Source organism: Arachis hypogaea, chromosome 4 (assembly GCF_003086295.3).
Source record: "Arachis hypogaea cultivar Tifrunner chromosome 4, arahy.Tifrunner.gnm2.J5K5, whole genome shotgun sequence".
NCBI lineage: Eukaryota > Viridiplantae > Streptophyta > Magnoliopsida > Fabales > Fabaceae > Arachis > Arachis hypogaea.
In genome coordinates, this window is record NC_092039.1 from 92,083,269 (window position 1) to 92,155,357 (window position 72,089).

At 37.0% G+C, this 72,089-nt stretch overlaps 1 protein-coding gene and 2 non-coding genes across 3 annotated transcripts in view; 2 read left to right on the plus strand and 1 right to left on the minus strand.

Annotated features, from left to right (window-relative positions):
* Positions 1–23,091: 23,091 nt before the first annotated feature.
* Positions 23,092–23,199, plus strand: LOC112799355 (small nucleolar RNA R71). Its single transcript, XR_003200930.1, has one exon. It is a non-coding gene; the product is annotated as a small nucleolar RNA R71 (small nucleolar RNA).
* A 17,970-nt stretch (positions 23,200–41,169) lies between these two features.
* LOC112798559 (small nucleolar RNA R71) lies at positions 41,170–41,277 on the plus strand. Its single transcript, XR_003200167.1, has one exon. It is a non-coding gene; the product is annotated as a small nucleolar RNA R71 (small nucleolar RNA).
* A 28,390-nt stretch (positions 41,278–69,667) lies between these two features.
* LOC112796977 (uncharacterized) overlaps positions 69,668–72,089 on the minus strand; it is a 6,874-nt gene continuing 4,452 nt past the window's right edge. The window contains exon 3 of the mRNA XM_025839685.3: positions 69,668–71,025. Coding sequence (XP_025695470.1) covers positions 69,958–71,025 — 1,068 coding nt within the window. The 3' untranslated portion in view covers positions 69,668–69,957. The remainder of the gene's footprint in view (positions 71,026–72,089) is intronic.

Sequence of the window (72,089 nt, forward strand, 5' to 3'; positions counted from 1 at the left end):
TTGGAGATTTGCCCAATTTGCCTTTCTAAGTTCTTCATGGAAGCTTCTTGGTTCTTTGTTGTCAATTCTTGGTTCTTCATCATTTTCTCCATGAGCAGCTCTAGATTAGTGATCCTCTGGGATTCTTGTGAAATTGGTTGGTTTTGGGTTATTGATGGATGATGATAAGTGGTTTGATTTGTTGGGTGGTTATTGGGTGGATAATGGTTAGAGTTGGGGTAATTATTTTGTGGTTTTCTGTATGTATTTTGGTTAGTGTTTGGCTGGGGGTTGTGGTTTGTGCTTTTCCAATTATTCTGACTTGTGTTTCTTTGCCATGGTTGTTGGTTTTGACTATGGTTGTCTCCCCACCTGAGGTTGGGATGGTTCTTCCAAGATGGATTGTAAGTATCACCATAGACTTCATTTGTTCCAGGATTTTAGTTGTGCATGTATTGGACTTGCTCTTGCTGTTGCTCCTCTTGAGTTTCTTCACTTTGCACCCAAGTAGTTGGTGGTTGGCTTGTGGCACTCACTGATGCAACTTGCAAGCCATCAATTCTTTTGGCCATTTGTTCAAACTGTTGTTGAATCTGCTGCTGCATTATCTTGTTTTGAGCTAGAATTGAATCCAATCCTTCTAACTCCATTACTCCTCTTCGTTGTGATGGTTGGCGTTGTCTTTGATGAGCAAAGAAATATTGGTTATTAGCCACCATGTCAATGAGGTTTTGAGCTTCCTCTGTAGTTTTCATGAGTTGCAAAGAGCCTCCAGCTGAATGATCAAGTGCTTCTTGAGCTTTAAGAGTGAGTCCCTCATAGAAGTTCTGTAACTTGTCCCACTCAGTAAACATCTCTGGTGGACATTTCCTCAATAGTGTCTTATATCTTTCCCATGCTTCATATAAGTTTTCAGCCTCCATTTGAGTGAATGTCTGCACCTCTGTCTTCAATCTTAGGATTCTTTGAGGGGGATAAAATTTGGCAAGGAATTTGCTCACTAAGTCATCCCAAGTGTTGATGCTTTCTTTTGGAAAGGTCTCTAGCCATTGAGTGGCTTTATCTCTGAGAGAAAATGGAAAGAGCAACAACTTGTAGCTATCAGGAGGTACACCATTGGTTTTCACCGTGTCACAGATTCTCAAGAAAGTGGATAAATGTTGATTTGGGTCCTCCAATGGTCCTCCTCCAAAAGAGCAGTTGTTTTGAACCAAAGTGATGAGTTGTGGCTTTAGTTCAAAATTGTTTGCATTGACATTAGGAGGGAGGATGCTACTTCCACAGTGTCTAGAATTTGCAAATGTGTATGAGGCTAGGACTCTTCTTTGTTGTTGGTTATTGTTGGCTCCTTCTCCTGGTTGATTGAGATCTCCTTCCATTTCTTGGAATTCCTCCTCAGATTCTTCCTCTCCAATAACGTTCTTCCCTCTTTCGGCTCTTCTTATTCTCCGAAGAGTTCTTTGGTCAATTTCAGAGAGGACAGGGGAAGATCTTCCTGTACCTGACATACAAACACACAACAATAAACACACAGATCCAGAAAACCAATGAAACTTCAATCTATAGCTAGAATGAAGTTTTAGTTAGTTTAAGCAAAAATTCAAACAGTTAGTGTGTTAGTCAAAAAAAAAAGAACAGAAAAGAAAAAGTGCTTAATCTAGACCTCCACTTCACTTAATCATTGTCAATCTATTTCAATCCCCGGCAACGGTGCCAAAAACTTGATGTGTGGAAAACGATCCAACACAAAACTCACCGGCAAGTGTACCGGGTCGCATCAAGTAATAATAACTCACATGAGTGAGGTCGATCCCACAGGGATTGAAGGATTGAGCAATTTTAGTTTAGTGGTTGATTTAGTCAAGCGAATCAAGTTTTAGTTGAGTGGGTTGTATTTAACAGAAGCTAAATTGCTTGGAATGTAAAGGGAGAGGGGGAATTTGCAGTAAATTAAAGAACAGGAAAATAAACTTGCTGAATCTTAAGGAACAAGAAAGTAAATGACTGAAACTTAAAGTGCAAGAAATGTAAATTGCAGTAGCTTAAATGGCAAGAAATATAAATTGCTTGAATATAAAAGGGGAATTAAGGGTTGGGAATTCAGAATTCCAGCAAGAAAAAGTAGATTACAACAATTAATAAAGTAGAAGATGAATTGGAATAAACTAAAGTTCAAACAGAAATTGAAATTAAAATGCAGCAGGGTTCACAAAAGAACCAACAAGGAAATTGGGATCTCAGGACTCAAGAGTCTAGAAAGCAAAGTCTAGATCTCAATTGCCTTCCCAGATCCAAGTCCTCAAAGCAATTGACAAGAAATTGAAGAAGAAGCAGTAAAGAAACTGAAATTCAACTTAATTATGCAGAAAAGGAATTAAAGAGATTTTGAATGGAGATTGAAACAGAATTTCCTCAATTCTTCACACCCAAAACTCAAAACAAGGAAATTAAAAAGACCCAAGCAAGAACGAGGAAGAAGAGAGATCAATTCTCCTCCCTAATTCTCTGAAATCTCAGTGAAGACACCAAGAGAAGTTCCAAAGTGCAAAAATAAAATTCAAAGCTCAAAGAAAGTGCAAAATTCAAAAGCAAAGCATGCCATGGTGCGCCAGAATGGTGCCTTAGTGCACAGAATGCTGCCCTGCCCTCGCGGAGGGCAGGGCAGAAAAATATGGTGCTGCCAGGATCGTGCTGTGGTGCGCGCTGGTGCTGCCAGGATAGTGATTTGGTGCGCCAGAAATGACCCTTGGTGCGCCAGATTCATGCATCAACAAAATGCTGCCCTGCCCTCCCAAAATGAAGTCCCGTGTTCGAATCCGGGCAGAAACACACACTCATTCATTTTCCTTGGTTTCTTGGCACGGTAATGGAACTTAGTTCCTTGCTTCCTCATGGTCCCGTGTTCAACTCTTGTGGCAAGCATCATAGGCATTTTTCCTTTGATTTTCTTCCTTGGTGAGCCCGATACTGCCCTTGTGGAGGGCAGGGCAACATTTTCTTCTTCTTGATTCCAAGGCACAAGTTTGTGCTCTGCCCTTGTAGTGGGCAGGGCAGAGTTGCCTTCTTTGCCTTGTTCCCTTATGTTGCCCTCCTAGAGGGCAGTGTGCCCTTGTGGAGGGCAATGCTTGCCTCCCCCATTACATACGGCACACTTTTCCTTCCTTTGACCACGCTTCCTTCTCCTTGGGTCACGCTTTCTTAGGCCACGCTTTTCTCTTTTATTCTTTTCTTCACCTGAAATAAACCAAAACAACCACTCCAAGTATCACTAAATTCATAAGGCTTATAAATCAATTAAACTTCAATTAAAATTAGCTTAAACCTCATGAATTAACATTAATTTCATGGTGGTTGCTTGATTTAAAGAAGTTATGCATTTTCACTCCAAATCACTTACTTAGGAAGCAAGAAAGTGTATAAAGACTAATAAAACAAGTGAAATTAGCTTGAAAAATGGGTATATGATGACTTGTCATCAACTGCTGCTTGTTTCTGGCATTAAACGCCAGCTTTTATTCCTTTCCTAGCATTAAACACCAGGTTGCAACCTGTTTCTGGCGTTTAATGCCAGATTAATTTTTCTTTCTGGCATTTAACGCCAGTCTAGTGCTTGTTTCTGGCATTTAACGCCCAGAATGGTGCCAGATTGGGCGTTAAACGCCCATTCTGCTACCCTTACTGGCGTTTAAACGCCAGTAAGTTTCTCCTCCAGGGTGTGCTGTTTTTAATGCTATTTTTTATTTTTCTTTGATTTTTTTGCAGTTGTTTTTGTGACTCCACATGATCATCAACCTAAAAAAATGAAATAACATAGATAAATAAAAATTGGGTTGCCTCCCAATAAGCGCTTCTTTAATGTCAATAGCTTAACAGTGGGCTCTCATGGAGCCTCACAGATATTCAGAGCATTGTTGGGATCTCCCAACACCAAACTTAGAGTTTGAATGTGGGGGTTCAACACGTAACTTAGAGTTTGGTTGTGGCCTCCCAACACTAAACTTAGAGTTTGACTGCGGGGGCTTTGGTTGACTCTGCAGTGAGAGAAGCTTTTCTTGCTTCCTCTCCATGGTTACAAAGGAAGATCCTTGAGTTTTAAACACAAGGTAGTCCTCATTCAGTTGAAGGACCAACTCTCCTCTGTCCACATCAATCACAGCTTTTGCTGTGGCTAGGAAGGGCCTTCCAAGGATGATGGATTCATCTTCATCCTTCCCAGTGTCTAGCATTATGAAATCAGCAAGGATGTAAAGGCTTTTGACCTTTACTAGCACGTCCTCTACCTGTCCATAAGCCTTTTTCATGGATTTGTCTGCCATCTCTAATGAGAATGTGGCAGTCTGTACCTCAAAAATTCCCAGTTTCTTTATTATAGAGAGTGGCATTAAATTTATGCCTGACCCCGGTCACACAGAGCCTTCTCAAAGGACATGGTGCCTATGGTACAGGGAATTAGGAATATACCAGAATCCTGTTTCTTTTGAGGTAAAGTGTGCTGAACCTTAGTATTCAATTCATTAATGAGCAATGGAGGCTCATCCTCCCAAGTCTCACTACCAAATAGCTTGGCATTCAGCTTCATGATTGCTCCTAAATACTGGGCAACTTTCCCCTCAACAATGTCTTTATCTTCTTCAGATGATGAATAGTCATCAGAGCTCATGAATGGTAAAATGAGGCTCAATGGAATCTTTATGCTCTCTAGGTGAGCCTTAGATTCCTTAAATTCCTCAATTAGAAACTCCTTTTTGTCTAGAGGACGTCCCATGAGGTCTTCCTCACTGGGATTCACGTCATCCTCCTCCTCTGTGTATTCGGCCACACCAAGTAAGGTTATGGCCTTGCACTCTCTTTTTGGGTTCTTTTCTGTATTGCTTGGGAGAGTACTAGGAGGAGTTTCAGTGACTCTATTACTCAGCTGGCCCACTTGTGCCTCCAAATTTCTAATGGAGGACCTTGTTTCATTCATGAAACTTAGAGTGGCCTTAGATAGATCAGAAACTATGTTTGCTAAGCTATCTGCTCAGAATTCTCTGTCTGTTGCTGAGAGGATGATGAAAAAGGCTTGCTATTGCTAAACATATTTCTTCCACCATTATTTGTTGCAAACTACCAATGAGATGAATTTATTGTTGTAAGTTGAATTGCTGCTGAACATATTACTGAGCAAATTTTTTTGTTGCTGGATAACATCACTATTTTCTTCTTTTTAATTTGCTGAAGTATTGCCCTATTCTTTTATCCTATGAAGATATAGATGCCGACTTTGAGATCACTCCTTTGATTTGATTTACGGATTGGGTTATCTTTCGCTCGTTCTTATTTATTTAAATTGAGAAAGTATTTTGTACTAGAGACTAGTTTATTATCTCTTTTGCATCATTAGTTATGTTTAAGAATTATTATTATTATTATTATTATTATTATTATTATTATTATTATTATTATTATTATTATTATTATTATTATTATTATTATTATTATTATCATTATCATTATTATTATTATTATTATTATTATTATTATTATTATTATTATTATTATTATTATTATTGTAAAAACATGCACTTTAACTTTCAATTGTAATTTGATTTATATAATTTTATATTTTTTAATTATGACCAGATCAATCGAGTGAATCAATGACCCACCGGTTGAACTAGTGACTTGTTGATCCGATCATCTAACTAGATTGATTACCGGTTCACTTCTGATAACTATGTCAAGACTGGGCTGATAAACCACTATTTTATGATTCATATTGTGTTTGATTGTGTGGGTTTATCAAGTCTTTGCCCACTTGTTCATATGATTTGTATGTATTTACAATTCCTTCCTAAAAATATTCTATGATTGATAACTTGCTTCCTAAAGATCTTTTAGTTATATATTTTTTTTCTTCCTTTGTACCATTCGATGCCGTGATCTGTGTGTTAGGTGTTTCAGGCTTCATAGGGCAGGAATGGCGTAATGAATGAAGAGGAAGAATGCAAAAATGGAAGGAACACAAAGAATTGAGGGGATGACCAGCGAGAAGTCACGCGGTCGCATGGATGACGCGACCGCGCGAAACGAAAGAAATCACATGACGCGCTCGCGTACCTGACGCAACCGCGTGGATTGGAAGCTGCACGAACGACGCGAATGCATGGACGACGCGCACGCGTGGTACGAGAAACGCTGAGTGACACGAACGCGTGGACGACGTGGCCGCGTAACGTGCGCGATCTGCAGAATTTTAGAAGTCGCTGGCAGAGTTTCTGGGCCGGATTTCAACCCAGTTTTCGGCCCAGAAACACATATTAGAGCCAAGGAACATGCAGAGACAGAACAACAATTCATTCCGCATAATTTTTAGTTTTTAGATCTGAATTTACTCCTCCCCTAGGTTTTCTCACTTGAACATTCATAATTAGGATTTTGAAGATTTTGGCTTTAGCTTTGGAGAAGAGTCTACCTCCGGTACTAGTCACTATAGTTTGTTATTTTACTTTTCATTTATTCTTCCATATTCTTAATTCCTCCAGAGATGACATTGGATTATTTTCACAAATTATTAATACATAACTATTTTTATTTTTAATTAATCCCTTTTATCATTATTTATTATGTCTTCTTTTATTTTCCCCATTGATTCTGTAAAGTTTATAATTATGATGAGTGAGTAGTTCCATAACTTGATTGGGAGATGATTGAAAGGAAACCTTGAGTTGGATTACTCAAGAGAAAAAAATTGTAATTGGGTTTATTGTTGGATCACCCTCTAGTCATTGACACTAGTCCTTCCCAAGGGAGAGGATTAGGACTTGTGACTAGAAATAGCTTTCCAACTTGCTTGACTTTCCTTTACCTAGTAAGGGATAACTAAGCAGAGCAACCTTCAATTAAGAATTAATCTTGAGAGTACTTCAACAAGAATAGGGCTTCCAACTAATCTACTCCCAGTCAAGGCTTTTATTTAAATTACCTAAATTCTCTGATTTAATTTCCTGTTTATCAACTCAACCATTTTTGAAAACACCTGATTAATAAAATCGCACATCTTTCTGCAACTCGTTGGGAGACGACCTGGGATTCATACTCCCAGTATTTTAATTTCAATATTGTGACAACCCTTCTAAATTGATAAGTGGATTTTCGGCTGGTTAAGGACTGTACTTGCAACGTATCTCTTATAATAATTTCTTAACTCGCCAATTTTTGGCGCCGTTGCCGGGGAGTTGCAATAGTGTGCTAATTTATTGATTGGAATTTATTTAATTGCAATTTTTCTTTTTATTTTGTTACTATGAGCTTCACGTTTCTTTTGTTAAATGATGCGTTTACTTCCTGATCCAAACTTGCCAGTATTTGACCCTGAGATTGAAAGAACTATTTCACGTATAAGGCAAGCTTGGCGTCGGCTAGTCTTCTCTGAGGACAAACCTGAAATGTCATCTAAGGAAGAAACAAGCTCCCTCTCTACTGATCCAGTTGATTTATGTGCAGGTGACATGGCAGCACCTAGGAGAGTCACTAGCCAGGAGGAAGGAGCCCCTGATTTTTACACTACAACCATTCCAGGCACACCACCCAGCAGTGGCTGTGGATTTTGAAATAAAGTCTTCACTACTCAACTTGATGCCCAGGTTTCATGGCCTACCTGCTCAAGAGCCTATCAACCACCTTAGGGATTTTCAGACTGCTTGTTCTACTGTTAAGCGTGATGGCACTGAAGAAACTTCCATTCTGTTAAAAGCCTTCCCATTCTCTCTTAAGGGAAAGGCAAGAGAGTGGTACTACACTCAACCCGGAACAACTGTTTCCAACTGGGATACGCTTAGAAGAGAATTTTTGGAGAAATTCTTTCCGGCTGAGGTTGCCGATAAACTGAGGAAAGACATGTCCATGATCGTTCAGGACGAGTCGGAGACTCTCTATGAGTATTTAGAGCGCTTCAATAATCTTCTGGAAGCATGTCTCCACCATATGATTGACAAGATAGTGTTGCTCGGCTACTTTACACAGGGCATGAAATCTCAAGATAGGACCACATTGGAAGGTGCTAGCAATGGGTCTATGAAAATGTACAAGACTATGGAAGAGGCATGGAAATTGATTAGCGACTTAGCTGAATTTACTATGAATCACAGGCAGAGACAAGGCCGTTCGAAAGCTATTGCAGAAGTATCCTCTAGCAAAGAGACTGCTGCTATAACTCAGAGCTTATGTGAAATGACTAACTTGCTGAAGCAGATGCAGCTAAGTCAACAACATGCTCAGCAAGTTCAGCCTTCTCCATCACAGCACAGCCAACAGTTGGTTCCACAAAGAGTATGCAGAATCTGTGTAGATTACAGTCATTATACTGATGAGTGTCCACAACTCCAACCGGAAGACCACACTGTGGCAGCCACTCACAACTTCTATGACTTCCCCAACCAAGGGTACAATCAAGGTGGCAGCTACAACCATGGATGGCAGGATAACTCTAACCAAGTTTGGAGGGACAATCATAACAGAGGAGGCAGAGATAACAATAGAAACCAGAGGTGGAATAATAATAACAACTTCAGGCAGCAGAATCTGAATCAGGCCTACAGAGCACCTCATCTAAGACAGCCTCAAGCATCTCATCAGACTTCTCAGATCACTTATCCCTCTTCATCTCCTAATGATGAGTTACTACAATCTATTGATCGAAGACAATAGGCCATGGAAAACAACCTTACTGCTACTCTGAATGGTCTGAACTCTACTATGAAAGCCCTTATCTCACAGATTGGATCACTGACCAACTCCAACAACCAGTCTTCAAGCTCTGGTGGACTCCCCTCTCAACCATTACCCAATCCAAAGGGTGGCATTAATGCCATCACCCTAAGGTCCGGAACCACATTGCAAGAGAGGAATCAGGAAGAGCCAAACTCACCAGAACACGCCTCAGCTGAAGAGGTAGTGGAAATAGAAGATGTTGAAGAGGAAAAGGATATACAGGACATGGCTGAAGAAGAAGAAGCTCAATCACAGGAAGAAGCACCAAAGGGCGCAGACACTGTAGAAAATGCCACTCCTATTCCATTTTCACAACTTGCAAGGAAGCCCAGGAAGCAGTTGGAACCTGATCCCAAAATGGTAGAAATATTCAAAAAGGTTGAGGTAATTGTTCCCCTTTTGATGTTATTCAACAGGTACCTAAATACACAAAGTTTCTAAAAGATTTATGCATACATAAAGACAAAATTAATGAATTAGAAACTATTCCTTTAAGTAGTTCTATTTCTGCTTTAATGGGAAATATACCTAAAAAATGTAGTGACCCAGGCCCATGCATGGTTGACTGTACCATTAGAGGTGTGATATTTTCTGACTGCATGTGTGATTTAGGAGCATGTGTTAGTATAATGCATTTGTCTGTATATGATGTTTTCAGGCTCCCTCCGTTAAAAAGGTCGGCAGCTCGTTTTGTGTTAGTAGATAAAAGTATTATTACAGTGGCTGGAGTTGCTGAAGATGTATTAGTGGGTATTAAGGGTTTCACTTTCCCCATTGATTTTTACATCCTGGAGATGCCCCAAAATGACTCAGAGAAGCCATCATCAATCCTACTCGGAAGACCTTTCTTGAAGACCTCGAAGTTCAAATTGGATGCTTTTTCAGGAACATACTCTTTTGAAATAGACGGCCGAGTAGTAAGCTTCAATCTAAATGGAGTTATGAAGCACCCTCCAGAAGATCATTCTATCCTCCAGTGTGACACCATAGATGAAACCGTAGCTGAAGTTCACCAGGAAGAGTTTGAAGAAAAGTGCATAGGACAAGGATTGAGTGTGGGGACACTTTTTGAGGACGATGGAAGTACTCTACCACTGCCACCAGCTCCAAACAATCCAAAGCCTGACCATGAGCAGAAGTTAGAATTGAAACCCCTCCCTCCACACCTCAAATATGCTTACCTCGAGGACAAGCAGAAGTTTCCAGTTATCATTGCACGGGACCTCACTTCTCAACAGGAAGAGCAACTACTTAGTATGCTGAGGAGGCACAAGAAGGAAATTGGGTGGAGTTTGGCAGACATAGTAGGCATCAACCCTCAAGTTTGTGAGCACAGAATATTTTTAGAAGAAGGAGCAAGACCCGTCCGTCAACCCCAAAGAAGACTGAACCCCACTATCTTAGAGGTTGTCAAGAAAGAAGTGACCAGACTGCTAGAGGCAGATATCATCTACCCCATCTCAGACAGTGAATGGGTGAGCCCAGTGCAAGTGATGCCCAAGAAGTCTGGAGTCACTACAATGAAGAATGAACATGGAGAACTTATAGCAACCAGAGTACAGAATGCCTGGAGGGTCTGCATTGATTACAGGCGTCTCAACCAAGCCACTCGTAAGGATCACTACCCTCTTCCATTCATTGATCAAATGCTGGATCGCCTGTCAGGTAAATCACATTATTGCTTTTTAGATGGTTACACAGGCTATTTCCAGATTCATATAGCCCTTGAAAATTAGGAAAAGACTACTTTTACATGTCCTTTTGGGACTTATGCCTATAAGAGAATGCCCTTTGGCTTGTGCAATGCAGCAGCCACTTTCCAAAGGTGCATGTTGAGTCTTTTCTCTGACCTTCTTGAGGACTGTATGGAGATTTTTATGGATGATTTTAGCGTTTATGGTGATTCCTTCAGTCTTTGCTTGGATAGTTTATCTAGAGTACTAGATAGATGTGTCAGTACAAACCTTGTATTGAATTTTGAAAAATGTCACTTTATGGTAAGACAACAGATTGTACTAGGACATGTTGTGTCTAATACTGGTATTTCTGTAGATCCAGCAAAGGTGGATGTTATTTCTAGTTTGCCTTACCCCTCCTCTGTGAGGGAAGTCCGTTCGTTCCTTGGCCATGCAGGTTTTTACCGAAGATTCATTAAGGACTTTAGTAAGGTAGCACTTCCCCTATCCAGGTTAATGCAGAAAGATATCGAGTTCGAGTTCAGCGAGGATTGCAAACAAGCGTTTGATAAGCTGAAAACCGCCCTGACTCAAGCTCCAATTGTGAGAGGACCTGACTGGAGCCAGCCATTTGAAATCATGTGCGATGCTTCCAACCATGTAGTAGGAGCAGCGCTGGCTCAACGTGAAGGTGAAGATTCTTTTGTCATTGCTTATGCATCTAAGACTTTAGACATTGCTCAGTCTAACTACACTACTACTGAGAAAGAGCTTCTTGCTATTGTTTTTGCTCTGGAAAAATTCCGAGCCTATTTACTTGGTGCTAAAGTAGTAGTGTATTCAGACCATGCAGCTCTAAAGTATCTATTAGCTAAAAAGGAATCCAAACCAAGGCTTACACGTTGGATACTGTTACTATAAGAATTTGATTTAGAAATAAAGGATAGGAGTGGTAACCAGAATCTAGTGGCAAACCACTTGAGTCGCCTTGAGCACATTAAAGATGACTCCACTTCTATAGCTGATAATTTTCCATTTGATAACCTACAAGTAGTATCTGAGGTAGTCCCTTGGTATGCACCTGTCGCTAATTATCTAGTTAGCCGCACTTTTCCTCCAAACTTTACTAAGCATCAAAGAGACAAGCTGAAAAGCGAGTCTAAATATTATATATGGGATGACCCAAATTTATGGAGATGTGGCACTAACCAGGTAATTAGAAGGTGTGTGCCTCAATCAGAATTCCAGTCCATTTTAGAGGCCTGTCACTCATCTGAAAGTGGAGGACATTTTGGCCCTCAAAGAACAGCTAGAAAAATCTTAGATTGTGGATTCTGGTGGCCTACTCTTTTTAAAGACGCTGCTGAATTTTGTAAATCTTGTCCCCCATGCCAAAGGTTTGGTAATATATCCCAGAGGGATGAAATGCCTCAACAAATTATGCTTTTCTGTGAAATTTTTTATGTTTGGGGCTTTGACTTCATGGGTCCATTTCCAAATTCTAATGGCTATCTTTATATACTGTTAGCTGTAGACTATGTTTCTAAATGGGTGGAAGCAATTCCTACCAGTAGTGATGATGCTAACACTGTTTTTTTCTTTGTTAGAGACCACATTATTTGTCGCTTTGGATCACCACGAGCAATCGTGAGCAATCAAGGCACCCATTTTTGTAACAGGAGACTAACAGGAATACTGAAGAAGCATGGCATTCATAAAGTAGCAACAGCCTACCATCCTCAGACTAATGGCCAAGCCGAGGTGTCTAACAGAGAGATAAAGCGTATATTGCAGAAGATAGTTAAACCTCATAGAAGAGACTGGAGCACCAGGCTACAAGATGCACTATGGACATACAGAACAGCATACAAGACACCCATTGGGATGAGTCCTTTTCGCTTAGTCTATGGAAAAGCCTGTCATCTTCCAGTTGAGGTAGAGCACAAAGCCTTTTGGGCAATAAAGGAGTGCAACATGGGATTTGAGAAAGCTGGAGCTGAAAGGAAGTTGCAACTGCAAGAATTGGAAAGCCTTCGCCTAGAAGCTTATGAGAACTCAAGGCTGTACAAGGAAAAGATGAAAGTTGTATATGATCAACACAACAAGAGGAAAGAGTTCCAACCTGGAGATTTAGTCCTCCTTTACAACTCTAGAATGAGGTTCATGCCAGGCAAGCTGCGATCAAGGTGGGAAGGTCCATATAGAGTCGAGAAGGCTGAGCCGTACGGAATTTTTCACCTAAGTCACCCTTCAAGCTCTGAACTCATCAAGGTTAATGGACATCGTTTGAAGCTCTACCATGGTGAAAATTTGATGAAAAACAAGGAGTTGGATATTTTCCTCTTAGAGGATCCACTCACAGCAGAAAACTGAGCTAATGAAGCGTCCAACTTAAGGACGTGCTAGGTGGGAGACAACCCACCATGGTATGATCGTTCCTCTTCCTCTCCTTATCTTCCCTCATCTATAACTCTTCTCCGTACTACTGCCTATATCTTGCACCTCATCTACATACTGCATTTGCACAAAAAAAGAGAGAAATCGCACGCGACGCGCTAGCGTCACCGACGCATCCGCGTCGCATGTGCATTCCAAAGAAAAGAAAATTGGACAGAGAGTTACGCCGGAATGTGGCTGGAGGCATGCCTTTGGCACAATTTGATCCATGCGACTGCGTGGATGACGCAATCATGTCATTTGTAAATTGTCCTCCCCACGCGTCCGCCTCGACCATGCGAACGCGTGGCTCTGCAATTCGACGTAACAAAGGTGAATGGCCGAAAGTTGAGCTGGACTTGGGCTGCATTCGTGCTAGTCGCACAAGCCCTACCACGCAAATGCATGCCCAATGGGTCTGCGCCGTTTTCTCCAGCAGGCCATCCACGCGATCGCGTCACCCCAAATTTTGGCAAAAGATCATTTAAACAAAGAGTTGTGCGAGCGCGAAGCTGCCCTCGCGCCACTAGCGCGAATCATGTCACGCGTCCGCATAACCGATGCGTCCGCGTCACCTCACTTAAGGGCTTTCCACGCGACTGCGTGCCCCACGCGTCCACGTCGTTTGTGCCGCCCAACTCATTCAAATCTGCCAGACTGTTTTCTCTTTTCTTCCCCCCCCCCCAATCTTATTTCTTTCTCCCCTCTTCCTTCTTCCTCCCTTCTTTCTCTCTTCTACCCCCTCTCTCCCACCACCATTATCACGGTTTTTCTTCTCTCTTCTTCCCTCCTTACTTTTTCTTTCTTCTTTTTATTATCATGTTTTCTTTTTCTTTCTCTTCTACTTTCCCTAACCATGTTTTTTTTCTTTTCCTATTCCTCCTATTGGTGTTGGAATTTTATTTGGGTCGTTGTTTTTATATGTTGCTTGTGGATTGTTTAGGACTTGTTTAACAATTATGTATTATTTTCTAAGGGTCACTTGCATGTTCAATTTAATATTTTCCATACCTTATGTAACATGCATGCTATGTGTTTGTGAAAACGCCCATATGGCATTATGCACTATTTTTCGACTATTCTAAATGCTTGCTTTTCACAAATACCTCTTCTATATTTTATTGCTTACATATAATTGTTATTACAAACAAATTCTTAGTTTGAAAGACTTGGTAATCTAATTTGGGCATTGCATGCTTGATCTATGCTACTCGTGCCCTTTTCCGGCATGCTAATAAACACCTTGCATTCAATTTTCATCACATGCACTTGCTATATTTCCATTGTTGATTTGCCACATGTAGTCATGACCATGTGTTCACTTCATTATCCCTTCATGTGCATTGATTACCACCTTTCCCTTTTTTTCTTGCTATAACCCTTGAGATATTCATGTCTTTACTTGTTTCCTTTCAGGATGGCCACCAAGAAAGGCAAAGAGAAAGCTACCCCCAAATCCAGAGCAAGAAAAGGAACAAAAAGAGCATTAGTGGCAGAGCCTTCTTCAACTGCAGTCAAGCCCTCAACAAAAAGAATTAAAAGGATTATAAAGGTTGATGAAAAAGAGAGAGCCTTCCCAGCAAAGGACACTGCACGATTTCCCAATCGTTACTGTGAGCAGATGTTCCCCATTCTGGCAGCTCGGAATTACAATAATGAACAATTTCGTATTCTTCCACCGCATATTGCCGAATTTGATAAGCTGCAAATTGCACAAAGACATTGGGAATTCCTACAGAGACAGCCACGATAGGTTAATCTTTCTTGGGTAGTTGAGTTCTACTCCAACTTCCACCTGCCGACCCTGCAGTCTGTTTACATCCATCATAAGCAAGTCCCCATTACAGAGGAGGCCATTCAGTGTGCCTTAGATCTTCCCCCTGCTCCAGAAGGATTGGACGCATTTCAAGAAGCCGCCCTCAAGCGCCAGGCGTACAAATTTGACTGGGACGCTGTTCTCAGAGTTATCACACAACCAGGCAGCAAATGGATCTTCGGATACCATCGTTTCCGTCATAAGGGAATTTCGGCTTCCGCACTCACCTTAGAGGCTCACGTATAGGCACAGGTTATGTCCCATTACGTCTTCCCGAGCACTCATGAGTCCTCCTTCACCGCAGACATGGCCGTTCTACTATGGTGCATCCTCACAGATCAGCCTCTCAATCTACTGAGACACATCCGAAATGCTATGGGTCACGTGCAAATTGCGGGCAACCTTCTTTTTCCCGCCTTGGTCTCAGATCTTGTCTCAGCAGCCTGAGTATCCTACAGAGCTGGGGAAACCAAAGCCATACTTCCACGGGATGATCAGTACGTCCCTAACGGGAGATATCTCAGGCCACCACTTGCCACTACCAGCCAGTCCACAGAAGATGCTGCAGTTCCTCCCCATCTACGAGTCAGCTGCTGTATCAAATACTGAAGAGGTTGGACCAACAAGACCAGAAAGCAAAGCTCCGAGAGCACCGCAACCACCACCGATTCAAATACCTCAAGGAGCTACTCACAGACAACCACAGACCTGAAGAGGACCCAAGCACTCCGGACTCCACTTCCTTTACCAGCACAGGGAGCCATGACGGTCCCGACTGTGGAGATACTGCCACCAACCAACCATTGTTCCTGACAGATGGCACCGAGGATGGTGCAAAGCCTTAAGTGTGGGGAGGTTGGTCAGTACCTGACTTCCAGAGGTAATTCTTTTCCCCTAGCACCAATTTCTTTCTTCTTTAGTATAGGATAGACTGCATATTAGTAGGTTAATTGCATGCATGTTCTACCTGATTAAAAAGACAATAAATTTCTTTTAAGACCATATAATTTTTGAAAATTTCACTAATTTAAATCAAAACATTTATGTTAAATTTGTTTGAAGTTGAAATTGGAATAGGATTTTTGAGCTAAAAGAACACATAGCCCATGAGACCTTGAGCCTAAATACACGGTTACACTATTTAACCATAAACATTTTTTTCTGTGTGTTTACTTCTCTATGATTGTAATCTGAATTTTGTTTTATCCTATATGTCCAAAATTAATGTGTTATGTGCGTGCATATAATTGAGGCAATTGTTTGTTTAACTCACATATCCCAAATAAGCCAACCCTTTTTAATTACCTTTGTTAACCACTTTGAGCTGTTTTTAATCCCATTCGTTCCATATTGTACTACATTACTAGCCTTAAGCGGAAAACAGTTAAAAATCCCAATTGAATGTTTGGTTAGTTTAATATAGAATTTGTGAATTAATTGAGTATGGGAAAATTTTGGGAATAAAGGGTAATAGAAAAATATGTCATAATAGAATAAAGGAAATTTGGGTACCAATTCATGTGAAACCATAAAAGGAAATTACAAATCTATGTGCATTGATAAGCTATACAAAAAAAATTCTTTACTTTAGTGAATAAGGGGACAAAATCACCCCAATAATAAATCAAAGTTAATAATCAATGCACATGTGATAAAAATTACAATAAAGGTTGATACATGAATATGGAATGAAAAAGAGATTTTGGGTAGCTAAGATGAATATTAAATTTATATAGAATATATGTAGGTTAGGTGAGAGCTTAGGTTAATTAAAGATTCAATGTATAAACTCACTTAGCCATATGTGTATCCTCACCCTTACCTTAGCCCCATTACAACCATGAAAAGACCTCATGATGTTTGCATTGGCATTTTAAAATTGTTGATTGATTAGGTGAAAAACAAAATTTTTGAAAGCATGATTAGAGAAGGATAGAGTGATTACCCCATATACTAGAGTTGATTAGAGTGCACACGCACCAACAGTAAGGGTTCGATGCTCAAACCTGTACTCCCTGCTTTCACAAGCTATCTTCTTAAAATTTATCTGCTTTTACAATAGAAATTGAATTAGTGAAGTCTGCCCCATGTTTTGTCTTAGAGAACTTATCTATTTTCAATCATGTAGACAAAATCATATAGTTGAATTCATATGTATATAGGTTGCATTGCATGAGTCTTACATGTTGGTGCGCGAAATTGTGAACAATACTTTTCACAACTCTCATAATCCCCGGTCATGAACCCCAAAAACTTGGTGTTCAATACCATGGCATTACACAACTTCGCACAACTAACCAGCAAGTGCACTGGGTCGTCCAAGTAATAAACCTTACGCGAGTAAGGGTCGATCCCACGGAGATTGTTAGTATGAAGCAAGCTATGGTCATCTTGTAAATCTTAGTCAGGCAAACTCAAATAGATATGGTGATGAACGAAAATAACAATAAGATAAAGATAGAGGTACTTATGTAATTCATTGGTAGGAACTTCAGATAAGCGCATGAAGATGCCTTCCCTTCCGTCTCTCTGCTTTCCTACTGTCTTCATCCAATCCTTCTTACTCCTTTCCATGGCAAGCTCATGTAGGGTTTCACCGTTGTCAATGGCTACCTCCCATCCTCTCAGTGAAAACGTTTGCCTATGCTCTGTCACAGCATGGGGTAATCAGCTGTCGGTTCTCGGTCAGGCCGGAATAGAATCCATTGATTCTTTTGCATCTGTCACTAACGCCCCGCCTGCTAGGAGTTTGAAACACGTCACAGTCATTCAATCATTGAATCCTACTCAGAATACCACAGACAAGGTTAGACCTTCCGGATTCTCTTGAACGTCGCCATCAGTTCTAGCCTATACCACGAAGACTCTGATCTCACGGAATGGTTGGCTCGTTTGTCAGACGAGCACTCGGTTGTCAGGCGATCAACCATGCATCGTGCAATCAGGAATCCAAGAGATATTCACCCAATCGAAGGTAGAACGGGGGTGGTTGTCAGTCACACGTTCATAGGTGAGAATGATGATGAGTGTCACGGATCATCACATTCATCAAGTTGAAGAACAAGTGATATCTTAGAACAAGAACAAGCGGAATTGAATGGAAGAACAATAGTAATTGCATTAATACTCGAGGTACAGCAGAGCTCCACACCTTAATCTATGGTGTGTAGAAGCTCCACCGTTGAAAATACATAAGAACAGGGTCCAGGCATGGCCGAATGGCCAGCCTCCCAATGATCTAAGATAGCATAAAAATGAAGATAGCTACCCCTCGATGTCTCAATACAATAGTAAAAGGTCCTACTTATAGAAAACTAGTAGCCTAAGGTGTACAGAAATGAGTAAATGACATAAAAATCCACTTCCGGGCCCACTTGGTGTGTGCTTGGGCTGAGCAATGAAGCATTTTCGTGCAGAGACTTCTCTTGGAGTTAAACGCCAGCTTTTATGCCAGTTTGGGCGTTTAACTCCCATTTTGGTGCCAGTTCCAGCGTTTAACGCTGGGATTTCTGAGGGTGACTTTGAACGCCGGTTTGGGCCATCAAATCTTGAGCAAAGTATGGACTATCATATATTGCTGAAAAGCCCAAGATGTCTACTTTCCAATGCCGTTGAGAGCGCGCCAATTGGGCTTCTGTAGCTCTAGAAAATCCACTTCGAGTGCAGGGAGGTCAGAATCCAACAGCATCTGCAGTCCTTTTTAGTCTCTGAATCAGATTTTTGCTCAGGTCCCTCAATTTCAGCCAGAAAATACCTGAAATCACAGAAAAACACACAAACTCATAGTAAAGTCCAGAAAAGTGAATTTTAACTAAAAACTAATAAAAATATACTAAAAACTAACTAGATCATACTAAAAACATACTAAAAACAATGCCAAAAAGTGTACAAATTATCCGCTCATCACAACACCAAACTTAAATTGTTGCTTGTCCTCAAGCAACTGAAAATCAAATAAGATAAAAAGAAGAGAATATGCAATGAATTCCAAAAACATCTGTGAAGATCAGTATTAATTAGATGAGCGGGGCTTTTAGCTTTTTGCCTCTGAATAGTTTTGGCATATCACTCTATCCTTTGAAATTCAGAATGATTGGCTTCTTTAGGAACTTAGAATCCAGATAGTGTTAATGATTCTCCTAGTAAAGTATGATGATTCTTGAACATAGCTACTTTTTGAGTCTTGGCCGTGGCCCAAAGCACTCTGTCTTCCAGTATTACCACCGGATACATACATGCCACAGACACATAATTGGGTGAACCTTTTCAGATTGTGACTCAGCTTTGCTAGAGTCCCCAACTAGAGGTGTCCAGGGTTCTTAAGCACACTCTTATTGCCTTGGATCACAACTTTATTTCTTTCTTTCTCTTTTTTTTTCGTTGCTTTTTCTTGCTTCAAGAATCATTTTAATGATTTTTCAGATCCTCAGTAACATGTCTCCTTTTTCATCATTCTTTCAAGAGCCAACATTCATGAACCACAAATTCAAGATACATATGCACTGTTTAAGCATACATTCAGAAAACAAAAATATTGCCACCACATCAAAATAATCAAACTGTTATAAAATTCAAAATTCATGCAATTCTTTCCTTTTCAATTTAAGCACGTTTTTATTCAAGAAAGGTGATGGATTCATAGAACATTCATAACTTTAAGGCATAGACACTAAGACACTAATGATCACAAGACACAAACATAGATAAACATAAGCACTAGAATTCGAAAAACAGAAGAATAAAGAACAAGGAAATCAAGGAACGGGTCCACCTTAGTGATGGCGGCTCTTCCTTCCTCTTGAAGATCCTATGGAGTGCTTGAGCTCCTCAATGTCTCTTCCTTGTCTTTGTTGCTCCTCCCTCATGATTCTTTGGTCTTCTCTAATTTCATGGAGGATGATGGAGTGTTCTTGGTGCTCCACCCTTAGTTGTCCCATGTTGGAACTCAATTCTCCTAGGGAGGTGTTTAATTGCTCCCAATAGTTTTGTGGAGGAACATGCATCCCTTGAGGAATCTCAGGGATCTCGTGATGAGTGGGGTCTCTTGTGTGCTCCATCCTCTTCTTAGTGATGGGCTTGTCCTCATCAATAGGGGTGTCTCCCTTTATGTCAACTCCAACTGAATAACAGAGGTGACAAATGAGATGAGGGAAGGCTAACCTTGCCAAGGTAGAGGACTTGTCCGCCACCTTATAAAGTTCTTGGGCTATAACCTCATGAACTTCTATTTCTTCTCCAATCATGATGCTATGGATCATGATAGCCCGGTCTATGGTAACTTCGGACCGGTTGCTAGTAGGAATGATTGAGCGTTGTATAAACTCTAACCATCCTCTAGCCACGGGCTTGAGGTCATGCCTTCTCAATTGAACCGGCTTCCCTCTTGAATCTCTCTTCCATTGGGCGCCCTCTTCACATATAACTGTGAGGACTTGGTCCAACCTTTGCTCAAAGTTGACCCTTCTAGTGTAAGGATGTTCATCTCCTTGCATCATGGGCAAGTTGAACGCCACCCTCACACTTTCCGGACTAAAATCCAAGTATTTCCCCCGAACCATAGTAAGATAATTCTTTGGATCCGGGTTCACACTTTGATCATGGTTCTTGGTGATCCATGCATTGGCATAGAACTCTTGAACCATCAAGATTCCGACTTGTTGAATGGGGTTGGTAAGAACTTCCCAACCTCTTCTTCGGATCTCATGTCGGATCTCCGGATATTCACCCTTTTTGAGTGAAAAAGGGACCTCGGGGATCACCTTTTTCAAGGCCACAACTTCATAGATGTGGTCTTGATGCACCCTTGAGATGAATCTTTCCATCTCCCATGACTCGGAGGTGGAAGCTTTTGCCTTCCCTTTCCTCTTTCTAGAGGTTTCTCCGGCCTTGGATGCCATAAATGGTTATGGAAAAACAAAAAGCAATGCTTTTACCACACCAAACTTAAAAGGTTTGCTCGTCCTCGAGCAAAAGAAGAAAGAAGAGAGTAGAAGAAGAAGAAATGAGGGGAAAGGGAATGGCTTTTGTTTTCGGCCAAGAAGGGGAGAAGTGGTGTGTATGTTGTGTGAAAATGAAGGAGTGAAGGAGGGTTTATATAGGAGAAGGGGAAGGGTAGGGTTCGGCCATTTGAGGGTGGGTTTGGGTGGGAAAGTGGTTTGAATTTGAATGGTGAGGTAGGTGGGGTTTTATGAAGGATGGATGTGAGTGGTGAAGAGAAAGATGGGATTTGATACGTGAAGGGTTTTTGGGGAAGAGGTGTTGAGGTGATTGGTGAATGGGTGAAGAAGAGAGAGGGTGGTAGGGTAGGTGGGGATCCTGTGGGGTCCACAGATCCTGAGGTGTCAAGGAAAAGTCATCCCTGCACCAAATGGCAAACAAAATCACGTTTTTAGCCATTTCTGGCGTTAAACGCCGGGCTGGTGCCCATTTCTGGCGTTTAACGCCAGTCTGGTGCCCCTTTCTGGCGTTAAACGCCCAGAATGGTGCCAGACTGGGCGTTAAACGCCCAACAGCTAACCTCACTGGCATTTAAACGCCAGTGGGTGCGTCCTCCAGGGTGTGCTATTTTTCTTCCTGTTTTTCATTCTGTTTTTGCTTTTTTCATTGATTTTGTGACTTCTCATGATCATCAACCTACAAAAAAGAGATAATAACAAAATAAAATAGATAAAATATAACATTGGGTTGCCTCCCAACAAGCGCTTCTTTAATGTCATTAGCTTGACAGAGGGCTTTCATGGAGCCTCAGAAATGCTCAGAGCTATGTTGGAACCTCCCAACACCAAACTTAGAGTTTGAATGTGGGGGTTCAACACCAAACTTAGAGTTTGGTTGTGGCCTCCCAACACCAAACTTAGAGTTTGACTGTGGGGGCTCTGTTTTGCTCTGTTTTGAGGGAAGCTCTTCATGCTTCCTCTCCATGGTGATAGAGGGATATCCTTGAGCTTTAAACACCAAGGATTCTTCATTCACTTGAATGATCAACTCTCCTCTATCAACATCAATCACAGCCCTTGCAGTGGCTAGGAAGGGTCTGCCAAGGATGATGGACTCATCCATGCACTTCCCAGTCTCTAGGACTATGAAATCAGTAGGGATGTAATGGTCTTCAACTTTAACCAGAACATCCTCTACAAGTCCATGGGCTTGTTTTCTTGAATTATCTGCCATCTCTAGTGAGATTTTTGCAGCTTGCACCTCAGAGATCCCTAACTTCTCCATTACAGAGAGGGGCATGAGGTTTACACTTGACCCTAAGTCACACAAGGCCTTCTTGAAGGTCATGGTGCCTATGATACAAGGTATTGAAAACTTCCCAGGATCCTGTCTCTTTTGAGGCAGTTTCTGCCTAGACAAGTCATCCAGTTCTTTGGTGAGCAAAGGGGATTCATCCTCCCAAATCTCATTTCCAAATAACTTGTCATTTAGCTTCATGATTGTTCCAAGGTATTTAGCAACTTGCTCTTCAGTGACATACTCATCCTCTTCAGAGGAAGAATACTCATCAGAGCTCATGAATGGCAGAAGTAAGTCCAATGGAATCTCTATGGTCTCAGTTTGAGCCTCAGATTCCCATGGTTCCTCATTAGGGAACTCATTGGAGGCCAGTGGACGCCCAGTGAGGCCTTCCTCAGTGGCGTTCACTGCCTCTTCTTCCTCCTAAAATTCGGCCATGTTGATGACCTTGCACTCTCCTTTTGGATTTTCTTCTGTATTGCTTGGAAGAGTACTAGGAGGGAGCTCAGTAATTTTCTTGCTCAGCTGACCCACTTGTCCTTCCAAAATTCTAATGGAGGACCTTGTTTCAGTCATGAAACTTTGAGTGGTTTTGATCAGATCAGAGACCATGGTTGCTAAGTCAGAGGTATTCTGCTTAGAACTCTCTGTCTGTTGCTGAGAAGATGATGGAAAAGGCTTGCTATTGCTAAACCTGTTTCTTCCACCATTATTGTTATTGAAACCTTGTTGAGGTCTCTGTTGATCCTTCCATGAAAGATTTGGATGATTCCTCCATGAAGGATTGTAGGTGTTTCCATAGGGTTCTCCCATGTAATTCACCTCTTCTATTGAAGGGTTCTCAGGATCATAAGCTTCTTCCTCAGATGAAGCCTCCTTAGTACTGCTTGGTGCATTTTGCATTCCAGACAGACTTTGAGAAATCATATTGACTTGTTGAGTCAATATTTTGTTCTGAGCCAATATGGCATTCAGAGTGTCAATCTCAAGAACCCCTTTCTTCTGACTAATCCCATTGTTCACAGGATTTCTTTCAGAAGTGTACATGAATTGGTTATTTGCAACCATTTCAATCAGTTCTTGAGCTTCAGTAGGCGTCTTCTTCAGATGAAGAGATCCTCCTGCAGAGCTATCCAAAGACATCTTGGATAGTTCAGAGAGACCATCATAGAAAATACCTATGATGCTCCATTCAGAAAGCATATCAGAAGGACACTTTCTGATTAATTGTTTGTATCTTTCCCAAGCTTCATAGAGGGATTCTCCTTCCTTCTGTCTGAAGGTTTGGACTTCCACTCTAAGCTTACTCAATTTTTGAGGTGGAAAGAACTTTGCCAAGAAGGCATTGACTAGCTTTTCCCAAGAGTCCAGGCTTTCTTTAGGTTGTGAGTCCAACCATGTCCTAGCTCTGTCTCTTACAGCAAAAGGGAATAGCATAAGTCTGTAGACCTCAGGGTCAACCCCATTAGTCTTGACAGTGTCACAGATTTGCAAGAACTCAGCTAAGAATTGATGAGGATCTTCCAATGGAAGTCCATGGAACTTGCAATTCTGTTGCATCAGAGAAACTAATTGAGGCTTAAGCTCAAAGTTGTTTGCTCCAATGGCAGGGATAGAGATGCTTCTCCCATAGAAGTCAGGAGTAGGTGCAGTAAAGTCACCCAGCACCTTCCTTGTATTGTTGGCATTGTTGTTTTCGGCTGCCATGTGTTCTTCTTCTTTGAAGAATTCGGTCAGGTCCTCTAAAGAGAGTTGTGCTTTGGCTTTTCTGAGCTTTCTCTTCAAGTTCCTTTCAGGTTCAGGATCAGCCTCAATAAGAATGCCTTTGTCTTTGCTCCTGCTCATAAGAAAGAGAAGAGAACAAGAAAATGTGGAATCCTCTATGTCACAGTATAGAGATTCCTTGAAATGTCAGAGGAAAAGAAGAGTAGAAGACAGAAGTAAAAAATTCGAACTTTATCAAAGGAGATGGAGTTCGAATTTTGCATTAAGGAATAGTGTTAGTGCATAAGTAGAAGGATGTGAGAAGAAGGGAAGCAATTTTCGAAAATTAAGTAAGAGATTTTGAAAACATTTTGAAAAACCTTAATTGAGTTTTGAAAATGAAAATGGGAAAGAAGTGAAGTGTTTTTTTTGAAAAAGATTTTGAAATTAGAAATAAAAAAGATTTGATTGAAAATTATTTTGAAAAAGATGTGGTTAAGAAAATATGATTGGTTTTAAAAAGATGTGATTGAGAAGATATGATTTGAAAAACATTTTAAAAAGATTTGATTTTGAAAATTAAAAACTTGGCTAACAAGAAAAGATATGATTCAAACATTAAACCTTTCTCAACAGAAAAGGCAACATACTTGAAATGTTGAATCAAATCATTAATTGGTAGCAAGTATCTTTGAAAAAAGAAAGAAATTAAATTTGAAAGAGATTTGATTGAAAAGATATGATTTGAAAAAGATTTGATTTTGAAAAACTTTGAAAACTGAAAAAAAAATTGCATTGAAAAACAGAATCTTCCCCCTTGTGCCATCCTGGCATTAAACGCCCAGAATGGTGCACATTCTGGCGTTTAACGCCCAAAACTATACCTTTTTGGGCGTTAAACGCCCAACCAGGTACCCTGGCTGGCGTTTAAACGCCAGTCTGTCCTTCTTCACTGGGCGTTTTGAATGCCCAGCTTTTTCTGTATAATTCCTCTGCTGTATGTTCTAAATCTTCAATTCTCTGTATTATTGACTTGAGGAGACACAAATTAAAAATATTTTTGGGTTTTTAATAATAAGAACAAATCAAAATGCAACAAGAATTAAATAACAATGCATGCAAGACACCAAACTTAGCAGTTTGTACACTATTGACACTTACAAAATGAAAATGCATATGAGACACACAAAACACTCAAGTCAATTGAATTCAAAGATCAGAGCACGAAAATTATCAAGAATTACTTGAAGATCCTTAAGACACATGAATGAATGCATGCAATTGACACCAAACTTAAGATGAGATACTAGACTCAAACAAGAAATTTTTGGATTTTATGATTTTTTTTTATTTTTTTGTGCTTTTCGAAAATTAAGTGGAAAAAGAAAATAAAGGTATCAAAATTCTTAATGAGAATTCCAGGAATCATGCAATGTTAGTCTAAAGCTTTAGTCTAAAGGAATTAGACATGGTCAGCCAAGCTTCAGCAGAACATTGCATTCAAGAGCTAAATTGATGAAGATCAATCAGCTTTGGTGATGATAAGAACATCACCTTGAAACACTAGAATTCATTCCTAAGAACTCTGAAGAAAAAATACCTAATATAAGCAACAAGATGAACCGTCAGTTGTCCAAGCTGAACAATCCCCGGCAACGGCGCCAAAAACTTGGTGCGCGAAATTGTGAACAATACTTTTCACAACTCTCATAATCCCCGGTCATGAACCCCAAAAACTTGGTGTTCAATACCATGGCATTACACAACTTCGCACAACTAACCAGCAAGTGCACTGGGTCGTCCAAGTAATAAACCTTACGCGAGTAAGGGTCGATCCCACGGAGATTGTTAGTATGAAGCAAGCTATGGTCATCTTGTAAATCTTAGTCAGGCAAACTCAAATAGATATGGTGATGAACGAAAATAACAATAAGATAAAGATAGAGGTACTTATGTAATTCATTGGTAGGAACTTCAGATAAGCGCATGAAGATGCCTTCCCTTCCGTCTCTCTGCTTTCCTACTGTCTTCATCCAATCCTTCTTACTCCTTTCCATGGCAAGCTCATGTAGGGTTTCACCGTTGTCAATGGCTACCTCCCATCCTCTCAGTGAAAACGTTTGCCTATGCTCTGTCACAGCATGGGGTAATCAGCTGTCGGTTCTCGATCAGGCCGGAATAGAATCCATCGATTCTTTTGCGTCTGTCACTAACGCCCCGCCTGCTAGGAGTTTGAAGCACGTCACAGTCATTCAATCATTGAATCCTACTCAGAATACCACAGACAAGGTTAGACCTTTCGGATTCTCTTGAACGCCGCCATCAGTTCTAGCCTATACCACGAAGACTCTGATCTCACGGAATGGTTGGCTCGTTTGTCAGACGAGCACTCGGTTGTCAGGCGATCAACCATGCATCGTGCAATCAGGAATCCAAGAGATATTCACCCAATCGAAGGTAGAACGGGGGTGGTTGTCAGTCACACGTTCATAGGTGAGAATGATGATGAGTGTCACGGATCATCACATTCATCAAGTTGAAGAACAAGTGATATCTTAGAACAAGAACAAGCGGAATTGAATGGAAGAACAATAGTAATTGCATTAATACTCGAGGTACAGCAGAGCTCCACACCTTAATCTATGGTGTGTAGAAGCTCCACCGTTGAAAATACATAAGAACAGGGTCCAGGAATAGCCGAATGGCCAGCCTCCCAATGATCTAAGATAGCATAAAAATGAAGATAGCTACCCCTCGATGTCTCAATACAATAGTAAAAGGTCCTACTTATAGAAAACTAGTAGCCTAAGGTGTACAGAAATGAGTAAATGACATAAAAATCCACTTCCGGGCCCACTTGGTGTGTGCTTGGGCTGAGCAATGAAGCATTTTCGTGCAGAGACTTCTCTTGGAGTTAAACGCCGGCTTTTATGCCAGTTTGGGCGTTTAACTCCCATTTTGGTGCCAGTTCCAGCGTTTAACGCTGGGATTTCTGAGGGTGACTTTGAACGCCGGTTTGGGCCATCAAAGCTTGGGCAAAGTATGGACTATCATATATTGCTGGAAAGCCCAGGATGTCTACTTTCCAATGCCGTTGAGAGCGCGCCAATTGGGCTTCTGTAGCTCCAGAAAATCCACTTCGAGTGCAGGGAGGTCAGAATCCAACAGCATCTGCAGTCCTTTTTAGTCTCTGAATCAGATTTTTGCTCAGGTCCCTCAATTTCAGCCAGAAAATACCTGAAATCACAGAAAAACACACAAACTCATAGTAAAGTCCAGAAAAGTGAATTTTAACTAAAAACTAATAAAAATATACTAAAAACTAACTAGATCATACTAAAAACATACTAAAAACAATGCCAAAAAGTGTACAAATTATCCGCTCATCACATGTTCCTACTCATTCACATTCATCTCCTTCAACTTAGCACGAGGACATGCTAATGTTTAAGTGTGGGGAGGTTGATAAACCACTATTTTATGATTCATATTGTGTTTGATTGTGTGGTTTTATCAAGTCTTTGCCCACTTATTCATATGATTTGCATGTATTTACAATTCCTTCCTAAAAATATTCTATTATTGATAACTTTCTTTCTAAAGATCTTTTAGTTATATATTCTTTTCTTCCTTTGTACCATTCGATGTCGTGATCTGTGTGTTAAGTGTTTGAGGCTTCATAGGGTAGGAATGGCGTAAGGAATGAAGAGGAAGCATGCAAAAATGGAAGGAACACAAAGAATTGAGGGGATGACCAGCGAGAAGTCACGCGGTCGCATGGATGATGCGACCGCGCGAAACGGAAGAAATCACATGACGCGCTCGCGTGCCTGACGAAACCGCGCAGATTGGAAGCTGCACGAACGACGCGAATGCGTGGACGACGCACACGCGTGGTACGAGAATCGCTGAGTGACGCGAACACGTGGACGACGCGGCCGCGTGACGTGCGCGATCTGCAGAATTTCAGAAGTCGCTAGCAGAGTTTCAGGGCCGAATTTCAACCCAGTTTTTGGCCCAGAAAAACAGATTAGAGCCAAGGAACATGCAGAGACAGAACAACAATTCATTTCGCATAATTTTAAGTTTTTAGATCTGAATTTACTCCTCCCCTAGGTTTTCTCACTTGAACATTCATAATTAGGATTTTGAAGATTTTGGCTTTAGCTTTGGAGAAAAGTCTACCTTTGGTACTAGTCACTATAGTTTGTTATTTTACTTTTTATTTATTCTTCCACATTCTTAATTCCTCCAGAGTTGACATTGGATTATTTTCACAAATTATTAATACAGAACTATTTTTATTTTTAATTAATCCCTTTTTTCATTATTTATTATGTCTTCTTTTATTTTTCACATTGATTCTGTGAAGTTTATAATTATGATGAGTGAGTAGTTCCATAACTTGATTGGAAGATGATTGAAAGGAAACCTTGAGTTAGATTACTCAAGAGAAAAAAATTGTAATTGGGTTTATTGTTGGATCACCCTCTAGTCATTGACACTAGTCCTTCCCAAGGGAGATGATTAGGACTTGTGACTAGAAATAGCTTTCCAACTTTCTTGACTTTCTTTTACCTAGTAAGGGATAACTAAGCAGAGCAACCTTCAATTAAGAATTAATCTTGAGAGTACTTCAACAAGAATAGGGCTTCCAACTAATCTACTCACAGTCAAGGCTTTTATTTAAATTACCTAAATTCTCTGATTTAATTTCCTGTTTATCAACTCAACTATTTTTAAAAACACCTGATTAATAAAATAGCACATCTTTCTGCAACTCGTTGGGAGACGACCTAAGATTCATACTCCCAGTATTTTAATCTCAATATTGTGACAACCCTTCTAAATTGATAAGCGAATTTTCGACTGGTTAAGGACTGTACTTGCAACGTATCTCTTATAATAATTTCTTAACTCGCCAATTTTTGCCACGTCATGGGCTGATTACAATTTGGTTCTGATAACTACGCCAAACACGCAAGATGTACCACACCAAACTTTTAAAAATTAAATAATTAATTAAAAGTAAAGAATCTTCTTTTTCTTAATTAAAAGTTTCTGTTCATATTCGCGAATGCTCAATATTAAATAAAAATAGTATATAATTATGGAATAAAGGTTAGTAGCGCTCGGACTTTTAGTACGATCAAGAGGTACTAAAAGTTAGGATGTTACATTATGGTATCAGAGCAGTTCATTCCTGCTAGAGCCTTGGGAATGGACTAACTATGTTTCACTGCATACTATGAGTGTCTGTCATGCAATAGAACTTGTTTTAATGACAAGAGTTAAGAGTTTCACATCATGATTATTTATTGATTAATGCTGTTAGTGACCATTGCATTTTTCATGGTATTAGGTCTGGCCAACTTAATACTAATGATTTAGGTATATGGGAACACTAGTGAATTATCATAGACGAGATAAAAATAATAGATTATGCGAATCACGGTGTTTGGGAACTTTAGAAGTTACGTTTCAAGGATTCGTTTCGACGTATTCTCTTTATTCATGCTACACGAACTCATGCCATCTCTTTTTTCATTATCTTTCTTGGAATTCTTGCCTTGGATTTTTTCAAAATGTGATTTGCTTATTCCCCGTCCAAATCTAATTGTCCCTATGTACCTCTGCTTAGTTGTACTTCTCTTCATGGACCTTATTTTCTTTTATTTAAGTTTAAACTTATTTCAATGTAACAATTTTCAAAAACAAAAATTTTTATAAGTGGAGTAGGATGTAACACCCCAAATTTTTAAAAATTAAATAATTAATTATTTATGAGTCATTGTATTTATTGAGATTTTATTTTTAAGAAAATTATTTGTTTACCAAAAATAATTAAATAAAATTTTATGATTATTAAAATTTAATTTAATTATGACGTATTCTATTAGTTTGAATTATCTATTAAAAACTATTTTTGATAGACAAAATTTAAATTTATTATTATTATTATTATTATTATTATTATTATTATTATTATTATTATTATTATTATTATTAAATTTAAAAAAAAAAGAAGGAAGAATGGCCGAAGCCATTAAGGCAAAGAAGAAAAAGAAATTGGCAACTTGGCTTACTATGCTACATATATATATAAACATAAATGTGACACCTATTTCCCTTTGTTCATTAATCACAAACATTATGCTTCATTTCCTTTTCTTACCACCACCGAACCTAGAAGAAAGGAAATAAGAAAGAAAGAAAACCGCGAGAGAAATCATGGCACAGTAAAACTTCTAATTTCGATTTCTTGACATCCGTAATTCCAATAAAAAATTTAATTCGATAAAAGTGTTCGTATCTTCTTCTTCTATGTGTTGGCATTACTTTTGTTCGATAGAAGTTGATAGTGACATAGCTCCTCTTTTTCCTAAGTTTGACCAACTGAAGTTTTAAGAGACACAGATGATTTCTAACGTTTTCTTCTTTGGCAGCTCGTTCAAAAAGCTTCTCCGGAAATTCGAGTATTTTAATTTTATACGAAGGTAAGCTTTGGTAACTTTATAATAATTAAATGTGAATTTAATAAGTGAATGTTAATTATTGAATGAGTTTATGTTGAATTGTTGTTGTTGCTTGTGATTTGTTGGTTTGGCTATGAGAAATAGCTTAATTGTGGTTGTTTTAATGGTTTTGGGAACTGTTGTGATGTGATATTTTGAGGAAATTGATGAGATATGGTGGTGAGTCCACCGAAATTTGCTTTCCAGAGATACATCGGCTAATCCAGGGGATGGTTGCTGATGTGTGGAAAACGATCCAACACAAAACTCACCGGTAAGTGTACCGGGTCGCATCAAGTAATAAAACTCACGGGAGTGAGGTCAATCCCACAGAGATTGAAGGATTGAGCAAATTTAGTTTAGTGGTTGATTTAGTCAAGCGAATCAAGTATTGGTTAAGTGATTTTGTATCCAACAATAAGTAAATAACAAGAAATGTAAAGGGAGAGGGATGAATTGCAGAAATTAAAGAGAACGGAAAGTAAAGGTGCTGAATCTTAAAGAACAAGAAATTAAATGACTGAAACTTAAAGTGCAAGAAATGTAAATTGCAGTAACTTAAAATGCAAGAAATGTAAATTGCTTGAATGGAAAGGGGAGTTGAGGATTGGAAATTCAGAATTTCAGCAAGGAAAATTAAATTGCAACAATTAATAAAGCAGAAGATGAATTGGAAGTAACTAGAATTCAAACAGGAAATGAAATTAAATTGCAGCAGGGGTTCACAGAAGAACCAAAAAGGAAAATGGGATCTCAGGACTCTAGAGACTAGATAGCAAAGTCTAGATCTCAATTGCCTTCCCAGATCCAAGTTTACAAAGCAATTAACAAGAAATTAAAGAAGAAGCAGTAAAGGAAATGTAATTGAACTCAATTATGCAGAAGAGAAATTAAAGAGATCTTGAATGGAGATTGAGACAGAAATTCCTCAATTCTTCACACCCAAGACTCAAACAAGAAAAGTAAAAATGCTCAAGCAAGAACGAGGAAGAAGAGAGATTAATTCTCCTCCCCAATTCTCTGAAATCTCAGTTCCTAGCTCTCAATGAAGTCTCAAAATTCAAAAATCAAAAGAAGGTTCAAAAGTCAAAAGTAAAAGAAAAAGGTCCTAATTACATCAAACTATCTCCTATTTATACACTTTCTATTCTTGGATTTTGGCATTTGGATGGGCTTTTGATTTGGTGAAGAAATGAATTAAATTGGATTTTTAATCCAATTTTCAGCCCATGAGAAATTAACTTCCAGGAGGCTGCCCTGCCCTTGTGGAGGGCAAGGCAGGAAATGGTGCGTGTGGCCCTTGTTGCGTGCGCTTGGTGTGTGTGGTGCTGCAGGATGCTGCCCTGCCCTTGTGGAGGGCAGGGCAGAGTTTTCTTGGTGCGCCAGATTCTGCTGCCCGTGCGTGCTGCTGTTGGCCGAGAGTTCAAGTCCTGGCCGTGCCAAGATGCTGCGCCATGCACCAAAAAATGCTGCCTGCCCTTGTGGAGGGCAGGGCAATGTCCCAAAGGTGAAGTCCCACGTTCGATACTCGGTGGAGGCACAAGTTGCTCCTTTTTCCTTGGTTTTCTTGGCACCAAAGTCATGCTTAGTTCCTTGTTTCCTCATGGTGCCGTGTTCGATTCATGGAGAATGAAAGCAAGCCACTTTTTGCTTGATTTTATTGTGCTTGAGCGCTACTCCTTTCCTCTTTGTCCTTGGGTTCGAAACCCATAGGAAGCATTATGAAGCAATTTCCTTTGAATTTTTCTTGGGTGAAGCCCGATATTGCTCTTGAGGAGGGCAGGGCAGAGTTTTTGCTCTCTTTGATCCTTAGCATCAAATTGTGCTCCGCCCTTGTTGTGGGCAGGGCAATGTTGCTTTTCAAGGCTTGATTCATTATGTTGCTCTCCTGGAGGGCAGTGTGCCCTTGTGGAGGGCAATGTTTGCTTCCTCCTTCTATGCGCCACACTTCTTATCTCTTGGGCCACACTTTCTTAAGCCACGCTTCCTCTTTTCTTCTTTTCTTCACATTCAAATAATCAAAACAACCAATCAAAGTATCACTGAATTCACAAGGCTTATAAATCAATTAAAAATCAATTAAATTTAGCTTAAACCTCATGAGTTAGCATCAATTTAATGGTGGTTGTTTGATTTAAAGAAGTTATGCATTTTCATTCCAAATCACTTACTTAAGATGCAAGAAAGTGCATAAAGACTAATAAAACAAGTGAAATTAGCTTGAAAAATGGGTATATGATGACTTGTCATCACAACACCAAACTTAAATCTTGCTTGTCCCCAAGCAAGCATCAAAACTAAGAGAAAATGAAATGAACAAGAAAAGAAAACATATCCTTATTAGGCATATATCATAACTTGATTCATGGAGTTTTTATGCAGACAATGAATACTTAATTATTGTTGCTGTTACATAATATACATCTTTCCTCAAAGGCTTACTAAACTTGCTGTTATAAGGTTTACTCTCCCTTGCTAACTTTTCTTTTCTCATGTTGCTTAACAAGCTTATTATTCTTTTGGAGGCTTGGTGTCTAATGTTGTAGTAGTAGCCTTTGGCTTTATTTTTACTCAACATCTTTCCACCACAGACACATGGCTCACTATTTTTTTCCTAGGATCATTGATGCCCAGCATCTCTTTGGATAACTAAATGTTCTGTATCTAAGTTGCTCTTTATTGTGGACTTTCAATTGGCCATCCCAAATCAGTTGATCTAAGTGACCGGGTTTTAAAATACCCCTCAGAATTTACTTATCCAAGCATATCCTAGTACAAGAACACCACAGGCATGTGTCCTAGGGTCCAAGCTATTGGTGTCCAACCTTTATTCTTTGTTTTTCTTGCCACATTGGCTTTTTCTTCTTCTTTTTCTTTCTATTTTATTTTCTTTTGTTCTCAAGGGTTTTTTTCTTTATTGATAAGAACCTTTATAATAGCAAGCTAGCTCACACTTCAATGAAAATGATACTATGCAGCAATTATTTCATGAGTTATGCATTTAATCATACACATACACCACCATTAACTTCCATTCTAACTTATGCAACATTGGATATTTACTTTTCAATTCAAACAATTCTCTTTTATTCAAGCATATGGGAAACATAACAAAATTCAGCTATGTGATGGATGACAAGCAAAATTCAGATTTAGCATTTCTCTAGCTATTTATTAAGTGACAAAGAAAAATAAAATAAAATAAATGCACGAAGTAAAAGAAATAAACAATGGAGGGATATCATGTTTCAGACATGCATCTCCTTATTAGGGGTATGAAGGAAGAAGTATGAAAGAACTTTGCCACCTTCTAATGATTGTGGCTGCCGCTTGATTCTCCCTTTTTCTTCTTTCTCTTCCCTAGCTTGGAGTAGTCTCGGACTTCTTCACCAGGGCATCTTCTATCCCAGACAGAATCTAAGAGCCCTGAGAGTCCAACTTCTTCCAATCTGTTAAGTGTTAACTCCGTGTAATGATGAGACCTTGCTTTTTGCTTGGCTTCAAATTCAGGGCATTGCTCAAATGGCTTGATCTGTGGATTGAGTGTTGGCAAATTATGGGTCAAATACTCCAACCTTGCTTGTATGTTTTCATCACTCTCCATTCTTTGCACATATCTAATTTCTTCCATAGTGTGATGAATATTCTTCCATTGATACAGGTTGTGGCTATATTCCCCTGCTTTAGCTTGACTAAAATACAGCTTATCATATGATTCTTTGAATTCTTTGTATTGCTCTTTTTGTCCTTCAAGAATCTGTGCTTGAAATTCTTGCTGCTGAGTCATCATTTATTGTTGCCATCTCTCTTGCTTCTCCTCCATTTGACGCTGCCAAGCTTCTCGTTCCTCTTTATCCCTCAAATATTGCTCCCTAAACTCTGGATGGGGCTCTAGATATTGCTCTTGGCGCCCCTGATTTTGCTCTTGTTGAGCTTGCATAAGTTGCTGAGATAGCTCTTCAATTGTTCTTTGTAGCTGGCTCATGTCTATGGCACCATGAGCTTGATTTCGTCCTTCCTCTCTTTGTGATCTCCTTTGTCTGGGAGCTACCACCCCCTCTTGATCATCTTCTTCATTCATTCCTTCCATACTCTTCTTGGTGATTCCTTTCCCCTTTTTCACTTTTTCTGTGTCCTCATCTTCAAAGATCACTCCAGCTTTGTTGCATAGCCTGAGGATGGTACTTGGATGTCCAAGACCACTTGATTTACTTGTGCTATTAGCCATCTCTTGAATACTGTCGGCTATGAGTTGTGCGAGATTGACTTCACCTCCATGTAAGATGCATTATGTCAAGAGTGCTCGTTTGATTGTGACCCAAGAGGCGTTTCCAGTAGGGAGGATAGACCTCCTTACTATCTCATACCATCCTTTGGCCACAGGAGTAAAATTTATTCTCCTCAAGTGGCTTGGAACTCCTTTTGAATCTCTTTTCCAGTCTGTATTTTCCACACATAACCCTTGTAAGATCTCATCAGGATTGTTTTCCATCTCCAATTTGGTCTCATAACTAGGCTCTGCATAAGTTATGGTTCTCAACTTTAGGGCCCTAGTGATGGCTACTGGACTGAAATTCACTTCAACTCCTCTGACATAACTTGTGTAGGGGACACTATCTTTGTTCTCTTTTACAGCATTTGCATAGAACTCCCTGATCATGACTGCACTGATGTCAACGAAAGGAGCACATAAAAGTTCCTACCTTCTTTCTTTAGTGATTTGCCGCATGATGGGGTATTCCCCGTGGTGGACGAAATTGTGATCACTACAACTTCGCACAACTAACCAGCAAGTGTACTGGGTCGTCCAAGTAATAAATCTTACGCGAGTAAGGGTCGATCCCACAGAGATTGTTGGTATGAAGCAAGCTATGGTCACCTTGTAAATCTTAGTCAGGCAAACTCAAATGGATATGGGTGATATACGAATAAAACATAAAGATAAAGATAGAGATACTTATGTAATTCATTGGTGGGAATTTCAGATAAGTGCATGAAGATGCTGTGTCCCTTCCGTCTCTCTGCTTTCCTACTGTCTTCATCCAATCCTTCTTCTTCCTTTCCATGGCAAGCTTATGCAAGGGTTTCACCGTTGTCAGTGGCTACCTCCCATCCTCTCAGTGGAAATGTTCAACGCACCCTGTCACGGCACGGCTATCCATCTGTCAGTTCTCAATCAGGCCAGAATAGAATCCAGTGATTCTTTTGCGTCTGTCACTAACGCCCCGCCTTCAGGAGTTTGAAGCACGTCACAGTCATTCAATCATTGAATCCTACTCAGAATACCACAGACAAGGTTAGACCTTCCAGATTCTCTTGAATTCCGCCATCAGTTCTAGACTATACCACGAAGACTCTGATCTCACGGAATGGCTGGCTCGGTTGTCAGGCGAGCACTCGGTTGTCAGGCGATCAACCATGCATCGTGTATCAAGAATCCAAGAGATATTCACCCAATCTAAGGTAGAACGGAGGTGGTTGTCAGGCACACGTTCATAGGTGAGAATGATGATGAGTGTCACGGATCATCACATTCATCAAGTTGAAGAACAAGTGATATCTTGGAACAAGAACAAGCGGAATTGAATAGAAGAACAATAGTAATTGCATTAATACTCGAGGTACAGCAGAGCTCCACACCTCAATCTATGGTGTGTAGAAACTCCACCGTTGAAAATACATAAGAACAAGGTCTAGGCATGGCCGAATGGCCATCCTCCCAATGATCTAAGAACTAGATGTCCAAAGATGATCAAAAGATCTAAAATGATCCAAAGATGAAAATACAATAGTAAAAGGTCCTACTTATAGAAAACTAGTAACCTAGGGTGTACAGAGATGAGTAAATGACATAAAAATCCACTTCCGGGCCCACTTGGTGTGTGCTTGGGCTGAGCATTGAAGCATTTTCGTGTAGAGACTCTTTTTGGAGTTAAACGCCAGCTTTTATCCCAGTTTGGGCATTTAACTCCCACTTTGGTGCCAGTTCCGGCGTTTAACTCCCACTTTGGTGCCAGTTCCAGCGTTTAACGCTGGGAATTCTGAGGGTGACTTTGAACGCCAGTTTGGGCCATCAAATCTCGGGCAAAGTATGGACTATCATATATTTCTGGAAAGCCCAGGATGTCTACTTTCCAACGCCGTTGAGAGCGCGCCAATTGAGCTTCTGTAGCTCCAGAAAATCCACTTCGAGTGCAGGGAGGTCAGAATCCAACAGCATCTGCAGTCCTTTTTAGTCTCTGAATCAGATTTTTGCTCAGGTCCCTCAATTTCGGCCAGAAAATACCTGAAATCACAGAAAAACACACAAACTCATAGTAAAGTCCAGAAAAGTGAATTTTAACTAAAAACTAATAAAAATATACTAAAAACTAACTAGATCTTACTAAAAACATACTAAAAACGATGCCAAAAAGCGTACAAATTATTCGCTCATCACAACACCAAACTTAAATTGTTGCTTGTCCTCAAGCAACTGAAAATCAAATAAGATAAAAAGAAGAGAATATGCAATGAATTCCAAAAACATCTATGAAGATCAGTATTAATTAGATGAGCGGGACTTTTAGCTTTTTGCCTCTGAATAGTTTTGGCATCTCACTCTATCCTTTGAAATTCAGAATGATTGGCTTCTTTAGGAACTCAGAATCCAGATAATGTCATTGATTCTCCTAGTTAAGTATGATGATTCTTGAACATAGCTACTTAGTGAGTCTTGGCCGTGGCCCAAAGCACTTTGTCTTCCAGTATTACCACCGGATACATACATGCCACAGACACATAATTGGGTGAACCTTTTCAGATTGTGACTCAGCTTTGCTAGAGTCCCCAATTAGAGGTGTCCAGGGTTCTTAAGCACACTCTTTTTGCCTTGGATCACAACTTTATTTCTTTCTTTTTCTTTCTTTTTCTCTTTCTTTTTTTTTCGAAATTTTTTTTTTTGTATTTACGGCTTTTTTCTTGCTTCAAGAATCATTTTTATGATTTTTCAGATCCTCAGTAACATGTCTCCTTTTTCATCATTCTTTCAAGAGCCAATATTCATGAACCACAAATTCAAAAGACATATGCACTGTTTAAGCATACATTCAGAAAACAAGAGTATTGCCACCACATCAAAATAATTAAACTGTTATAAAATTCAGAATTCATGCAATTCTACTCTTTTTCAATTAAGAACATTTTTTTATTTAAGAGAGGTGATGGATTCATAGGACATTCATAACTTTTAGGCATAGACACTAAGACACTAATGATCACAAGACACAAACATAGACAAACATAAGCACTAAAATTCGAAAAACAGGAAAATAAAGAACAAGGGAATTAAAGAACGGGTCCACCTTAGTGATGGCGGCTTGTTCTTCTTCTTAAAGATCCTATGGAGTGCTTGAGCTCCTCAATGTCTCTTCCTTGTCTTTGTTGCTCCTCTCTCATGATTCTTTGATCTTCTCTAAATTCATGGAGGAGGACAGAGTGTTCTTGGTGCTCCACCCTTAGTTGTCCTATGTTGGAACTCAATTCTCCTAGGGAGGTGTTTAGTTGCTCCCAATAGTTTTGTGGAGGAAAGTGCATCCCTTGAGGAATCTCAGGGATCTCATGATGAGTGGGGTCTCTTGTGTGCTCCATCTTCTTCTTAGTGATGGGCTTGTCCTCATCAATGGGGATGTCTCCCTCTATGTCAACTCCAACTGAATAACAGAGGTGACAAATGAGGTGAGGAAAGGCTAACCTTGCCAAGGTAGAGGACTTGTCCGCCACCTTATAAAGTTCTTGAGCTATAACCTCATGAACTTCTATTTCTTCTCCAATCATGATGCTATGAATCATGATAGCCCGGTCTATGGTAACTTCGGACCGGTTGCTAGTGGGAATGATTGAGCGTTGGATAAACTCCAACCATCCCCTAGCCACAGGCTTGAGGTCATGCCTTCTCAATTGAACCGGCTTTCCTCTTGAATCTCTCTTCCATTGGGCGCCCTCTTCATAAATGACTGTGAGGACTTGGTCCAACCTTTGATCAAAGTTGACCCTTCTAGTGTAAGGATGTTCATCTCCTTGTATCATGGGCAAGTTGAATGCCAACCTTACATTTTCTGGACTAAAATCCAAGTATTTCCCCCGAACCATAGTAAGCCAATTCTTTGGATCCGGGTTCACACTTTGGTCATGGTTCTTGGTGATCCATGCATTGGCATAGAACTCTTGAACCATTAAGATTCCGACTTGTTGAATGGGGTTGGTAAGAACTTCCCAACCTCTTCTTCGGATCTCATGTCGGATCTCCGGATATTCACTCTTTTTGAGTGAAAAAGGGACCTCGGGGATCACCTTCTTCAAGGCCACAACTTCATAGAAGTGGTCTTGATGCACCCTTGAGATGAATCTTTCCATCTTCCATGACTCGGAGGTGGAAGCTTTTGCCTTCCCTTTCCTCTTTCTAGAGGTTTCTCCGGCCTTGGATGCCATAAATGGTTATGGAAAAGCAATGCTTTTACCACACCAAACTTAAAAGGTTTGCTCGTCCTCGAGCAAAAGAAGAAAGAAGAGAGTAGAAGAAGAAGAAATAGAGGAGAAGGGAATGGCTGTTTGGTTCGGCCAAAAAGGGGAGTGGTGGTGTTTAGGTTGTGTGAAAATGAAGGAGTGAAGATGGGTTTATATAGGAGTGGGGGGGCTCATGGTTCGGTCATGTATGGGTGGGTTTGGGAGGGAAAGTGGTTTGAATTTGAAGGGTGAGCTAGGTGGGGTTTTATGAAGGATAGATGTGAGTGGTGAAGAGAAAGATGGGATTTGATAGGTGAAGGGTTTTTGGGGAAGAGGTGTTGAGGTGATTGGTGAATGGGTGAAGAAGAGAGAGAGTGGTAGGGTAGGTGGGGATCCTGTGGGGTCCACAGATCCTGAGGTGTCAAGGAAAAGTTATCCCTGCATCAAATGGCATGCAAAAATGCGTTTTGAGCCAATTCTGCCGTTAAACGCCGGGCTGGTGCCCATTTCTGGCGTTTAACGCCGAATGCTTGCCCTTTTCTGGCGTTTAATGCCAGTCTGGTGCCCCTTTCTGGCGTTAAACGCCCAGAATGGTGCCAGACTGGGCGTTAAACGCCCAGAATGGTGCCAGACTGGGCGTTAAACGCCCAACAGCTAGCCTCACTGGCGTTTAAACGCCAGCACGCTCTCCTCCAGGGTGTGCTGTTTTTCTTTCTGTTTTTCATTATGTTTTTGCTTTTTCAATTGATTTTGTGACTTCTCATGATCATCAACCTACAAAAGAACATAAAATAACAAAGGAAAATAGATAAAATATAACATTGGGTTGCCTCCCAACAAGCGCTTCTTTAATGTCAGTAGCTTGACAGAGGGCTCTCATGAAGCCTCACAGATACTCAGAGCAATGTTGGAACCTCCCAACACCAAACTTAGAGTTTGAATGTGGGGGTTCAACACCAACTTAGAAGTTGGTTGTGGCCTCCCAACACCAAACTTAGAGTTTGACTGTGGGGGCTCTGTGTGGCTCTGTTTTGAGAGAAGCTCTTCATGCTTCCTCTCCATGATGACAGAGGGATATCCTTGAGCCTTAAACACAAAGGATTCTTCATTCACTTGAATGATCAATTCTCCTCTATCAACATCAATCACAGCCCTTGCTGTGGCTAGGAAGGGTCTGCCAAGGATGATGGATTCATCCATGCACTTCCCAGTCTCTAGGACTATGAAATCAGAAGGGATGTAATGGTCTTCAACTTTTACCAGAACATCCTCTACAAGTCCATAGGCTTGTTTTCTTGAATTGTCTGCCATCTCTAGTGAGATTTTTGCAGCTTGCACCTCAAAGATCCCTAACTTCTCCATTACAGAGAGAGGCATGAGGTTTACACTTGACCCTAAGTCACACAAGGCCTTCTTGAAGGTCATGGTGCCTATGGTACAAGGTATTGAAAACTTTCCAAGATCCTGTCTCTTTTGAGGCAGTTTCTGCCTAGACAAGTCATCCAGTTCCTTGGTGAGCAAAGGGGGTTCATCTTCCCAAGTCTCATTCCCAAATAAAACTTGTCATTTAGCTTCATGATTGCTCTAAGGTATTTAGCAACTTGCTCTTCAGTGACATACTCATCCTCTTCAGAGGAAGAATACTCATCAGAGCTCATGAATGGCAGAAGTAAGTCCAATGGAACCTCTATGGTCTCATTTTGAGCCTCAGATTCCCATGGTTCCTCATTGGGGAACTCATTGGAGGCCAGTGGACGTCCATTGAGGTCTTCCTCAGTGGCGTTCACTGCCTCTTCCTCCTCTCCAAATTCGGCCATGTTGATGGCTTTGCACTCTCCTTTTGGATTTTCTTCTGTATTGCTTGGAAGAGTACTAGGAGGGAGTTCAGTAATTTTCTTGCTCAGCTGACCCACTTGTGCCTCCAAATTTCTAATGGAGGACCTTGTTTCAGTCATGAAACTTTGAGTGGTCTTGATTAGATCAGAGACCATGGTTGCTAAGTCAGAGGTATTCTGCTTAGAACTCTCTGTCTGTTGCTGAGAAGATAGTGGAAAAGGCTTGCTATTGCTAAACCTGTTTCTTCCACCATTATTGTTGTTGAAACCTTGTTGAGGTCTCTGTTGATCCTTCCATGAGAGATTTGGATGATTTCTCCATGAAGGATTATAGGTGTTTCCATAGGGTTCTCCCATGTAATTCACCTCTTCTATTGAAGGGTTCTCAGGATCATAAGCTTCTTCTTCAGATGAAGCTTCCTTAGTACTGCCTGGTGCATTTTGCATTCCAGACAGACTTTGAGAAATCATATTGACTTGTTGAGTCAATATTTTGTTCTGAGCCAATATGGCATTCAGAGTGTCAATCTCAAGAACTCCTTTCTTCTGATTAGTCCCATTGTTTACAGGATTCCTTTCAGAAGTGTACATGAATTGGTTATTTGCAACCATTTCAATCAGTTCTTGAGCTTCTGTAGGCGTCTTCTTCAGATGAAGAGATCCTCCAGCAGAGCTATCCAAAGATATCTTGGATAGTTCAGAGAGACCATCATAGAAAATTCCATGCTCCATTCAGAAAGCATATCAGTGGGACACTTTCTGATTAATTGTTTGTATCTTTCCCAAGCTTCATAGAGGGATTCTCCTTCCTTCTGTCTGAAGGTTTGGACTTCTACTCTAAGCTTACTCAATTTTTGAGGTGGAAAGAACTTTGCCAAGAAGGCATTGACTAGCTTTTCCCAAGAGTTCAGGCTTTCTTTAGGTTGTGAGTCCAACCATATTCTAGCTCTGTCTCTTACAGCAAAAGGGAATAGCATAAGTCTGTAGACCTCAGGGTCAACCCCATTAGTCTTGACAGTGTCACAGATTTGCAAGAACTCAGCTAAAAACTGATGAGGATCTTCCAATGGAAGTCCATGGAACTTGCAATTCTGTTGCATTAGAGAAACTAATTGAGGCTTAAGCTCAAAGTTGTTTGCTCCAATGGCAGGGATAGAGATGCTTCTCCCGTAGAAATTGGGAGTAGGTGCGGTAAAGTCACCCAGCACCTTCCTTGCATTGTTGGCATTGTTGTTGTTTTCGGCTGCCATGTGTTCTTCTTCTTTGAAGAATTCGGTTAGGTCCTCTACAGAGAATTGTGCCTTAGCTTCTCTTAGCTTTCGCTTCAAGGTCCTTTCAGGTTCAGGATCAGCCTCAATAAGAATGCTTTTGTCTTTGCTCCTGCTCATATGAAAGAGAAGAGAACAAGAAAATATGGAATCCTCTATGTCATAGTATAGAGATTCCTTGAGGTGTCAGAGGGAAAGAAAAATGGAAGGCAGAAGTAGAAGAAGAATGTAAGAAGAGGGGAAGAATTTTCGAAAATTAAGTAAGATATTTTTTTAAAAAAAACATTTTGAAAAACTTTAATTGATTTTCGAAAACCAAGAATAGAAAAGAAATCAAGTGATTTTTGAAAAAGATTTTGAAATTAGAAATCAAAAAGATTTGATTGAAAGCTATTTTGAAAAAGATGTGGTTAAGAAGATATGATTTGAAAAACATTTTTAAAAAGATTTGATTTTAAAAATTAATAACTTGGCTAACAAGAAAAGATATGATTCAAACATTAAACCTTTCTCAGCAGAAAAGGCAACATACTTGAAATGTTGAATCAAATCATTAATTGATAGCAAGTATCCTTAAAAATAGAAAGAAATTGATTTTGAAAAAGATTTGATTGAAAAGATATGATTTGAAAAAGATTTGATTTTGAAAAATTTTGAAAACTTGAAAAAAATTTGCATTAAAAACAAAATCTTCCCTCTTGTGCCATCCTGGCGTTAAACGCCCAGAATGGTGCACATTCTGGCGTTTAACGCCCAAAACTCTACCCTTTTGGGCGTTAAACGCCCAGCCAGGCACCCTGGCTGGCGTTTAAACGCCAGTCTGTCTTCTTCACTGGGCATTTTGAACGCCCAGCTTTTTCTGTATAATTCCTCTGCAGTATGTTCTGAATCTTCAATTCTCTATATTGTTGACTTGAAAAGACACAAATTAAAAATATTTTTGGATTTTTAATAGTGAGGAATAATCAAAATGCAACTAAAATCAAATAACAATGCATGCAAGACACCAAACTTAGCAGTTTGTATACTACTGACACTTAATGAGAATGCATATGAGACACATAAACACTCAAGTCGAGAGAATTCAAAGATCAGAGTAAGAAATCATCAAGAACAACTTGAAGATCCTTAAGACACATGAATGAATGCAAGAAAAACAGAAACATGCAATTGACACCAAACTTAAAATGAGACTCTAGACTCAAACAAGAAATTTTTGGATTTTATGATTTTCTAAATTTTTTTGTGCTTTTTCGAAAATTAGGTGGAAAAGGGAAATAAAGGTATCAAAATTCTTAATGAGAATTCCAGGAATCATGCAATGTTTAGTCTAAGACTCCGGTCCAGGAATTAGACATGGCTTCATAGCCAGCCAAGCTTTCAAAGAAAGCTTCGGTCCAAAACACTAGACATGGCCAAAGGCCAGCCAAGCCTTAGCAGATCACTGCTCCAACAGCAAGATTGATAGAAATCAACAAGCTCTTGTGATGATAAGTTGAAACCTCGGTCCAATGAAATTAGACATGGCTTCACAGCCAGCCAGACTTCAACAGATCATCATGAAACACTAGAATTCATTTTTAAGAACTCTGAAAAAAAAATACCTAATCTAAGCAACAAGATGAACCGTCAGTTGTCCATACTCGAACAATCCCCGGCAACGGCGCCAAAAGCTTGGTGGACGAAATTGTGATCACTACAACTTCGCACAACTAACCAGCAAGTGTACTGGGTCGTCCAAGTAATAAACCTTACGCGAGTAAGGGTTGATCCCACAGAGATTGTTGGTATGAAGCAAGCTATGGTCACCTTGTAAATCTTAGTCAGGCAAACTCAAATGGATATGGGTGATATACGAATAAAACATAAAGATAAAGATAGAGATACTTATGTAATTCATTGGTGGAAATTTCAGATAAGCGCATGAAGATGCTGTGTCCCTTCCGTCTCTCTGCTTTCCTACTGTCTTCATCCAATCCTTCTTCTTCCTTTCCATGGCAAGCTTATGCAAGGGTTTCACCGTTGTCAGTGGCTACCTCCCATCCTCTCAGTGGAAATGTTCAACGCACCCTGTCACGGCACGGCTATCCATCTGTCGGTTCTCAATCAGGCCGGAATAGAATCCAGTGATTCTTTTGCGTCTGTCACTAACGCCCCGCCTTCAGGAGTTTGAAGCACGTCACAGTCATTCAATCATTGAATCCTACTCAGAATACCACAGACAAGGTTAGACCTTCCGGATTCTCTTGAATGCCGCCATCAGTTCTAGCCTATACCACGAAGACTCTGATCTCACGGAATGGCTGGCTTGGTTGTCAGGCGAGCACTCGGTTGTCAGGCGATCAACCATGCATCGTGTATCAGGAATCCAAGAGATATTCACCCAATCTAAGGTAGAACGGAGGTGGTTGTCAGGCACACGTTCATAGGTGAGAATGATGATGAGTGTCACGGATCATCACATTCATCAAGTTGAAGAACAAGTGATATCTTGGAACAAGAACAAGAGGAATTGAATCGAAGAATAATAGTAATTGCATTAATACTCGAGGTACAGCAGAGCTCCACACCTCAATCTATGGTGTGTAGAAACTCCACCGTTGAAAATACATAAGAACAAGGTCTAGGCATGGCCGAATGGCCAGCCTCCCAATGATCTAAGAACTAGATGTCCAAAGATGATCAAAAGATCTAAAATGATCCAAAGATGAAAATACAATAGTAAAAGGTCCTACTTATAGAAAACTAGTAACCTAGGGTGTACAGAGATGAGTAAATGACATAAAAATCCACTTCCGGGCCCACTTGGTGTGTGCTTGGGCTGAGCATTGAAGCATTTTCGTGTAGAGACTCTTCTTGGAGTTAAACGCCAGCTTTTATGCCAGTTTGGGCGTTTAACTCCCACTTTGGTGCCAGTTCCGGCGTTTAACGCTGGGAATTCTGAGGGTGACTTTGAACGCCGGTTTGGGCCATCAAATCTCAGGCAAAGTATGAACTATTATATATTGCTGGAAAGCCCAGGATGTCTACTTTCCAACGCCGGTGAGAGCGCGCCAATTGGGCTTCTGTAGCTCCAGAAAATCCACTTCGAGTGCAGGGAGGTCAGAATCCAACAGCATCTGCAGTCCTTTTTAGTCTCTAAATCAGATTTTTGCTCAGGTCCCTCAATTTTAGCCAGAAAATACCTGAAATCACAGAAAAACACACAAACTCATAGTAAAGTCCATAAAAGTGAATTTTAACTAAAAACTAATAAAAATATACTAAAAACTAACTAGATCATACTAAAAACATACTAAAAACAATGCCAAAAAGCGTACAAATTATCCGCTCATCACCCCGTCCTTCAACTCAAGGCCCTTCTCATAGATAACATTCTTTGTCTTCATGAATCTATGATATCTTCCTTCATGGAACTGGGACCTAAATTTTCTTGTATCATATGATGGAGGCTCGGTCACCATTGGTTCCTTTCCCGGTCTTCTTTTGGAACTTGAGGAAGCCATTAGTTTTGAGGTGAAAAGGAAGGAGAAATGGAAGTAAAAGGAGAATGTGTTGGGTTTGGGATGATGCTCGGTTTTATTGTGCAAGAGAAAAGAATTGTTGGCTTTAGTTTTGGGAGTAGAGGAGATTATGGTTTACAAGTGAAAGTAGTTTGTATGAATGTATAAGCCATTTAGTGCTAACGGCTATTTATAGGCCGGTTCTTCAAACTTTCCAATAAAACCATAATAAATGAGGAAGGAGTTCGTTGGTGCTCATGAAGGGTTGAGATTGAGTTGATCATACAGAAGGTTCATGGATTGAACGGTCTCCATGCCTTGTTGAGGCTTTGACGAGGATTCTCTTCTCATTGGTTGCATGCATTTAGGTATTCGATGATGCATGCATGCAAATTCTGCTTCCCAAGGAGCGCATTTCTCTAGGCACATGTGACCACTCCTCACTTAGCTTGTCCTAGCCGTGGCCCCTCCTTGCATTTGTCGCAATTTCTTCCTCCTAAATAAACAAAAACAGCTAGCCTTAGAACATTAATATAGATGATGCAAACCATTCTTCACAATTGATGTATTTTATATTTCAAAGAAAATAATGATGCATGATCCCTTTCTGTATGATTTTGATTCCATGAATAGGAACTGATCTGCTGAACAGTGTTACATATGCAGACACCAAACTTAGTGTTTGGTCATATGCTTCATCAAAATGATTATACATATGTTCTAAGAATAGCCCCCTTTCTTTTGAAAAGCAAATATTGGGTGTGCCTTAAGGTACACCAAACTTAGAAGTCTGACTTATGCTCTAAAACAATGTATGCATTTATCAAATATGAAAGTTCAAAACCATGCGCAGGTAATCATAGCTTATTGGATAAAAGAAAAGACAGAAATCTTAAATCATGGGTTGCCTCCCATGAAGCGCTCTTTTATTGTCACTAGCTTGACATTGAACTCCCTTTAGGGCGGGTGATGTTGGTGGTGTCTCAATTTGTCCCCTCTCACTGTAAGCTTTCTCTGTGTGCCTTGATGTTCAATTTCAATGTGCTCAAAAGAGAGTACCTGGTTGACAGTGTAATGATCTTCTGTTCCCAGCTGTTGATATACTAGTTGCACCTTGTCACCTTTGGAAAATCCTTCAGTTGGGATTTTCTTATTTTTCCACCCTTTGTAAGCCTTCTTCTTGTTCTTCATCTTTTTCTTTCTTGTTGATTTTTCTCCCTTGACAGTGACTTGAGTTGTGATACCTTCCTGTTTGTTTATTATCTCGACTTCTTTTTGAATTCCTTCTCCTTCTTGCACCTGCTCATTTTTCTGTTCTACTGTGTTGTTGGTTGCTTGCCTTGGAAGAAAGTCACTACTTATCTTGCTTGTTTCTTCTTTACTTTGTGATTCTGAAAATACTTTCAGGGTGATACTTTCTTCATGCATCCTGAGGGTTAGCTCTCCCTGCTCTATATCTACAATGGCTCTAGCAGTAGCCAAAAATGGTCGACCAAGTATTATGGAGTCATTCTCATTCTCTGTTGAATCTAGGATCACAAAGTCTGCAGGAAAGATGAACTTGTCAACCTTAACTAAAAGGTTTTCAATCAACCCTTTAGGATACACCACTGATTGGTCCACCAATTCCAAGGATATCTGTATTGGTTTCACTTCTCCTATGCCAAGCTTTTTCACTAAAGAAGATGGAATTAGATTTATACTTGCTCCTAAATCACACATCCCCTTGTTGATACATAGGCTTCCAATAGTGCAAGGCAGGAAGAAACCTCCAGGATCTTCAAGCTTGGGAGGGAGCCCTTTTCTGATTAATGCACTGCATTCTTCAGTGAGCATTACAGTCTCCTTCTCATTCCATTTCCTTTTCTTGTTGATGAGCTCCTTTAAGAACTTGGCATATAGAGGCATTTGCTCCAATGCCTCAGCCAAGGGTATGTTGATCTCTAGCTTCTTGAAAGTCTCAAGGAATTTGTGGAAATCTTGATCCTTTGCATCTTTTTGGAATCTCTGTGGATAAGGTAATGGAGGTGTAAGACTCTTATCCACTTGCTGCTATCTTGGATTTGGTTCTTCCATGATCTGCTTTCCCTTCTTTAAATTCTGTGGTTGGTTGTTCTCTTCTGTGAGCTTTTCTGGGACATTATTGCTTGTTATGTCCTTGTTGTTAGCTCCATCTTTCTTTGTTGACCCTTTGTCATTCTCCATAAGTTTCTTAGTTGCCCCTTGGTTGCCATCCACCAATGTCTTTCCACTCCTTAATTGCACAGCTTTGCATTCTTCTTTTGGATTAGGAATGGTGTCACATGGTAGTGAGCTTGAAGGTCTCTCAATAGAAATCTGCTTGGAGATTTATCCAATCTGCCTTTCTAGGCTCTTCATGGAAGCTTCTTGGTTCTTTGTTGTCAATTCTTGGTTCTTCATCATCTTCTCCATGAGCATCTCCAGATTAGTAATCCTCTGAGAGTCTTGTGAGATTGGTTGGTTTTGGGGTGTTGATGGATGATGGTAGGTATTTTGGTTAGTTGGGTGGTTATTGGGTGGATAATGGTTAAAGTTGGGATAAGTGTTTTGTGGTTTTCTGTATGTGTTTTGGTTAGTGTTTGGCTGGTTGTTGTGGTTTGTGTTTTTCCAATTGTTTTGAGTTGAGTTCCTTTGCCATGGCTGCTGAGTTTGATTGTGGTTGTCTCCCCATCTGAGGTTGGGATGGTTTTTCCAAGAGGGATTGTAAGTATCACCATAGACTTCATTTGTTCCAGGATTTTGGTTGTGCATGTATTAGACTTGCTCTTGCTGTTGCTCCTCTTGAATTTCTTCATTTTGCCCCCAAGTAGTTGATGGTTGGCTTGTGGCACTCACTGATGCAACTCGAAGGCTATCAATTCTCTTGGCCATCTGCTCAAACTGTTGTTGAATTTGCTGCTGCATCATCTTGTTCTGAGCTAGGATTGAATCCACTCCTTCCAACTCCATTACTCCTCTCCTTTGCGATGGTTGGCGTTGCCTTTGGTGAGCAAAGAAATATTGGTTGTTAGCCACCATATCAATGAGATTTTGAGCTTCCTCTGTAGTTTTCATGAGTTGTAATGAGCCTCCAGCTGAATGATCAAGTGCTTCTTGAGCCTTCAGAGTAAGTCCCTCATAGAAGTTCTGCAGCTTGTCCCACTCAGTGAACATCTCTGGTGGACATTTCCTCAGCAGTGCCTTATATCTTTCCCATGCTTCATATAAATTTTCAGCCTCCATTTGAGTGAATGTCTGCACCTCAGTTTTCAATCTTATGATCCTTTGAGGGGGATAAAATTTGGCAAGAAACTTGCTCACCAAATCATCCCAAGTGTTGATGCTCTCCTTTGGAAATGTTTCTATCCATTGAGTGGCTTTGTCCCTGAGAGAGAATGGAAAGAGCAGTAACTTGTAGCTGTCAGGAGGCACACCATTGGTTTTGACAGTGTCGCAAATCCTCAAGAAGCTAGATAGGTGTTGATTTGGGTCCTCCAATGGCCCTCCTCCAAAAGAGTAGTTGTTTTGGACCAAAGTGATGAGTTGTGGCTTTAGTTCAAAGTTGTTTGCATTGACATTAGGAGTAAGAATGCTACTCCCACAGTGTCTAGCATTTGCAAATGTGTAGGAAGCCAGTACTCTTCTTTGTTGTGGGTTATTATTAGCTCCTCCTTCTGGTTGATTGGGATTTCATGATGTTTTGTGAAAAAATGAATTTCCAACACACATAACTCACCGGCAAGTGTACCGGGTCGCATCAAGTAGTAATAACTCACAAGAGTGAGGTCGATCCCACAGGGATTGATGGATCAAGCAACCTTAGTGGGTGATTAGTTTAGTCAAGCTAACATTGAAGTGGAATTGAGTGAAATTGTAGCCAACAGAAAGTAAATTTGCAGGAATTATAAAGTGCAGAAAGTAAATTGCATTGAAACTTAAATAACAAGAAAGTAAAATAGCTGAAACTTAAATTGCAAGAAAAGTAAATTGCATGAAAAGTAACGGGGCTGGGGTGTTGGAAATTAAAATTCAACAAGAGAATGTAAAGAGCATTCAAGCAGAGAGCTAGAATATGAAATGGGATGCAGCAGATTTCAAACAGAAAAGTAAAAATGCTTGAAGAATTAAAAATAGAAAGCGATGCTTAATTTGTAGCAATTTAAAAGAATGTTGAAGATCTCAGGGAATCAATGAGACTAGAGAACAAGTCTAGATCTCAAGCCCTTCCTTGATTCAACAGAAAACAAGTTTGCAAAAGAAAGAAGAAATGAAGCAGCAAATGAAAACTCAAATTCAACTATCAATTCTCTGAAATTATGCAGAAGAACAACCAAGAGAGATCTTAGACCAAGAAGGAAATAGAATTCCTTCACTTCTCAATCCAAGATTCAGATTTAACAAGAAAAATTAAAAGAGAGAGAGCTATCTACTACTACTACTCCCTAATGGAGCCAGCCTCCTCTCTAATTGAGCTCCTTGATGCCTTTATATAGGCTTTACAAAATGAAAAAATGAAAATAAAATTAAAACAAATTACAAAAATGAAAATCCTAATTTAATTGATCCATGTGCCTTTGAGTGATGATGTGGGCTTTGCTTGCTTTGGATTTGAGGAGAAATGGGTTTGGTTGGCCTTGAGTCAATTTGGAGAGGAATTGAATTTAAATGGAATTTTGGTTGAATTTTGGCCCATGAGTGTTTGCTCCCAGGAGGCTGCCCTGCCCTTGTGGAGGGCAGAGCAGGAAATGGTGCGTGCGGCCCTCGTTGCGTGCGTGCTTGGTGCGTCAGGATGCTGCCCTGCCCTTGTGGTGGGCAGGGCAGAGTTGCCATGGTGCGTGTTTGTTGCTGGCCGAAACTCCTTTGGTGCGCGACAATTGTGCAAGCTGGCCGTGCCAATTTTTGTGCCATGCACCAAGAATTGCTGCCCTGTCCTTGCGGAGGGCAGGGCAATGTTGCCAAAAGGTGAGGCTCCAAGTTTGAAACTTGGTGGAGGCACACGCTGCTCCTTTTCCTTGGTTTCCTTGGCACCTAATTCATGCATAAGGCTTGGCTTCCTTGGAGGTATTGTGTTCAAACCTTGGTGAAAGCATTTGGGGGAGCAATTTTCCTTGATTTTTCATGAAAAGAGCACGACATTGCCCTGCTCTCCAAGAGGGCAGAGCAGAAAAATGAGCGCTACTTTGCTTTGGAGTGAGGCTCCAGCTTCGAGCCTTGGTGGAAGCACTTTGGTTTATTTTCGCTTATTTTTGGCTCTTAAATATGCCTTTTACTCATGCTTCAATTGTACGCCAAATATGGATTGCTATATATCGTTGGAAAGCTCCGAATGTCAGCTTTCCAACGCAACTGAAAGCACATCAATTGGACGTCTGTAGCTCAAGTTATAGCCCTTTGAAGGAGGCATGGTCATGCTGTGAGCGCCCAGATTTTACCTTAGCGAAAATTCTTGCTTCCAACCTCACTTTGTATCACGATTCTGCCCTGCCCTTGGCAAGAGCAGGGCAGTGTGTGCTGATTACCTATTCTCCTTTAATTTGGTCAAGGGCCACGCTTTTAAAAGCGTGGCCTAACGCTCCAAAGTGTGCTCCAACTTCAAAGTGTGTCCCAAAGCTCTTTTTTTCTCCTTTTTTTGTGCTTCTTTGCTTCTTTTTCTTCTTATTTCCTACAAGATTTATAAAATTAAAAGATCAAGGAAATATACCAATTAAGTATAAAAGCATTCAATATTTAGGCACAAATCATCAATTTCTTGTATGAAAAAGCATAGAAAAATAGGTATATGATGACATGTCATCAGTTGCACCTGTAAGACGGAGGTTGCTTACAGAGGTTATCAATACATACATAAGGCAGAAAGAACCTCACCTGTAAGACAGAGATTGCTTACAGAGGTTATGTTTGCATACATCGGCTCAAAAGAGTCGCACCTGTAAGACAGAGGTTGCTTACAGAGGTTATGATATTGGAAACCAAACTCAGAAAAAGGTTGTTGAGTTACGTTGGGAGCGGGTCAAAACCGACAGATGAGCTCATTACCTGCACTAGGGATAGACATGCATCATACCTGTTTGCGCATATTTGTTTGTGAGTGTGTTTCTTGTAATTGTGGGTGTGCTATATAATTGCTTGATTTTTGTGTCCTTTTTTAAGTCTAAATTTATTCTATTGTCCATTGATGTTGGCTATGGTAATAAAACAAGTACAACTACACACCTAGATCCTACTAAGAACTCCCCAGTTCTTACCCTCTATTTTCACTCCTTTCAGCTACAAGTGCGAAGGCTTAGTGTGGAGCTACATGAGCATAAAAAATTATTTTCACGAGTTGAGTCGTTAGAATTTATTTTTCCCTCGTCGTTTATTCTTTTGGTTTTTAGAGGGGATGGGACTTGTATTTTGAAAATCTTGAAATAACTCTATGTATATAATGCTATGTGAATATATATATTGACATTGTATATAACTTTAAAGATTTAAGCCTTTTATGAAATATTGAAATTGTATATAAAAAAATAGAATAATAATAATAAAGATATTTAAAGGATGAATGATGCTTACAGAGATAAACTTGTACTATTATTGCTTGTAAAATTGATACAATTTTTGAAGATGATTACAAATATTTGGAGAATTCATGAAGTAAGAAGATATAGAAGTAGAGAGAGTTCTTGACCTTTCAAGTTTTTTATGATTGGGAATGAATCAGGCCTTTGGTATTTATAGACCCCAACTGATTATTATTTGGCTACTATTTGCCGAGAGTACTGTTTTAACTATAAAACTTTTTAGTTTATCAAAAAGACTTGTAACAAAAATCCGGTTGAAAAAATTGTTTATAAATGTCATCAGATACCTTCCCCTTGGGTAGGCTCTGATACCACTTGTATAGGTTGGGCTGGTAAAGGTTGTTGTGCTGGTAAAAGTTGAGGATCACCTTGCATCATTTGAACGTTTACTACTTGTATTTATGATTGTATAGCATGAAAACGTATCATACTTTGTATATGAAGTTAATGCATCCTTCTGACATGATGAATACGTTTATTCTTAGTGCTTTCTCTAACATTTTTTATTGATTTTATGGTTTTAATCTGCTGTAGTAACTTTTTAATTAGTCTTGATTATTTTCTTGTTTATCTTTTTTATTTCTACAGTTAGTTCTGAAGATTCAGCTATTAATTCTCTTATTTTTCTTTTTATTGACATTACTCTTATTTTTATATTTCTTCTAACTAACTTTAAAGATTTAAGCCTTTTATGAAATATTGACATTGTATATAAAAAACAGAATAATAATAAAGAGATTTAAAGGATGAATGATGCTTACAGAGATGAACTTGTATTATTATTGCTTGTAAAGTTGATACAATTCTTGAAGATGATTACAAATATTTGGAGAAATTATGAAGTAAAAAGATATAGAAGTAGAAAGAGTTCTTGAGCTTTCAGGTTTTTTATGATTGGGAATGAATGAGGCATTTGGTATTTATAGACCCAAAATGATTACTATTTGGCTACTATTTACCGACGGTACTGTTTGCTTTTACTGTTTGCCGACATTTACTGTTTTGCCGACATTTACTGTTTGTTTTTATTGTTTGCCGACATTTTTTTTTACATATATCATTTTCTTTATGATTGGACGTTTTACATTGATTTCATATACAATTTTTATTACATTTCAAATGGGTCTTGGGAGTCCTGATAGTAATGGGCCAGACTGGACTGGACCTCTTCGTCTTCTCCAAGCGGTACAATTTGTATTTTTTGTAGAGAGCTTTGGATATCTTCTTCTGAGGTTGCTGCCGCTAGGGCTGCCATAATTTGTCATTTTTGCGCTAAAAATTGGGTCTCTTTTTTATAAGCTATTTGTTCATTGGTGGTGCTTGAGGCTATTATTGCCGGACGCTTTTGTGATGTTAACCATTGATCAATAGCTGCTTTTCTTAGCAAATTTATATCATATTTGTTCCACCATTTTATTTTTATTACTCTTACCAAATATTGTATGCTTGGACATTCTTCATATGCTGCTGAATCATATTCCCAAGTCATAATCCAGCTTATTTCCATAGCTGCTATAAATGAAATAAATTTATATATTCCTGTAAGAATGATGACTTACTTTTAAAATTTTCGTATGCCAGGCTGGCTTCTTTTGGAAAGAAAGCTTCTATCGGTCCAAAATTCTGAAACCATGATTGGAACCATTTGAAAAATTGTAATGATATCCCCCTTCCTAAACTAAATGAACCAAAAATGAGGACTTGGTGATAGGAATAAGATATGATTCCATACTTCTTTGTAATCATAATAGGTATAGCTCTGAGGTTTAAATTTTAATGAGAAACTTTTAGACTGATATGATGATACTTTCCACTCTTATAGAGATAATATTTTCATGATTTTTATTTTTGAATAAATGGGCTGTTTGGTGTTGGGATCTCTATAATATGCCAATTCAATGGATTCGGTGTCTACTAATATAAATTTATAGAATTTTTGAGTTTTTTGTGGGTTAATAGGGATATAATGAAAAGTATTTGAAAAAATGGTCTTGTATAGGGTTTTCATATCTTTTCTGAAATACTCTTTTTCGATGGTTAATATTCTGATAGGATTGAGTTTTTCATAATAAGGAAACTATTCTTTCAAGTGTTCAGTGTTATAGAGGTCAGACGGTTGTAATAATGTGAATTTATTATTGGTAGTAATTAAAGAGCTCTTAGAAGGTGATGATGATGATGATGATTTTACAACCTGTGATATAGTCATAGGTCTTAATGATAATGGTTTTGCTAGTACAGGAGTAATAGATAATTTTCTTCCTTTTATTTGGTCAAAAGGTTGACCATAATCTTTACTGGAGGCTGGTTTTTGATCCATTCTTTTCCTGCAAAAATTCTCTAGTAAGAAAGTCAGGGAGTGAATTTAATTCTCCTTTTATATGTTCAATAGTAAAATCAAAACATGATAAAATAGCTTGCCATCTTATAAATATTTGTTTCGAAACTAGATTTTTGACATCATTTTTCAAAACACTTGGGACTGCTTTACAATCAGTTCTTATTATAAATGTTTTATTAAATAAATCTTCCTTAAATTTTGAAACACATAACATTATGACAAGTATTTCTTTTTTAACTGTTGTATGATTCTTTTGAGCCTGGTTCCAAATTCCTAAATGATATTTGCTCTTTTGAACTATTAGGAGATATTTGTTTAAGAATTCTTCCATATCCTAATTCTGAGACATCTGTTTCTACAATTAATTTAGCCAATGAATCTAGTATATTTATACAGGGTATTTCTTTTATCGCATTTTTTATTTTTATTATTATAGAAGTTATTTCTTCTATCCATGGAGGCGGATTTTTTCTTAGTCTCTTATAAAGAGGTTCGCATGTGACTCTTATTCTAGATAAAAATTCTGCCACAAAGTTTAAACATCCCAAAAATCTTTGTAATTCATTTTTGTCAGTTATTTCATTTGAAAATTTATCTGCAAATTCAATGGCTCTTTTAATAGGTACTATAATCCCTTGATAGATTTTATATCCCAAGAATCTTACTTTAGTTATAAAAAATTTCATTTTCTTTTCTAATAAAACTAATCCTTGTTCTTTTATAATATTCATTATTTTTTTAGGTGATATATATGCTAATTTATCCCTTTTGAATATACTAATACATCATCAAGATATACTATAGTAAATTCTATATGCGGATAAAATATACTATTCATTATTTCTTGGAACTCGCTTGGAACATTTTTTAATCCTTGGGACATTACATTCCATTCATAATGTCCAAAGAGTACTATAAAAGCTGTTTTATATCTATCTTCCTCTTTTACTGCAATATGATAATATCTTGATTTTAAATCAAATTTTGAAAAGATATTTGCTTTATTTAATCTTTTAATTAAATCACTTTTATTTGGTAAGGGATACCTAATCCATTTTAATAACTTGTTAAGTGGTTTATAATTGATAACTAATCTTAGAGCACCTCTTTCTATTTCAGATGCTTTCATCACATAGAAGCCTATACAGCTCCAGGGTAATTTTGAAGGCCTTATTAGTCCCTTATCCAAATATTCTTGTATTTCTTTTTTATAATATTCTAGATATTCTTTATTCATATGTATTAGTTTTTCCTTTGTTAATATATCTTTTTTCATGAAGATATTTCATATAATTTTCTATGATGAAAAGCTTTGGAGTTTAGGCTACATAGTTCTTTTTTAAATTTTTTTTCAATTCCTTTTATTTTATTTTGTATTTCAGGAATTTGTAATTGTTCTTCCATTCTTTTGTATATAACTTCTTGATTTAAATAGTTAATTTGTCTTGTTTTTCTTTCTATAACATTAATTTGGAGTGGTAGATGTAAAATTTTTTCTTGGTTTAAATGGTTAATTTGTTTTGTTTCTTTTTCCATAACATTAACTTGGGTAGATAGATGTTGTAACATATTGAGTTCATGTTGTTTTAGTTTAGTGAGAAATTCAAAATGAATAGGATGATTTGGGATGCAAACACAAGTTATTCCATCGATGTCGACGTTAAAGGGATATGGTAATATAGTAAAAGGGGTTCCTAATATGACTTGATAAGATATGTTTCTTGCCAAAAAGAATGTAGTGACAAAACATACTCGATTTTTACAAATTTTTGCTTTAGATAATTTATAATCTACAATCATTCTGTCATTTTCTACTTTTAGAACTTTTTCTGTAATTTTTTCATAATATTTTTTAGGTATTAACCCTTCTTGTATACAATTAATATCAGCTCGTGAATATACCATAGCTATGAAATCAAATTTTTTTTCTCCTACAATTAAAGTTATCGTAATGAACCATTTTTGGCTTACTAATAAAGTTAGTATATTTATGTAATTTTCTGGACCCATATTAATATAATTTTTGGGTATTATGATGTTATTAGTCTCCTCTGTTTAACTAACATTATTTTGCAAAATTTATTCTTGGATTTTTATTATATTTTCTCCTTCTATTTTTAATAATATATAGTTCATATTAATATTTTGTTGTTTTAATTCTGAAACTTCTCTTTTTAACTTTTTTATTTCTTCTTTAAGAGAATTAAGAGAGACTTCTTCTTGTGAATTTTTAAACCGATTATAAATTTCTTTTATTTCTATTGGTGTTATTTCTTGCTTACTTTCTTCTTTTTTAACTAATTCAGCTAATTAGTTTATGAATTTATTCCTTAACGGAGTATCTTTTAACTTGTCAATTATTTTTATTAGTGTAAAAGTCTGTTCTCTAGTTAAAACATTTACAATTTTTTTCACAATTTCTACAGTTACATAATCCTATTCCTAAATAGTTATTCTCCTCATCTTTTTCAGTATTTTCTCTGAGCTTTATTCTTCAGACATAAGGTCTAATTGTTGTATAACATAATCTTCAGTCTCAGAAGAGTCTTCATAAATTGATTCTTCTTCTGATTCTGAATTGATTAATATAGCTGTCAAAGCGTGTTTAATTTCTTTATTTTCTATTTTATTTATCTTTTGTTCTGTTGTACATTTGTTAGCATAATGTCCCTGTTTTTTACATTTCTAACATGTTACTTGTTTTTTCTTATTAGAAGGTTTACGTTTTTCTTTAGGGATTTTATAAAAATTTTTATAAGGTTTCTGTTCATAATAAAGAGGTTTATCTATATTATATCTAGATTTTTTATAGAATTTTTTCTTTTTAACTCTATGTTGACCACTAAGTGCTTTTTCTGGAGTATTCCATATTGATAACAAAACATTTCAAGTTCTCTTTTTTTCGTGATAGTTTCTTGTTTTATTTTTTGTTGTATCTTGATATTTGTGCATACTTTTATGCCTATTTGTACTATTATATTATGCAATTGTCCAAAGGTTAATAAGTTATAGAAATTCTGGGTCCCAAACTGTGTTTGTAGTTTTTGTAATACTTTTTTAGAGAATAATTTTGGTAAGGCTGCCATGAATCTTTCTTTCCAGAAAGGCGCATGTGCATCATCTCTTATCATGACTTTTGACATAAAGACATTTTTATACCATCTATAATCATAATCAGACATGGTTCGACATCTTAAATTCATTAATTGGGTTCTTATTCTATCTTTAAAAGTACTTAGTCTCCTACAAAATTTTTAATAATGGTATATATTAATGTGGATGTAGCATCGGGTGATTGTTCTTCTTGTTTAATGATATTAATAATTAATTATTTTTCTTGGATGTTGAGAAAATTATCCCACCAACATTTTAATTGTCCTTGAACCGTTGGGTTATCATAATTGCTGCTTCTTTATCGGAAGCTTTTCTCATCTTATAAGCAGTTGCAACAATAGTCATGTTACACATTTAATCTAAAATGGCTTGTTCACTTAATCCATCTATATTTCATTCTACTAAGTCTGATCCTATGAAACTGTTTTGTACTAATTATGTTCTTTCTTCTAAGCCTATATCTACTGGTGATGGTCTAGAATAATAATTTCTTGTTTTAGGATGGTCTCTTTTATGAGATATTTTATTTATTTCTAATTCTTCTTCCTTTTTTAATGTATTAATTGTCATTTTTTCCAAACTAATACTTCTAAATTTTTCTTTTAATTCTTCAACTTCTGCTTCTACTTTAATTGTTGATGTAATTTCTTAATATCTCTTTTTTTTATGTTTTCTTTTACATTGCTATCTTTATAGGGTGTTGCTTCAAATTCCAAATCTTTTTCAACTGGTATTTTAATAGTTTCTTTAGGAGGATATTCAGATTCTATTATTGATCCTAAACTAGTTTTCATACAACAGTTGATTTTGTTAAAGGACATAATTTCTTATTGTCTTCAAAGTAATAATTAGTGTACTAGTCAAAAAAGTATAAATTAATTCTATTTTCTTTCATAAAGTCATAAAATAGTTCTTAGCCTAATAACTTCATTTTCGGAGTAATTGGTAAAATACTAATCCCTTAATGGTTTATTATAATCAGCATTAAAATCTTGTCTTATCCATTCTTTATCAATCTCAAAGGGTTCTTCCTTAATAATTACTGATAATACTTGTGATTCCATTGGATCGTATTCCGAAGGTGATTTATATACAGGAGTGGCTATATGAGATCTTGTATTATTAATTCCTACAATATTATCCATATTTTCTATTGATGAATTATCTATAGAATTTCTATGACTAATAGTTCAACAGTATCAGGAACTCTTAGTGATTGGGATCTATTCATCCTAATTCTAATATCTAGTCCTTCTCTTATTATTTCTCTTAATCTAGTGTTTTCTATTTGTGGTTCGTTAATAACATCAGATATTACCCATTCTTCAGGCATTTTGCTAATTAATTCCCCATGTTTTAATCTTCTAGGGGTTTGTATATTAGATTTTTTTTTAGATTCGCATGCATAATTATCGTTTTTTCTTTTGAGTATTGTTTTAATGTTTTGAAATTATAATTAACCTTAGTAATTTTATAATATATTCTATAAATTATTTTGAACGGATCATATTTTTTATTTATAATTTTTTCATCAGATTGGACCTGCAATTTTAAAGCTTGCCAGGTATATTCATTTTCAAAGTTCATATCATAATTTGGATAACAATTGAAAAAAATTGGTCCATCGTGACAGTTACTTTTTAATATTCCTATTAATGAATCCCTAAAACTTTAAAATCTAGTATCTCTTAAGGTTAGTAATATAGGAAGATTTATCCCTATTCTAAAATTAGAATTTATTGCTACTTGTATTAATCCTATATGAATGAAGTTATATCCTTTGTTACTATGTTCTTTTAGCATATCTTCTTCTAAGATGGTAATAGTCCTATTACTACTTGTTTATGGTTTACAGTATTCTAACATATGAATTTTATAATTTCTTCCTTTCCAGAAATTTCTCTTTTTATATACTTCATCTTTATCTATTATAGCTATATTCCAATTATGAAAATTTTTCTCTAACTTAGCTATTTCTTATTCATTTTTAGTTCCAGAAGTGGATGCTTCATCATTATATGTTTGTACCACTAAAGAATTATTTTTCTAAGATTTATACTTTTCATCGTTCTTAATAAATTGGTCATTTATGGTTAGAACTTTGTGAGTTACGGAACCACCCTCGTTAACCAACGGATTTACTGCCTCACTAGGACTTACAACTGGGACCACGATCTGAGCTGACCAACGTATTAACAGTTCTCACTACTACTTCAAAGTTTTAACTAGAAAACTGTTTTATTTATCAAGAAGACTTGTAATAAAATTCTTTATAAATATTATCAGATACCTTCCCCTTTTATATATATATATATATATATATATATATATAGGTTGAGACTACATTTGTAAATATCTAAGGGCTTGTATTCTTGATTGTATATCATAAAATCGCATCATATTTTGCACATAAAGATGATGCATTCTTCTAACATGATAAATACGTTTATTTTTAACACTTTGCCTAACGATTTTTACTGATTTTATGGTTTTCATTTGTTGTAAAAACCTTTTAGTTTTAATTATTTTCTTGTTTACCTTTTTTATTTCTTATTTTAATTTAGAAGATTCAATTATTAATTCTCTTACTTTCATTTCTATCGCCATTACTCTTATTTTCATATTTCTTCTAACTAACTTTAAAGATTTAAGCTTTTTATGAAACTCTTTCATGATATAAGAGCAGGAATAATAACTAAGAGAATAAAGAAGAGAAAGATAGTAAGCTTACAAAGATGAATCTGTACTCTTATTGCTTGCAAAGTTGATACACTTCTTGAAGATAATTACAAATATTTAGAGAATATATGAAGTAAGAAGATATAACAGTAGAGAGATTTTTTGAGCTTTCAAGTATTTGATGATTTTGAATGAGTGAGACTTTTGGTATTTATAGACCCCAAATGGTGACAATTTGGGTACTATTTGCCGACAGTACTGTTTTCTTTTACTGTTTGCCGACATTCACTGTTTGCTTTTACTGTTTGCCGACATTCACTGTTTGCTTTTACTTTTTACTTTTACTTTTTTACTTTTTACTTTTTACTCTTTTTTTTTATAATTGGGCTTTTACATTGATTGCATATACAGTACTTGTTACATCTCAAATGGGTCTTGAGAGTCTTGATAGTAATGAGCTGGGCTGGACTAGACCTCTTCGTCTCCTCCAAGAGGTACAGTCTGTATTGCTTGTAGAGAGCTTTGGATATCTTCCTCTGAGGTTGCTGCAGCTAGGGCTGCCATAATTTGTCTCTTTTGTGCTAAAAATTGAGTCTCTTTTTTATAAGCTATTTGTTCATTGGTGGTGCTTGAGGCTGTTATTGCTGGACGCTTTTGTGATGTTAACCATTGATCAATAGCTGCTCTTCTTAGTAAATTTATATCATATTTGTTCCACCATTTAATTTTTATTACTCTTACTAGATATTGTATGCTTGGAGATTCTTCATATGCTGCTGAATCATATTCCCATGTCATAATCCAACTTATTCCCATGGCTGCTATGAATGAAATGAATTTATATTCTTGTAGGAATGATAACTTGCTTTTAAAATATTCATACGCCATGCTGGCTTTTTTTGGGAAGAAAGCTTCCATTGGTCCAAAGTTCTGGAACCATGCTTGAAACCATTTGGAAAATTGTAATGATATCCCCTTTCTGAACCAAATGAACCAAGAATGGAAATTTGGTAATAGAAATAAAATATGATTCCAGGCTTCTTGGTAATCATAGTAAGTATAGTTCTGAAGTTCAAATTTTAATGAGAAGCTTTTAGACTGATATGGGAGTATTTTCCAATCTTGTAATAATAATATTTTTATAATTTTTATTTTTGAATAAATAGGCTGCTTGATGTTGGAATCTCTGTAATGTGTTAATTCAACGGATCCGGTGTCTACTAATACGAATTCATAAAATTTTTTGGTTTTTTGTGGGTTAATAGAAATATAATGGAAAGTATTTGGGAAAATGGTTTTGTATAGGATTTTTCTGTCTTTTTTGAACCACTCTTTTTCAATGGTTAATATCTTTATAGGATTGGATTTTTCGTAGTAAGGAAATTGTTCTTTCAAGGGTTGAGTATTATAGAGGTCAGATGGTTGTAGTAATGTGAATTTATTATTAGTAGTAATTAAAGGGCTCTTAGAAGGTGATGACGATGATGGTGCAGCTTTTACAACCTGTAACATTGTCATAGGTCTTAATGATAATTGTTTTGTTGGTATAACAGTAATAGGTAATTTTGTTTCTTTTATTTGGTCAAAAGGTTGACCATAATCTTCACTGGAGGCTGTTTTTTGCTCCATTCTTTCCCTGCAAAAATTTTCTAGTAAGAAAGTCAGGGAGTGAATTTAGTTCTCCTTTTATATGTTCAATAGTAAAATTGAAACATGATAAAAATAGCTTGCCATCTTGCAAATATTTGTTTTGAAATCAAATTTTTTACATCATTTTCTAAAACATTTGGGGCTACTTTACAATTAGTTCTTATTAAGAAGGTTTTATTAAATAAATCTTCTTGAAATTTTGAAACACATAATACTATGGCAAGTATTTCTTTTTTGACTGTGGGATAGTTCTTTTGAACTTGGTTCCAAATTCTCGAATGATATTTTACTATTTGTCCTTTTGAGCTATTAGGAGGTATTTGTTTAAGAATCCCTCCATATCCTAATTCTGATGCATCTGTTTCTACAATTAATTTAGCCGATGGGTCTAGTATACTTATACAAGGTATTTCTTTTATTGCATTCTTTATTTTTATTATTATAGAAGTCATTTCTTTTGTCCATGGAGGTGGATTTTTTCTTAATCTCTTATAAAGAGGTTCGCATGTAACTCTGATTCCCGGTAAGAATTCTGCTACATAATTTAAACATCCCAAAAATCTTTGTAGTTATTTTTTGTCTGTTATTTCACTTGGAAATTTATCTGCAAATTCAATCGCTTTTAATAGGTACTATAGTTTCTTGATAAATTTCATATCCTAAGAACCTTACTTTAGTTGTAAAAATTTTCATTTTCTTTTTTGATAAAACTAATCCTTGTTCTTTTATAATATCCATGAATTTTTCTAGATGGTATATATGCTACTTTATTCCTTTTGAGTATACTAATACGTCATCAAGATATACTATAGTAAATTCTATATGCGGGTAAAATATATTATTCATTATTTCTTGGAATTCGCTAGGGGCATTTTTTAATCCTTGAGGCATTACATTCCATTCATAATGTCCAAAAGGTACTATAAAAGCTGTTTTATATCTATCTTCTTCTTTTACTGCAATTTGATAATATCCTGATTTTAAATCAAATTTTGAAAAGATATTTGCTTTATTTAATCTTTTAATTAAATCACTTTTATTTGGTAAGGGATATCTAATCCATTTTAATACTTTATTTAGAGGTTTATAATTAATAACTAATCTTGGAGCACCTCTTTCTATTTCAGATGCTTTCATCACATAGAAACCTGTACAACTCCAGGATGATTTTGAAGGCCTTATTAGTCCCTTTATCTAGATATTCTTGTATTTCTTTTTTACAATATTCTAGATACTCTTTGTTCATATGTATCGGTTTTGTCTTTGTTGGTATATCTTTTTCATTAAACCCATCTTCATATGGTAAAGATATTTCGTGTAATTTTCTATGCTGAAAAGCTGTGGGGTTTAGACTACATAATTCTTTTTTAATTTTTTTCTTCAATTGCTTTTATTTTATCTTGTATTTCTGGAGTTTATAATTGTTCCTCTATTCTTTTATTTGTAACTTCCTGGTTTAAATAGTTAATTTGTCTTGTCTTTCTTTCTATAATATTAATTTGAAGCGGTAGGTGTTGTAAAATTTTTTCTTAGCTTAAACAATTAATTTGTTTTACTTCTGTTTCCATAACACTAACTTGTGTAGATAGGTGTTGTAACATATTGAGCTCATGTTGCTTTGGTCTAGTGAGAAATTCAAAATGAACAGGATGATTAGGGATTCGTGTACAGGTTATTCCGTCGATGTCGACATTAAAGGGATATAATAATAAAGTAAAAGGATTTCCTAATATAACTTGATGAGATATATTTCTTGCCAAAAAGAATGTAGTGGCAAAGTATACCCTATTTTACAAATTTTTGCTTTAGATAACTTATAGTCTATAGTCATTTTATCATTTTCTCCCATTAGGACTCTTTCTGTAGTTTTTTCATAATATTTTGTCGGTATTAATCCTTCTTGTATACAATTAACATCAGCTCCTGAATCTACTATAGCTATAAAATCAAATTTTTCTTCTCCTACTATTAAGGTTATCGTAGTGAACCACTTTTGGCTTACTAATAAAGTTAGTATATTTATGTAATTTTCTGTACCCAGATTAATATAATTCTCGAAAATTGTTATGTTACTAATCTCCTCTGTTTTTCTATCATTATTTTTCAAAGTTTGTTTTTGGATTTTTATTATATTTTCTCCTTCTATTTTTAGTAATCTATAATCCATATTGATATTTTGTTGCTTTAATTCTGAAACTTCCCTTTTTAACTTTTTTATCTCTTCTTTAAGAGAATTAAGTGAAATTTTTTCCTGTGGGTTTTTAAAACGATTATAAATTTCTTTTATTTCTATTGGTCTTATTTCTTACTTACTTTCTTCTTCTTTCTTAACTAATTCAGCTAACTGTCTTATGAACTCATCTCTTAAGTGAGTATCTTCTAACTTGTCTATTATTTTAACCAGGGTAGAGGTTTGTTCTTTAATTAAAACATTTACAGTTTTTTCACAATTTCTACAGTTACATAACCCTATTCCTAAACAGTTATTCGGTTCCTCTTTTCCACTATCTCCTTTTGAACTCTCTTCTTCTGACATAAGGTCTAATTGTTGTATAAAATAGTCTTCAGTTTCAGAAGAATCCTCATAACTTGATTCTTCTTCTGATTTTGAATTGATTAGTATGGCTGTTAAAGCATGTTTAATTTCTTTATTTTCTATTTTATTTATTTTTTGTTCTGTCGTACATTTATTAGCATAATGTCCTTGTTTTTTACATTTCCAACATGTTACTTGTTTTTTCTTATTAGAAAATTTAGGTTTTCCTTTAGGAGTTTTATGGAATTTTTTATAATGTTTCTGTTCATAATAAAGGGGTTTGTCTATATTATATTTAGGTTTTTTATAAAAAATTTTCTTTTTAACTTTATACTGTCCACTAGGTGCTTTTTCAGGAGTTATTCCATATTGATAACAGAAAGTGCCTAGCTCTCTTTTTGCCGTGATACTTTCTTGTTTTATTTTCTGTTGTATCTTGGTATCTGTACATACTTCTATACATGTTTGTACTATTATATTATGCAATTGTCCAAAGGTTAATGAATTATAGGGAATCTGGGTCCCAAATTGTGTTTGTAGTTTTTGTAATACTTTTTCAGAGAATAATTTTGATAATGCTGCTACGAATCTTTCTTTCCAGAAAGGCGCATGTGCATCATCTCTTATCATAACTTTTGACATAAAAACATCTTTATACCATCTATAATCAGACATAGTTGGACATCTTAAATTCATTAATTGAGTATGTATCCTATCTTTAAAAATACTGGGATCTCCTACAAAATTTTTAATAATGGTATATATTAACGTGGATGTAACGTCTGGTGATTGATCTTCTTGTTTAATACTATTAATAATTAATTTTTTTTCTTGGATGCTGAGAAAATTATCCCACCAACCTTTTAATTGTCCTGTAAATCCTTGGGTTATCATAATTGCTGCTTCTTTATCAGAAGCTTTTCTCATCTTATAGGCAGTTGCAGCCATAGTCATATTACACATTTGATCTAAAATGGCTTGTTCACTTAATCCATCTATATTCCATTCTACTAAGTCTGATCCTGAGAAACTATTTTGTACTAATTGTGTTTGCTCTTCTAGGCCTACATCTACTGGTGATGATCTAGGATAATAATTTCTGGTTTTAGGATAATCTCTTTTATAGGATATTTTATTTAGTTCTAATTCTTCTTCCTTTTGCAATGTATTAATTGTTAATTTTCCTAGACTAATACTTCTAAGTTTTTCTTTTAGTTCTTCAACTTCTGTTTCTACTTTAGATTTTAAGCTAATATTATCTAAACTTTGTAATTTATATATAGGTTTTTCTATGAGTTTTTCTACCTTAATAATTTTTTCCATGTTTTCCATTCTTCCTAACTGATTTTTCATTATATCTAGCATAGTATTAATAAAGTTTAATTGCTGATGTAATTTCTTAATATCTCTTTTTTCTATATTTCCATCTGTATTGCTATCTTTATAGGGTGTTGCTTCAACTTCTAGGTCTTTTCCAATTGGTATTTTAATAGTTTTTTTAGGAGGATATTCAGATTCTATTACTGATCCTGAGCTTGTTTTCCAAACAAAAATTGATTTTGTTAAAGGACATAATTTCTTATCGGGTTTGGAGTAATAATTAACGTACCAATCAAAGAAGAATAAACTAATCCTATTTTCTTTCATAAAATCGTAGAATAGTTCTCTTAGTCTAATAATTTCATTCTCCGAATGGTTGGTAAAATACCAATCTCTTAGTAGTTTATTATAATCAGCATTAAAATCTTGTCTTATCCACTCTTTATCAATCTCAAATGGTTCTTCCTTAATAATTACTGATAAAACTTGTGATTCCATTGGATCAAATTCTGAAGGTGATTTATATACAACAGTGGCTATATGTGGCCTTCTATTGTCAATTCCTACAATATTATTAATATTTCCTATTGATGAGTTATCTATAGAATTTCTATGACTAATAGTTTCAACATTATCAGGAATTCTTAATGATTGGGACCTATTCATTCTAATTCTAATATCAGGTCCTTCTCTTATTATAGTATTTTGTATTTGTGGTTCTTCAATACCATCAGGTATTACCCATTCTTCAGGCATTCTGCTTTTTAATTCTTCATGTCTTAACCTTCTAAGGGTTGTATATTAGATCTTTTTAGGTTTGTATGCATAATTATTGTTTCTTCTTTTGAGGATTGTCTTAATGCTCTAAAGTCATAATCAACTTTAGTAATTTTATAATATATTCTATAGATTATTTCGAATGGATCATACTTCTCATTTATAATGGTCTCATCAAATGTTACTTGCAATTTTAAGGCTTGCCAGGTGTATTCATTTTTTAGATTCATAGAATAATTTGGGTAACAATTAAAAAAAACTGGTCCATCATGACAGTTGCTTTCTAATATTCCTATTAATAAATCACTAAACTTTTGGAATCTGGTATCTCTTAAAGTTAATAATATAGACAGATTAATTCCTATTCTAAAATTAGGTTTTATGGCTACTTGTATTAATCCTATATGGATGAAGTTATATCCTTTATTACTATGTTCTTTCAACTTATCTTCTTCTAGGATGGTAATAATCTTAATACTTGTTCCTGGTTTACAATATTCTAACATATGAATTTCATAATTTCTTCCTTCCCAGAAGTTTCTCTTTTTATATACTTTATCTTTATCTATTATAGGTATATTCCAATTATGAAAACTTTCTTCTAACTTAGCTATTTCTAATTCATTTTTAGTTCCAGAGGTAGATGCTTCATCATTATCTGTTTTTATCACTAAAGAATTATTTTTTCCTAGATTTAAACTACTCATCGTTCTTAATAAACTAGCCATTTTATGGTTAGAACTTTGTGAGTTACGGGACCACCCTTGTTAATCAACGGATTCACTACCTTACTATGACTTATAACCGGGATTACAATCTGGGCTGACCAACGTATTAACAGTTTTCACTGCTACTTCAAAGTTGTAACTATAAAATATTTGAGGTTTATCAATAAGACTTGTAATAAAAATCCAGTTAAAAATAATTTCTTTATAAATGTTATCATATATATATAAGTGATTAAAAGTAAAGAATTTTCTTTTTCTTAATTAAAAATTTTGGTTCATATTCAAGAAGGCTCAATGTTAAATAAAAATAGTATATAATTAAAGGAATAAAGGTTAGTAGCGCTCGGACTTAGTACAATCATGAGGTACTAAAAATCAAAGTATTACATTATGGTATCAGAGCAGCTCGTTTCTGTTAGAGCCTTGGGAATGGAGTGACTATGCTTCACTGCATACTCTGAGTGTCTGTCATGCGATAGGACTTGTCTTAATGACAAGAGTTAAAGTTTCACATGCATGATTGTCTATTGATTAATGCTGTTAGTCGATCATTACAAATATATACATATAAAAAAACATATACATATGAAAAATTTACTACAAAAACAATCATTATACAAATACAAATATGTGTTATTTAATTTGTTTTTAATGTATATTATAACGTATTATATACAAGTGATTGAGTTTTTACATACACATAACATAATTATTTCCGGTATTAGCAAGAAAAGTCATATTTCAAAACAATCATACGATTACAAAATTATCAAAGATTGGCATTCTGTATTTTTGTTCAACACATGAATCGTTTTCATGATTTTGGATATGTGATTGTTGAATTTTTTTCTGAAAAGAAATAGAAAAAAATTGATTAATATTGATTTGATCCGACTCATTATCCGAGATCCATTTTGAATCGGATGGATTATTTCTTTTTCTGATATAGAAAATCCGCGATTTTGTTGGATCAATTCTTAGAAAACCTTCAATCAGACTATTTATATTTACTTCAACAAAAGAACATAATAGACCATATAGATGTTGAACAGTTACGGGTAAATGATTTGTGTGGTAAAGTAATCATGAAACTTTGACCAATGTATCTTGCAGCTCGGATTGTTTGTTGACCATAATTTATGAACCCAGTTACCATAAAGAACATATCGTGAATATTTATGAAATAATTTTTTTGTTTCTTTCTCTTGTTTGCGATAAGTTACAAATCTAGAAAATCCATATTTTACCGTAAAAATAATTGAGACGAAGTTGTTAATAATAGAATTGCCGAGAGAAATAGGTAAAATATAAATGGTGTGATTACAACAAAAACATTTATAATCAACCACAGCTAGACTGCTCGCTCCTCTCCTCTCCTCTAACCCTTGTTACTGCCATCACCACCACCTATTCCGTTCCCTCAATCCATCGTCATCATCACTACTACGAAAAAAAACAAAAAAAAAACTCATGACTCTCTCATTCATCCAACATTTATAATCACCATCTCCATCCTCTGATTTCTTCTCTCAACCCACCTTGACAGTGCCAACTGCCACCATTACAATGTTATTTTCTCCCAAGCTTGATGACATTATCAAAATCTCCTTCTACCTTTCCCCTTAACCTTTTTCGACTTCTTGTTGGTGGTCGTAATGGTGGCAGCAACAGTGTTGGTGATGGTAGTTAATGACAGCTATAGTGGTGACATAAGGATGAAGATGTTATTGTCATTGGTATTGATAGTGGCAATCACTTTTGCGGGATTGGTGTTGGGAGGAATTAGAGAAATAGAAAACTAGAAAAAGTAATTTAATGGAGAAATAATTATCAAAATCTAAAAAAAGTCTAGGAGACCAACACTTTTATTAAAATCTGGCTAGCACTTACTCAGCAAAAGAAAAGTGAATAATCTCGCACCATTGGATAAAATATCACACCATTAAGAACACCAAATGATAGCTAATTGATAGCTACAAATCACAAAACTTACTGAACCCTTAACACTCTTCGTATATAAATATATTACATAGCGAACGTGGTTCTAAACCGAACCGAACTAGCCGATTCAATTGAATTAATCGAGATTCAATTGAATTAATCGAGATACAGGCCACCAACTCGATCCCATTCAAGGAAAAACCAATTGTTAACAAACCTATTAAAAACGAAAGGATTCAATCCAAACATTGAAAAATTGATTATATCCATATGATGTTTTACTAGTTAATTGATTAAAAATAATTAAATACAAAAATTTATTTTATTTTAAAAATGTTATTTTATACATAAATATATTATTTTATTATATTTAATTTAACCTCAATTGAATCTTTAAATGTTTGAATATTGACTGATTTCTAATTTTTAAATTTATGGAAACTTTTTTAATGTACAGATTGGTGAAATCTAAGTAGTAATTATGATTGATTTGATGAAAGAGCGAGTAGGTGTATCTTTTTGTTGGTGATATGCCGGGAAAATGGTCACATTTTTTTTCTTATGAAAGGTATTCGATCCCAAAATAGAAGTTAAAAGAGGGTATTTCTACTCGTTATATCCTTTATATGGCAATTATAGAACAATGGACTAGCCCCCCCTGACTCTTTGACAAGTATTTAACTTCACGAAAAATTAAACAAAAAGCTAGAGAAGTGGCCTATTTCTTGCATGTACCAACAATATTAGAAATCGACTAATCTGATTCGATCTGATAAAAGCCAGGTAAAGTGTTAGAAGAAGAAGGGGTTATATGTTTTCCAACAAAGTCTTTGTTTTGTTTGAAAGGCTCGAATCAAGAAATTTATACTTTAACCAATCTCATGTTGGTAAAGTATTCACATTTTGATTCAATTTGCAACATCCATTAGACTATCGAAGGATATTTAGAGGCAAACTTATACAAAAGAAAGACCAAGATAAGTACATTTGAAGCACAAAACATTGATGACCCGGCCAATTCATAAAGAATCAACCAACTTTAACGGAGCCCTTGGGTTTGACCTCATAATAGTCAAACCAATGTTGACTCCATCCCACTTGACTAAGTACCTACTTGATTACTCTTAAACTTGCTTACCTGGCAACTTTTAGTCCTTGATTTGAGGAATTTGCACATTGGAACAATGCGCATCTTAGTAGTTGAACCTCCATCATCATTCTTGTAGACCTCACTTTGATCATTGTCACTATCAACTGCACTAGAAGAAGCTCTTGTTTCCATGCTCAAGCGCCTAGGGATGTAGACATTATAATAGTAATTAATCATGCTCTTCATTGTTTTGTTTGGGAAGTGCTCCATAGCAAGATCCCAAAAGTTTGTTTCATCTGATTGCAAATTTGATCTTGCAAGATTTTCAAATTCCTTTTCTTCTTCAAATGTCCATGACTTTGATACATCTTTTCCCATCTCATGAAACTTCCAACTTTGAAAAGTTGTACCAATCTCTAATTCTAGGCGTTTTCTTGATTCATTGATGTGTTCTTCAACACATTCAATTGATCCTGGGTCATCACAAGAACATGGATCAGACCTACCTTTTCTAACACACATTCTATTCGATTTTGCGATTCCCGGGATTGGCCAAGCTTGAGTGCCTAACCATTTCATATCATCACAACTATTATGCCTTCGAGTAGCTGCGCCTTCCCATCTTGGAACTTCAGCTTGAAATCTAGGCCCGATCGGAATAACAAATCTTGGAAAATTAAGTTCCTTGGCTTCCTTGTTTGACCTCATCGAATGCGAAGCCTCGCTCGAAACGTCATTCCAGAATTCTTTATTTGTTTCGTCATTGTTAGATGTCGCGATACTATTAGTACAACTACTATTAGTTACTAGATCTTCACTATGGCTTTTCAAGTTCCATTTGATCATTGGGTTTGTCATTTTACTAAGACTGCAACACTTTGAGCAATCATTTAAAGAAGAAAGAACATCTTCATGTATTGCTGAATGACCCCAACTTTCTAGGGAATGGAGTGAAAGACAAGAGGACTCACCTTTTCTCTGATTTTTGGCATTTTGGATATCATATTTCTCTCCTGTGATTGATCCAAAAGTCGCGGCTAATTTACTTTCATTTTCATACTCATCAAATTTCCTCTTCCTCTGAGAAAAAGAAAAAGAAAATGAAAATTAGCTTTCACATGGATATAAATATAAAAACATTTTTTACCTTGACAATTTCATGATGTTAATTACATTTTTAAAAGTTTATTATGTAAATTGCCCATGAAACAAAGTTCAAGAGGTTAAATTACGCATATTTAGTAGCAAGCATGCATATTAAATCAAAATATTAATGAATAGAATTGAAAATCTTTAACATCTATGATATATGTAGACTAAAATTTAATCACCAAATCAACTATCTGTATAAAATAAATATTGAAATGTAAAATATATATATATAAAGAAACTACTATGGATATTGTTATTCTTTTATAATACCACTTTTAGTTTGATAACATTTTTATCATAGATGTTCTATGTATTGGGAGTAAAATCTCCCAAATAGGAAAGGAATTATCAATTTAGAGTCGTTATATCTCCTCCAAAGAAAATGAGAATAAGAATAATAAAAAGGATAAAAGAGAGAGAGTTGGAATAGCATCTATTATGAAAAAGATGGTAGAATCGCGTCTCATGTGGTTTGGACATGTCAAAAGAAGACCGACAGAATACCCAGTCAGGATGGTGGATGAGATGGAAGATGGACAAGGGGTGAAAAGCAGAGGAAGACCTAAGAAGGTCATCCATGAGGTGGTCAAACGAGATCTACATGTAAACGGTCTCTCTATAAACATGATACATGATAGAACTCAATGGCGTCGTTTGATTCATGTACCCGACCCCACCTAGTGGGACAGGGCTTTGTTGTTGTTGTTGTTTGTTGTAATTTGTTTCAATCTTGTCATTTTTTTTTTGTAAGTTTGAATTTTACCACTACTAATTACTCATGTGGTTGACCTTTTTATTTCAATTTTGTCCCTTGCCTATACACATCATCATTATGTTCATCTTCTTTATCATCGTCGTCACCTTCGCCCTTAGCTCGTTAGTATGCTTAAACAAGTGGCAAGGGTTCAAATCATGTCTTATGCATGCACTAACCTATTAGTCAGCGGCAAACCTTTAAATGGAGCTCAAATCTGCGACAAATTAATCTTTAG